Genomic DNA, 72,089 nt, shown 5'->3' with positions numbered 1-72,089 from the left:
AGGATTTTTATTAGAATTGCAATGACTCCATTGATTAATCTGAGAAAATTGACCTTTTGTTTTAAATATATATTCTTCCAATCCATGATTATGATATATATTTCTATTTATTAAGTTTTCTTTCTTTAACATTATTAGCGTTCAAGTGAAGTGTGCTAAAATTTCTCACTATTATTGGATTTTTAAAGTTCTCATTAAATATTAGAAATTACTAAGAAATCCTGTATCTATGCTATTAGATGTGTGAAAATTTTTCTTATTTAGTCTTTCTGGTGGATTGTTATGAAATAACCCTACTTACCTCTAATAATGCTTTTGCTTTAAAATCTAAATTTGACAGATACTTAGTGGCACCAGATTACATTTAGTGGTTACTTGTATCATTTTCTATTCTTTTACTTGTAAACTTTCTGAGTTATATCTTTGTAAGGAGGATATAATTTTGTTTTTGTCTATGTTTTTAATCCTGCTTGACTGTTTAAATCTATTCCTTGCAATTTTAGCTCATTTATAAGTAAAATAGTTGTTGACATAGTTGAGCTTATATCTACCTATTGCCTATTTGGTTTTTATCTTTTCTTCATATGTTTTATATCCATTTTTATTTCTTTTCTTGCCTTTAAAAATTAGCCAGATATTTTTTTCTTCAAAAATTTTTGTCTCTGTTTGGTTACCCTAGATATTATAACATTTTCTTTAATTTATTAAAATCTAATATAAATATACTTATATCTCTTCATAGCCAGTGCTAAAACCTTCAAATACTTTAACTCCATTTATCTTTTCCCTCTTCTTGTAGTATTATGTCATTACTGTGGGAAAATTGTCTGAGTGTTTTTCTTTTTCTGCCTGAACATATTTATTTTCTCTTAATTTTTGAGGGATATTTTCATTAGGTATAGAATTGTACACTGGCAGTTATTTTCTTTCAACACTTTCAACGTATTTTTTCTATTGTTTTCTTACATCCATCATTTCTATCAGGAAGTTTACTGTCAGTTTTATCATTACTCTTTTGAAGGAAATGTGTTTTTACTTGTTATTTTAAATATTCTTGTCATTGATTTTTAACAGTTTTACTATAGTGTCTCTAAGTGTGTTGTTATGTGTATTTATTCTGTTTAGAATTCACAGGCATTTTATGGCTTAATGTTTTTATTTAACTTTGAGTAAAACTCAGTCATTAGCTTTTCAAATATTGCTTCTGTCCCATTTTGTCTTCTTACTAGTATCCTAATTATACATTAGACCTTTTCACTAGTTATCATATATCTGAAGAACTATCTTCTGTATTTCCAGTCTGTTTTCCCCTCTGTGCTTTGGTCTTAATATTTTTGGCTGACATACCTTTAAGTTCAATAGTCATTTCTTCCATGTCCAATATGTTGTTAAACCCATCTATTGTTTCATTTTAAGATACTTTAGTTTTCAGTTCTAGAATTTCTATGCTGAAATGCTTGTTCTGTATCCTCTTGATCATGTTTATTGTAGTTTTTCTAAATTCTATGTCTTATCTCAATTCCATATCACCTGTGGGTTTCTTTTTATCATCTTTTTTTCTTTTGGCTCTGATTATTTTTTAACTGAATGATAGGCATTTTGCATAAAAGTGATATGTATCTATGTATTGACATCTGTCTCTCTACCTACCTACCACACCAACCATTCACTCTATTGTTAGTGGATAGCTAGAGTAAGGACAGGTCACCACAACCCAATCAATGTCCGAGCTGGCAAGAAATTGGGTTAAAATCTTTGTAAGATTTAGTCTACCTCTACTTTAGCCCCTTTCCTAAGGTATAGCTCTCCAGTGTTTCTGAGAGCCTAAGGGTCTTACCAGTGCCCTTTCTTCTTTCTATGAATAATACTTTTTGTTTTTTTAGTATCATGAGAGTGTCAGGTGATTTATTCCTGGTTTCTTATAATCTCAGCTTTTCAGCTGATTTATTCCTGATTTCTTATAATCTTTTTTATGCAGTTTAAAATATCAAGGACAAAACTGGTTCAGAGTGTTAGTTTCACTCTTCTGCTTTCTCCTGCTCTTTGAAATCTGGACCCCTCAAGTTCTTTTTTTTTTTTTTTTTCTTTTTTTTAAACATCTTTATTGGAGCATAATTGCTTTACAATGGTATGTTAGTTTCAGCTTCACAACAAAATGAATCAGTTATATATATACATATGTTCCCATATCTCTTCCTGCTTGCGTCACCCTCCCTCCCACCCTCCCTATCCCACCCCTCCAGGCGGTCACAAAGCACCGAGCTGATCTCCCTGTGCTATGCGGCTGCTTCCCACTAGCTATCTACCTTACGTTTGGTAGTGTATACATGTCCATGCCTCTTTATTGCTTTGTCACCGTTTACCCTTCCCCCTCCCCATAGCCTCAAGTCCATTCTCTAGTAAGTCTGTGTCTTTATTCCTGTTTCACCCCTAGGTTTTTCATGACATTTTTTTTTTCTTAAATTCCATATATATGTGTTAGCATACGGTATTTGTCTCTCTCTTTCTGACTTACTTCACTCTGTATGACAGACTCTAGGTCTATCCACCTCATTACAAATAGCTCAATTTCGTCTCTTTTTATGGCTGAGTAATATTCCATTGTATATATGTGCCACATCTTCTTTATCCATTCATCCGATGATGGACACTTAGGTTGTTTCCATCTCTGGGCTATTGTAAATAGAGCTGCAATGAACATTTTGGTACATGACTCTTTTTGAATTATGGTTTTCTCAGGGTATATGCCCAGTAGTGGGATTGCTGGGTCATATGGTAGTTCTATTTGTAGCTTTTTAAGGAACCTCCATACTGTTCTCCACAGTGGCTGTATCAATTTACATTCCCACCAACAGTGTAAGAGGGTTCCCTTTTCTCCACACCCTCTCCAGCATTTATTGTTTCTAGATTTTTTGATGATGGCCATTCTGACTGGTGTGAGATGATATCTCATTGTAGTTTTGATTTGCATTTCTCTAATGATTAGTGATGTTGAGCATTCTTTCATGTGTTTGTTGGCAGTCTGTATATCTTCTTTGGAGAAATGTCTATTTAGGTCTTCTGCCCATTTTTGGATTGGGTTGTTTGTTCTTTTGTTATTAAGCTGCATGAGCTGCTTATAAATTTTGGAGATTAATCCTTTTGTCAGTTGCTTCATTTGCAAATATTTTCTCCCATTCTGAGGGTTGTCTTTTGGTCTTCTTTATGGTTTCCTTTGCTGCGCAAAAGCTTTTAAGTTTCATTAGGTCCCATTTGTTTACTTTTGTTTTTATTTCCATTTCTCTAGGAGGTGGGTCAAAAAGGATCTTGCTGTGATTTATGTCATAGAGTGTTCTGCCTATGTTTTCCTCTAAGAGTTTGATAGTTTCTGGCCTTACATTTAGGTCTTTAATCCATTTTGAGCTTATTTTTGTGTATGGTGTTAGGGAGTGAACTAATCTCATACTTTTACATGTAGCTGTCCAGTTTTCCCAGCACCACTTATTGAATAGGCTGTCCTTTCTCCACTGTACATTTCTGCCTCCTTTGTCAAAGATAAGGTGACCATATGTGCGTGGGTTTATCTCTGGGCTTTCTATCCTGTTCCATTGATCTATATTTCTGTTTTTGTGCCAGTACCATACTGTCTTGATTACTGTAGCTTTGTAGTATAGTCTGAAGTCAGGAAGCCTGATTCCTCCAGCTCCATTTTTCGTTCTCAAGATTGCTTTGGCTATTCGGGGTCTTTTGTGTTTCCATACAAATTGTGAGATTTTTTGTTCTAGTTCTGTGAAAAATGCCAGTGGTAGTTTCATAGGGATTGCATTGAATCTGTAGATTGCTTTGGGTAGTAGAGTCATTTTCACAATGTTGATTCTTCCAATCCAAGAACATGGTATATCTCTCCATCTATTTGTATCATTTTTAATTTCTTTCATCAGTGTCTTATAATTTTCTGCATACAGGTCTTTTGTCTCCTTAGGTAGGTTTATTCCTAGGTATTTTATTCTTTTTGTTGCAATGGTAAATGGGAGTGTTTTCTTGATTTCACTTTCAGATTTTTCATCCTTAGTGTATAGGAATGCCAGAGATTTCTGTGCATTAATTTTGTATCCTGCTACTTTACCAAATTCATTGATTAGCTCTAGTAGTTTTCTGGTAGCATCTTTAGGATTCTGTATGTATAGTATCATGTCATCTGCAAACAGTGACAGCTTTACTTCTTCTTTTCCGATTTGGATTCCTTTTATTTCCTTTTCTTCTCTGATTGCTGTGGCTAAAACTTCCAAAACTATGTTGAATAAGAGTGGTGAGAGTGGGCAACCTTGTCTTGTTCCTGATCTTAGTGGAAATGCTTTCAGTTTTTCACCATTGAGGACGATGTTGGCTGTGGGTTTGTTATATATGGCCTTTATTATGTTGAGGAAAGTTCCCTCTATGCCTACTTTCTGCAGGGTTTTTATCATAAATGGGTGTTGAATTTTGTCAAAAGCTTTCTCTGCATCTATTGAGATGATCATATGGTTTTTCTCCTTCAATTTGTTAATATGGTGTATCATGTTGATTGATTTGCGTATATTGAAGAATCCTTGCATTCCTGGAATAAACCCCACTTGATCATGGTGTATGATCCGTTTAATGTGCTGTTGGATTCTGTTTGCTAGTATTTTGTTGAGGATCTTTGCATCTATGTTCATCAGTGATATTGGCCTGTAGTTTTCTTTCTTTGTGACATCCTTGTCTGGTTTTGGTATCAGGGTGATGGTGGCCTCGTAGAATGAGTTTGGGAGTGTTCCTCCCTCTGCTATATTTTGGAAGAGTCTGAGAAGGATAGGTGATAGCTCTTCTCTAAATGTTTGATAGAATTCGCCTGTGAAGCCATCTGGTCCTGGGCTTTTGCTTGTTGGAATATTTTTAATCACAGTTTCAATTTCAGTGCTTGTGATTGGTCTGTTCATATTTTCTATTTCTTCCTGATTCAGTCTTGGCAGGTTGTGCCTTTCTAAGAATTTGTCTATTCTTCCAGGTTGTCCATTTTATTGGCATAGAGTTGCTTGTAGTAATCTCTCATGATCTTTTGTATTTCTGCAGTGTCAGTTGTTACTTCTCCTTTTTCATTTCTAATTCTATTGATTTGAGTCTTCTCCCTTTTTTTCTTGATGAGTCTGGCTAATGGTTTATCAATTTTGTTTATCCTTTCAAAGAACCAGCTTTTAGTTTTATTGATCTTTGCTATCATTTCCTTCATTTCTTTTTCATTTATTTCTGATCTGATTTTTATGATTTCTTTCCTCCTGCTAACTTTGGGGTTTTTTTGTTCTTCTTTCTCTAATTGCTTGAGGTGCAAGGTTAGGTTGTTTATTCGAGATGTTTCCTGTTTCTTAAGGTAAGATTGTATTGCTATAAACTTCCCTCTTAGAACTGCTTTTGCTGCATCCCATAGATTTTGAGTCGTCGTGTCTCCATTGTCATTTGTTTCTAGGTATTTTTTGATTTCCCCTTTGATTTCTTCAGTGATCACTTCGTTATTAAGTAGTGTATTGTTTAGCCTCCATGTGTTTGTATTTTTTACAGATGTTCTCCTGTGATTGATATCGAGTCTCATAGCGTTGTGGTCGGAAAAGATACTTGATACAATTTCAATTTTCTTAAATTTACCAAGGCTTGATTTGTGACCCAAGATATGATCTATCCTGGAGAATGTTCCATGAGCACTTGAGAAAAATGTGTATTCTGTTGTTTTTGGATGGAATGTCCTATAAATATCAATTAACTCCATCTCATTTAATGTATCATTTAAAGCTTGTGTTTCCTTATTTATTTTCATTTTGGATGATCTGTCCATTGGTGAAAGTGGGGTGTTAAAGTCCCCTACTATGAATGTGTTACTGTCGATTTCCCCTTTTATGGTTGTCAGTATTTGCCTTATGTATTGAGGTGCACCTATGTTGGGTGCATAAATATTTACAATTGTTATATCTTCCTCTTGGATCGATCCCTTGATCATTATGTAGTGTCCTTCTTTGTCTCTTCTAATAGTCTTTGTTTTAAAGTCTATTTTGTCTGATATGAGAATTGCTACTCCAGCTTTCTTTTGGTTTCCATTTGCATGAAATACCTTTTTCCATCCCCTTACTTTCAGTCTGTATGTGTCTCTAGGTCTGAAGTGGGTCTCTTGTAGACAGCAAATATATGGGTCTTGTTTTTGTATCCATTCAGCCAATCTGTGTCTTTTGGTGGGAGCATTTAGTCCATTTACATTTAAGGTAATTATCGATATGTGTGTTCCCATTCCCATTTTCTTAATTGTTTTGGGTTTGTTATTGTAGGTCTTTTCCTTCTCTTGTGTTTCTTGCCTAGAGAAGTTCCTTTAGCAGTTGTTGTAGAGCTGGTTTTGTGGTGCTGAACTCTCTCAGCTTTTGCTTGTCTGTAAAGGTTTTAATTTCTCCATCAAATCTGAATGAGATCCTTGCTGGGTAGAGTAATCTTGGTTGCAGGTTTTTCTCCTTCAACACTTTCAATATGTCCTGCCACTCCCTTCTGGCTTGCAGAGTTTCTGCTGAAAGATCAGCTGTTAACCTTATGGGGATTCCTTTGTGTGTTATTTGTTGTTTTTCCCTTGCTGCTTTTAATATGTTTTCTTTGTATTTAATTTTTGACAGTTTGATTAATATGTGTCTTGGCGTATTTCTCCTTGGATTTATCCTGTATGGGACTCTCTGTGCTTCCTGGACTTGATTAACTATTTCCTTTCCCATATTAGGGAAGTTTTCAACTATAATCTCTTCAAATATTTTCTCAGTCCCTTTCTTTTTCTCTTCTTCTTCTGGAACCCCTATAATTCGAATGTTGGTACATTTAATGTTGTCCCAGAGGTCTCTGAGACTGTCCTCAGTTCTTTTCATTCTTTTTTCTTTATTCTGCTCTGCAGTAGTTATTTCCACTATTTTATCTTCCAGGTCACTTATCCGTTCTTCTGCCTCAGTTATTCTGCTATTGATCCCATCTAGAGTACTTTTAATTTCATTTATTGTGTTGTTCATCGTTGCTTGTTTCATCTTTAGTTCTTCTAGGTCCTTGTTAACTGATTCTTGCATTTTGTCCATTCTATTGTCCATTCTATCTCCAAGATTTCGGATCAACCTTACTATCATTATTCTGAATTCTTTTTCAGGTAGACTGCGTATTTCCTCTTCATTTGTTAGGTCTGATGGGTTTTTATCTTGCTCCTTCATCTGCGGTGTGTTTTTCTGTCTTTTCATTTTGCTTATCTTACTGTGTTTGGGGTCTCCTTTTTTGCAGGCTGAAGGTTCATAGTTCCTGTTGTTTTTTGTGTCTGTCCCCAGTGGCTAAGGTTGGTTCAGTGGGTTGTGTAGGCTTCCTGGTGGAGGGTACTAGTGCCTGTGTTCTGGTGGATGAGGCTAGATCTTGTCTTTCTGGTGGGCAGGTCCACGTCTGGTGGTGTGTTTTGGGGTGTCTGTAGACTTATTATGATTTTGGGCAGCCTCTCTGCTAATGGGTGGGGTTGTGTTCCTGTCTTGCTAGTTGTTTGGCATAGGATGTCCAGCACTGTAGCTTGCTGGTCGTTGAGTGAAGCTGGGTGCTGGCGTTGAGATGGAGATCTCTCGGAGATTTTTGCTGTTTGATATTATGTGCAGCTGGGAGGTCTCTTGTGGATCAGTGTCCTGAAGTTGGCTCTCCCACCTCAGAGGCACAGCACTGACTCCTGGCTGCAGCACCAAGCGCCTTTCATCCACAGGGCTCCTTAATTTGGGATGATTCGTTGTCTATTCAGGTATTCCACAGATGCAGGGTATATCAAGTTGATTGTGGAGCTTTAATCCCCTGCTTCTGAGGCTGCTGGGAGAGATTTCCCTTTCTCTTCTTTGTTCTCACAGTTCCCAGGGGCTCAGCTTTGGATTTAGCCCCGCCTGTGCGTGTAGGTCGCCGGAGGGCGTCTGTTCTTTGCTCAGACAGGACGGGGTTAAAGGAGCCGCTGATTCGGAGGCTCTGGCTCACTCAGGCCCGGGGGTAGGGAGGGGCACGGAGTGTGGGGTGGGCCTGCGGCGGCAGAGGCCGGCGAGACGTTGCAGCCTGAGGCGCGCCTGTGCGTTCTCCCGGGGGAGTTGTCCCTGGATCCCGGGACCCTGGCAGTGGCGGGCTGCACAGGCTCCCCGGAAGGGCGTGTGGCTAGTGACCTGTGTTCGCACACAGGCCTCCCGGTGGCGGCAGCAGCGGCCCTAGCGTCTCATGTCTGTCTCTGGGCTCCGCACTTTTAGCCGCGGCTCGCGCCCGTCCCTGGAGCTCTCTCAAGCAGCGTTCTTAATCCCCTCTCCTCGTGCACCAGGAAACAAAGAGGGACGTAAAAGTCTCTTGCCTCTTCGGCAGTTCCAGACTTCTCCCCGGACTCTCTCCCGGCCAGCCGCGGTGCACTAATGCCCTGCAGGCTGTGTTCACGCCGCCAACCTCAGTCCTCTCCCGGCGCTCCGACAAAAGCCGGAGCCTCAGCTCCCAGTCCCGCCCGCCCCGGTGGGCGAGCAGACAAGCCTCTCGGCTGGCGAGTTCCGGTCGGCCCGATCCTCTGCGCTGGAATCTGTCCGCTTTGCCCTCCGCACTCCTGTTGCTGTGCTCTCCTCCGCGGCTCCCAAGCTCCCCCACTCCGCCTCCCGAAGTCTCCACCCGCGAAGGGGCTTCCTAGTGTGTGGACACTTTTCCTCCTTCACAGCTCTCTCCCGCTGGTGCAGGACCCGTCCCTGTCCTTTTGTCTCTGTTTAGTTTTTTCTTTTTCCCTACCCAGGTACGTGGGGGGTTTCTTGCCTTTTGGGAGGTCTGAGGTCTTCTGCCAGCGTTCAGTAGATGCTCTGTAGGAGTTGTTCCACGCGTAGATGTATTTCTGGTGTATCTGTGGGGAGGAACGTGATCTCCGCGTCTTACTCTTCCGCCATCTTTCCCCATGTCTGGACCCCTCAAGTTCTGTAGTGTCCTTAAACCAGGGGTATTAACCATTATTTTGACATGGACATATTTGTTAATTTGAATAGTCTATGGTACCTTCTCAGAATAATATTTTTAAATATATAAAATAAAATAAAATAGTTACAAAGGGAAATAATCTTATTGAAACAGTATATCAAATATACATGTGTATTTGAATTTAGAGTTAAAATATATGTACTTCTTTATTTTGCATTAAATAGTAATATTTAACAGGTTTAACAGCTACCAATTTCAGTGTAAGAAGTATTAGGGTTCTGCAGAGAAGAAGAACCAATAGGATGTGTATGTGTGTGTGTGTGTGTGTGTGTGTGTGTGTGTATATATATGAGATTTATTTTAAAAAATTGACTCATATGATTATAGAGGCTGGCAAGTCCAAAATTTGTAAGGTAGGCTAGCAGTCTGGAGATGTAGGGAAGAGCCAATGTTTCAGTTCAAGTCCAAAGGCCATCTGCTGGCAGAATTCCTTCTTGCTCAGTGAAGATCAGTCTTTGTTCTATGAAGAACTTCAACTAATTGGATGAGGGCCACTGACATTATGGAGAGTAACCTACTTGCCTCAAAGTTCACTGATTTAAATGTTAATCTCATCCAAAAAACAGCCTCACAGAAACATCCCGAATAACACCCAGAGTAATCCAAATATCTAGGCATCATGGTCCAGCCAAGTTGACATATAAAGCTAACCATCACATTGGATAAGCATAAATCATATCTTAAGATATGCACAAGTGTAATAAGTAAAAATATCTATAATTTTATTGTTCATAATATCACAGATACTATTAATACTAATGTGATTTTGGGTTATATTCATAATTGAAGAAAATGTTAAATTTTAGTTTGAGGTCAGTGAAGAAAATGGCATAATTATTACTCCCATTCAAGTTCACAAGCTCCATCAATTTTGTCCATAGTTCCCACATTGAGAAATTTTGTCTATTTTTTTAATTCCACTTTTTTTGTTCTAGTTGTTCTTGTTAAAACCATTGGTATGTTACAAGATATTTCATCATAGGCAAAATGGGAATCTTATTAAAGATCTTTATATTAGTTAACTAATTTAACCCTCACAATAAAATCCCATAGGGTAAATTCTGTTTTTCCTAGTTTACATATTAGGAAACTGAGGTATACAGAGAAAAACTGATCAGACTCACATAGCTAGGAATTGTCAGAGGTAAGATTCAGACTGAGTTTGGTGGAGTCCTAGAGTTTGTACGCTTACTCTAGATAAATCTTATAGCATTAGCATGTCTATAGGGAATCTAGTTTGAATTAGGCAGAGGTTTTAAACACAAATGAGCACACTATTTTTGTGGTCCCCCTCTATTCATCTCAAAAGGGCTGTGACTAAAAATAAATGAATAAGTAAAACAAAACAAAATTTATAAGCTGAGTGCCTGCTGATGTCAAGAATAACTTTATTTCCAGTTTCCACTTCCTGAAAAGGGGGTCTCAGACTTCTTTTATTAATTAAATAATAATAGAACCTCTTACAATTTTTTTTCATTGCTGATAACTTCCATTCTGTAAAGGACATTCTCCCATAATTTGCAACCCTGACTTTACTGTTGTCCCTTAGATATTTCTGACTTTACTATTAGTCCAAGATCTGGATTGATTACCTACTGACCCTCTGCTGTTTTATTTCAACAGTCTTGTGGTCATAGTGAAACTTGTACTTGACTTGGGCTAGAATAATAATTTGAACTAAGGATGTAACATAGAACTGTACCTCATATCCAAAATCCAACATGCCAATCCCTCATTCCCAATGTAGCCCTATTAAAGACTAGATCCATTTGATCCAGTATTAGAGTGATTTGCTATACAATAAAAAGCATACAATTTTGAAGTAGATCTATTTTTTCTTTGAATTTCTTTAAACAATATGAAATTAACCTTAGTACACAGCAATCCTTCTGGTTTTCTTTTCCCTTATACTTTATAGTTTCTCCAGCAGATATCTTCTCAATATACCCCTTTCCTTACTAACCCTTTTCCCTACAATTTTTAAAATATATTTATGAAGGTAGAGTAAGGGGAATTAAACTGAACAAGCAAAATCAGCTCCCTATTTAAGAGCAGGAGCTGTAGAAAGGCTGAGAATTTTCATATGTTAATTATTTTTAATCCAATTACATTTACTATTTTTTAATGTATTAATATAACAAACCATAGAAGTTGTAATGAGGCTCCTCTAAAGTAAGTCTCCTCTTTAAGGAATGTTAATACAAAACGTTTCTCTAAAATTTCAATTATATACATCCTTTAATAAAAAAATTTATTTCTAGAAAAGTTTTTTACAGAGTCCTACCCATGTGAAAAATAATTTATGTGAAAATATATTCATTGTTGTATTATATGAAATACCAAATTATTGGAAAAAAATCAATGGCCAGCAATAAGTGGAAGGTTAAATAAGTTATGGAATACACAATCAGTGGAGATGAATTATAAGGTTTTCTTAATGTATAATTTGGATGATCTCTCAAATATGTTAAATTAAAAAAAGAGAATCAAAATAAGTGTGTGTATAGGATACTACCATTTGTGTAAAAAATTGGAGAAATATATGTGTATGTGTGTATGTATGTGTATTTTTTTTGCTGCATCAGTGCTCTCTCAATATGTGTGATTCCTCATAATAGCATTAATATTCTGACTTGTGTCTGTTCATTATTTGTAGCCACTATTGAACTATTCCTAATCAATAGCAGATTCGTAGTACATAGTTGGTACATACCAAATATTTTGTGAGTAAATGTTCATGGCATACCAAATACTATGTGCATTATTAAGCACTAAATTTGGAAATTCTCATCCTACTACCTGGACTAAAATAAAATATCTACATATTTTTGTTTAGAGAACAAAAAAAAAAAAACAATTTAAACAAATTAATAACAGGCAAAAATTCCCAGTTGGAGAGTTGTGAAACATATTTATGTATGTAGTTATGTATGTACATATACTCTCCATGTTCCAAATGTATTTGAGATGGCTTACAGGACACATAAAAAACAAGATGATAATACACTATTTTAAAACATGATAAAAAAAGGAGACATATAAAAGAATAAGTGTATATAATAGTGCCAGAAGGTCCTAGTAGCTGTGAGATATGTCATGGAGGAAACAGGAGTTGATTTGAGCCTTTAATAAGAGATTTCAGTGTTCAGAGTGAAAAGCAGAAGGAAAAGTGGACACAAAAAGCTGTGGTACTATTTTAAAATAAGAGAATAGAGTTAAAGTATTTGACACATAGGCAGGGAAGTTCAAGGTTTTTTGGAGGTCTCTTTAGGGAAAAGAAAATAAAATTATCAAAACAAAGTTAGGACAGGCTCCTTTAGGGGCTTGCACAAGTAAGAGGCCCTGAAGTAAACTTTCTTAGTTTCTAGGTACACCTGCTTGTGCAAGTGGTAAAATGGCCCATACAAATGGGAATCAGGACATCTTGATGGAAATAAGGAAAGGTGAGACTGGAGAGAAGAGGTAAGATGCAAAAGACTAAAATCACAGAATGTTAAATTTAAGCTTGATTAGCAGTGATAAGTTACTGAATGTTTACAGCAATGTCATGAGATGTGAAAACTGGTACCTTTAAAAGATTCATTTAGTGAGACAATGAATTTAGAAGGGAATGGAGGCAAGAAGCCATTGCAAAGATATATGTGTAATTCATGAGGTGATAAACATCTTAACAGACTTCATGCATTGTGCCATATTAAGAATTATGTTCTTTATGAAGATTGCACTTTTTAACTGGTGCTAAAAATGACAAAATAGAGCATTGTTCTGAAGAAAGTTACATGCAGGGAGGAATTTATTCCTATTAAAATCATTTTATTTAATGAGACTTTGAGAACAATAATTAATGAATTAAAACTTTTACAGTTCATAGTCTAATAATTATTGAATAAATTAGACATAGCATTCTCCATCTGAGATTTTTTTAAACGAATGTTAAAATTATTAGGAATTTTTCTTTTGTTTTGATTTTGATTGACATGCATGTGCTGAAAGATGTGGGACCCACATCTCTTATCACATTTCCCTCTGTGCTCAAAACTGTTATAGATTTCACTGAGAACTTCATGCAGAGATAGAGTCCTTGAGTCTTAGAAATCTTTAAAGGGAAATTTAGGCATGCTTTCTTGGCTCTTCAATTGGCAAAAGGTGAAATTCAATTTTTTTGGTATCCCAGGAAAACAGTATGTTTTCTAACAGAATGTCAAGATATTTTTTCTTGAATTAGATAAGATCAAAATATAAAAAAAATAAATGATCTGGGAAAAGCAGCTTTCTGATGACACTTAAAAAGTCCTATAGAGCTGTTTTTCTATAGAAAAAATCAGCATACTCTATTAGACATGCTCTATTATGTCCAGACTTTTGGACAGAACTTGGTAAAAGATAAATGTTAAAATAAAAGGTAAAACTAGGGCGACACCTTTTAAAATACACATACCAAGGACTGTCAATAGATGTTAAAACTATGGGAGAAAAATGTTGGGGGGAACTGAGTATCCGTTGATGAAAAGACATCACCTTTCACATTATTTACTAGTTGCAGTGGGACAATACGGTATCATGTGTAACCTAGATTAAAATCTTGTTAGAAAGAAAAGAAAGGTTAAAAAATTGAGGGGAAGGGGGAGGCAACTGGAGGAATTTGAATACGAGGTAGTTACCAGGAATTAAGTGTAATAATGTCTATATATCAAATTGCAGTGTAGACCACTTGTTTGTCACTATGGTGTTAATGTGTTAACACTATGTGTTAACGTGTTGTGTTTTGTGTGTGTGTGTGTGTGTGTGTGTGTGTGTGTGTGTAGCAGCAGCAGTAGTAGTAGTAACACCAAAGAGGGGTAGAAAGAATGAGAGAATCTTTCTAAAAGACTACATTAGAATTATGTGCCCTGCAGGAAAGGTTAACAGGCAAAAGAGAGATAATGTTAAGCATGCAAAACAAATATTTACTATACCATCCCCCATTTTACAGCCTCTGTATTCCTTTTTTTTTTTAAATTGGTGGATTTCTATTTATTTATTTGTTTGTTGTTAATTTTTTTTTTTTTTTGGGCCACGCCGCATGGCATGCGGGGTCTTAGTTCCCCATCCAGGGATGGAACACATGCCCCCTGCAGTGGAAGCATGGAATCCTAATCACTGAACCACCAGGGAATTCCCCAGACTCTGTTTTCTAGAGCTTGTTCTTCCCCCTTTTGCGATACCATTTTTTCTACACCCTGTTTCTCTGGGGTCCCCCAACTTCTCTTGGGAGCTGCCAGAAGAAAATTCAAAAACTTCTGTTCCTCTTTATGCAGAAAAGTAAAGAGCTTTCAGATCATGCCAACTTTGTCTTTCACAACCAAAAAGGATTGTTAAGGTATTTCCTAAGAAAATAAATAGAAAAAATTACAGTAAAAAAAAAAAACTTCTATCTTGAGTTTTCACCTTTAGTAGCATAAAAAGCAAGCAGAAAGTTTGAAATTTGAGCCTTTCTTTAAAATGACATCCTCTACAAAATGCTGTCTTAGGGTAGGGGATAGGGAGCATAAAATCCTTCCTTTCTTTGTCTAATAAAAATCCTAGGCATTGAGGCTTCTCCATCCTTCCCCCATATCCTTAGAAATTGTATACTGCTTATTATCTGTGATTCATAAATACTACATGAATTTCCAGTTTCTGGAGTCTATTGCACACTACTTGGTGAATGGACTGCTTTCTTATCTGTCTCTTGGATTAACCCTTCTATTCTTCTGTTTATTGGTATTTCACTTGTCAAGCCCTACAAGTTCTTTTTCAATAAATACTAAGATTATAGAGGCCTGAAACATGACAAAGTTGTGGGTGTTATTGCTGGGTGACAAAGGTAAAGGCAATAAAAATCTAGGCTGGTTCTGGGTCACCAGGACACAGAACTATTGTTGATACTCTACAAGTCTCCACTGAGATGAAAATTCTGGACTCTTAGAACCACGTGACTACATGGCCATGGCATACCTAGGAACATTCTCCTTTTCACATTTTTGGAAGTACAATTTCTTTAAATGGTTCTACTGCAGGCTATTTTGTCATATATGAGAAAAGAATTTGTCCTTTATTAATCTGTCAATAAAAAACTTATTACACCATGACAATTTGTCTTCCATTTTACCTCACAACATTCCTGCCAGGTAAGCATCATTAACATCTATTGCATGGGTGAGGAAGCAAAGGATCAGGGAGATATGGGCTCACAAATCACACTGGTGAAAGAGCTATGCACAAGGTCTGGATTTTTTGCCCCTGGCCTTTGTTATTGCATAATGTTATAGCATGATGTTAAATTTTATTTGAAATGTTATCTTTATGCTTGCACATGTCTCGTTCTGTTACATTCTCCAGCCCCAATCTCAAGTGGGGTCATTTGACCCCATTTACTGCACTGAGTAGAAGCACGCAAGCAAGACCTTCTCTGTTTCCTGACCACCCCGACTTACTGCTCCTGAGAGCTCCTGAGCGTTTATGAGAATATGCTCTCTGACCCTCTAAGGAAAAGAATCAGGGTCAATATTTTCACTAAAATTTCTTTCAGTTCTTCTTTCGTTTACATGTAAGGTCTTTTCTAATGAAATGTAGATATAAGATAAATTTTCAAGGTAGAAAAAGAACCTTGAGCTGTAGAGAAAAATATACCATGATTATTGTAAATCATTTAATCTTCTACTACCTTATCCTACTTTAACCCATTGAAGGGTCCTAACATCCATGCCATGGCACCATTTGTGTCCATCTCATTCTGGACATCAGTGTTATTGAACTCATCACAGGAGGTGAAATCTAGAATTTCTGTAATTAGATTCAAAGAGTAAGGATACCTCCTCTTAGTGCTTCATTTGAACTTCCCACTATCTCTGGGCTTTAATGAATCAAAATCAACAAGTATTTTTGAGTTCTAGTGAAGTTTACAATACTGTGTACATGTATAAAAAAGAAGCATAAGACTGTGACTGCCCTTAAGAAATTTACAACCTCTGTTGGAAAATAAAATTAATTTAACTTTAAAAAGAAAAGAAAATCGGATAGGAAAATATGCAATAACTCAGTTGTAAGATGAGATAAGATGGTAGACTGTGACTAGAAATAGAAAGAAATATGGCAGTGACCAGAGTTTGGAGACTGAAAGCAATGATCAAAAAGGGAGAATAACTTATATGTAAAGCTTCTTACTAGGTAAATTAGAATTTTAGTGGTACCTGGGAAAGGAATTTGCATACAAAGAGTTGGAGTCAACTTCTCTGTTTGAGAGTTTATAGATTGAGAAAACTATTACTGCACATTCCTGATGATCAAAATGTCTGGATTTTCTTTGTGCCCTTCATAGAAAGACACTTTTAAGATAATTTTCATCAGTTCAGAGGTACCAGCCAGTCTATTTTTGATGATATTTATTCCTTTGAGAAGGAGCAAAGTAAGCAAAAACTTACAGATCTTCCTTTCCAACTCTTTCTTAATGACCTTCTAATTTGATGGCAGTGTTGACTGAAATTGTCAATGTCTTTGAAACAAGCAACCTTAACCATTTGTCTGACTACTGTTAGAGAGAATATTGATGGACATAATAATTCCTATCCATCTTGGAAAATAAGGGGGAAAGCTACATTCAAAATGTCTTTAGAGAAACTAAACATATAATCCTAGAAACTGGTATTTGAGCATTCAAAAGATGGAATATACTTCTATATATGTCCTTCAAAATTTTTATAAGTCCTCAGAAATATGGTGGTAGCATACTTCAAACAATTTAGACCATTTTAGTCAATGGACCAAACTTTCACTGATGAACTGAAGAGGTTTTATGCTTATAGTAATAATACAACACTTTGTACTTCTGATAATCCTTTCATCTGAGGAACTTAAGGCACATTAAAGGAAAAATTGGAAAGGGGAAATGGAAGTAATAATAGCACAGTTAAAGGAAGTGTAGACATATTCTGTATAGATCAAGGTCAAGAATTTCCAAAGTAGTGACAATAATGTAACTGCATAGTTCCTGATCTCATACACAAATGCAATGGCTTCTGCAGATTGCAACTGAAAATCAAGTGTAGAAATTGAAACTACAAATATATTCCCCCAAAGAATTTCTGACTTGCTAAAGCCCTTTAGGGCAGAGTGTTATATCTTTGAACTCTAGTACAATATCCTGTCTATTCACTAGTGAAGTTTTGGTTATTACTGTCCAAACAGTAACAAGAAAAAAATCTGCACCAAGTTAACATGATTTAACACCAAAGCCTCCATGGGAAAAATTACACAGAAATGCTGACAGAATTAAGCCACAAAGAATAGAGATGATTTCCCAAAGTGTTTTATGAGCTTCTATAAAATTGTAATAGTCATTATGACTAGAATTGTACATGGTCAAGCAGGAAAGACTGTCCACAGTTACCCCTTATGGAAATTCAAAATACATTTACTCAAAATTTATATCCCCCCATTCTCAAACACTTAGTGACATCTTTTGGAACACCCATGTTTCTTAAGAACATAGTTCAGGAAAAGTGGTGTGGTGGAAATAAAATTCCTCAGACATAGAAGATCTGGTTTTGATGTCAACAATTAGAGTTATGACTATAGATAAAATATTTAGGTTATTTAAACCTCAGTTTATTTGCCAATAAAGATTTAGTAGTAGATAGCATAATCTTTAGTTCTTTTTGACAATAAAATTTAGTGACACTGTTTGAAGAATTCATTTAGAGCTTAACATCTTAATGCAACAAGGTCCCAAGTGCCTTCTTTGTCACTGCAGCTCCCTTTTCTGCTCAGTCATCCAGGGTTAGAAAATGTACTCAGAGTTGCAAGATCAAGAAGAAAATTTACTCAAATGATCTTTTGGAGCAACCTAAACAGAAATCTGTAGTAGAAATTTCCAAAAGCTTTTTTGGGACATTTACTGATCCATTAAGAAAATATCCCTATATTTATGCTCTATCCAGATAACGTGTACACTACTAGAGTGGTTCTAAATGTAAGTGTGCCTCAAATCATCTGAGAACATTTAAAATGAAAATATAGGTTCCAGCAGGATCTATAGAATCAGATTCTCTGATAGTGAGACCTGGGGATCTATTTTATAAAGTTCCTCAGATAGGCTTACCTAGGCTTACTGGCACCAGCATTCAGACTGGTGATATGGGAACAAGAATGGCACACCTTGCAAGAATGGAGTTGTGATCTTTTTAGAAATAGTTATATTTCTACTTTGTTTATGGAGAAGTGTGCAAATTCTAAGCATTGTTTAGAGCAACTGTTGCCAATCCACAGCCAGCTACCTATGCCATAGGCTAGTTGTTGACATGGCTGATCAGTTATAGTTCCTTTTGAATTAAGAGCTGTGGGCTCTTTGTATTACCATCTTCTGTAGCTATAGTATACTCAACTGTTAGTATTGTAAAAAATGCCAGGCCCAATTTTGCAAAAGGAATACTAACATCCTTAAATATAAGAATTCAGACTGAAAAAGAATGATATATACATACAAAAAGGCAATAAAGAAAAATATTTAAGTCTCTCTGACATTGATGATTCATATGTCCTTGGATAACTTATATGAATCCCTCTGATCCTCAATATCTTTATTAGTAGAGTGAGAATGGATGGAACAGCCAGGAGAAGAGAGTAAGAAGGAGGAGGTGATTGCAGTTGCTACTTCTAAAGGAAGGGGCAATAAATATTTATTGAGTGTGTAATATAAGATGCCAGACTCATTTCTTGGTACTTCTACACATAACATTGCATAATCCTATAAAACCACTGATTAATGTTCATCAATACAGATGACTAGGGAGATAATCAAGAAGTCCAGAGATGGCAGATTGAACACATATATTTACATCAACTCCCCTGAGACCCTACTAATATGATAGTAAAGGGATTTAAAAAAAAAAGAGAGAGAAAAGTAAAATAGACAACCCTTAAGTTTAGAAGCTAGAAAGCAAATGAATGAGTGGTAACTGACTTGGCAGATTGCAGAAAATTGTATCATAAATCAGGAGTGACAAATTCTAACAAACAAATGTAATTATGTCACAAAACCTATAAAAGCCACACCAGTTAGCTACTACAATTACTTCTGGAAGAGTGCTAAAAATGGATGATTGGTTCAAAACTCATATATGAAATTTTTAGTCACATTTATTCATTCTACCATTGTGTGTACCTAGGTAATTGTCCCTCTCCACCCTGGTGGAAGACTGGAAATTTCTTCTCTGGAAAAGGTATAGTGGATTGGCAAAGAAGTGTAGTTGAGGGTAAGGATATTACACTGAAAAAACAGATGTTAAATGGAAGATTACATATAGAGAGTTGAAGTCCTTTTAGATTTTTATACCACTCGTCTCCCAGGATACTGGCAGTCAAACTCTTACCCTCTAGAGAGAAGATTGGAAAAACCTTCTCCATGGAATTTAACTAGCCCAAGAGAAAAAAATCTAAAGATGATGACGCTGGGATTCTCTATATTTAATTGCCCAGCCAGACAACCCTACAATGAACCCAACAATAAAGAATCCCTACCATGAGCAGAGAGCTTCCAATCAGCTCCACTTTTCATTATGATCAGGCAGCCAAGAATCACCAGGCAATGAAGGAAATCCACTTCTATTAGAGTCTAAGACAAAATCTTTCACAGAGAAGGAAAATCCTTTGCAGGAAATTGAGACTGCAAGATAAGAAAGATTAGAAAAAACATAAATAAAGAGATATGAGAAGATATTGTTTTTATGAAATAGGGACATGGGGCTATTAAAAGTTGAATAATTAGAAAATTAAAAATACTACTAGAATTAAAAAAAAATATGATAGTGGAAAAATTTTTTTAATGGTTTGGAAAATAAAGCTGAGAAAACCTCTCCTCAAAAAAACAGAAGGAAAATCAGATGGATTAAGGAAGGGAAGATTAAAAAAAAATTAAAGGGCCAGTTTAGAAAGAGAAAATAAAGAAAATAGAGGAGATAATCATCAAAGAAATAATTTTAAATTATTTCCCAGAACTGAAGGATATGTGTTCAGGTTGAAATATTCCTGAGTACCAAGCACAATGAGTAAAATAAGATATGCACTACAACAATTGTCATGAAACCTTAGAACACTGGAGAAAAAAAAGAGTATTCAACCATTTTCAAAAAATAAGATTTCATAATAATGATTAAAAAATAAGAATGGAATTGAGAATCTGAACAACATCAATGGCATTTTAAAGAGAATAGAGTTATTTTCAAAAATTTTAGGGAAATAAGTTTCAAACAATGATTCTATACCCAATATATATGAAGAGAATAAATTTGTTAAGACATGAAATGAGTAAAAATATTTACCTCTCAAGCACATTTTCTTAGAAATTTACTAAAGTATAAACTTCAGGAAAATGAATGGATAAAGAAGAAAGAGGAAAACAAGGGGTCCAGTGAACATTGGATTCAACTGAAAAGATAAGTAAAGAGAATCCCCCAAGAAGAGAGACCTTACACTGACAGCTATTCTGTACATTTAGATTAGAGTGAGTCAAAAGGTTACATGAGTGCTTACCGCAAAAAGATGTAATAGATAGAATACCAAATATGTTTTGTTCATAGAGATTAAGTGATTGGCAGAGAGTTTGTATTTAGACTAGTGATAATTACAAGAAAAAGTTAAGCAAGCTATAAATGAGACAATTATTAACTCCAGGAAAAACAGTAGGTTGTGCAGGAAACAAGATATTATGTATCTTACAATTCAGGGGTGAATTGCTTTGCATGGTTAAAATAATCATTGAATGTGAATCTATAAAAATTATGATATGTGTTCATTAAGAGGATGAAGGATGGAAAGTGTAAATATGGTGGGATCCAAGGTGAGGGAGGAGATTGCTAGGGAGTGAGATTCTCAGCTTCCATAGCTGGAAGTCAATAGCTAATGCCCAAGTCTGAAATTAAGCAATAAAGTGGATGTCTCATGGAGCAAGAAGCAAGGATGGTGGTGAGGGAGGAGAGGAAATTGATCTTTTTCAAAACAAGCCTTGTGGAAACATTTGACTCTTAAAACTATGTGATGTGTTAATTTGATGAGAATCATATTAAATAGAAGTCTGTTTTTGAATATTCAATCATTTCCAGCTTGATTTCATTATCATTTGGAGATCTGGTGGAATACTTTGATATTTGTTATTGATACATATCCACAGAAATGCTATAAATCAGTATAGCATTAATATTTACATTAGGATTTCTATGTAGGAAATGCAATGAAAGAGGCTGTGAATTTCTTATTTCTTATATTGCAAAATGATGATTTCACAGATAAAGTAATGGGTCTGTGTTTGGTATTGCCAAACCTGCAAACTCTATTCTTTTAGAGGTAGCTTTTCAAGAAAAACATAGCTTTCACGATGAGAGATCAATTTCCAAGGATAGTTGACAAACCATCTGTAGGTCAGTTTTCTTTAAAAGAAGATTCTATGTGTACATCTAAGCACGAAAAGAAAGATGTTGAAGACATGGAATAGTTCTTATTAGTAAGGGGGAAAACACATATCCTGTTTTACGTGTTGACAATTCTAAAGATCTCATTGAGCTCCAGGAAATTGTCCAATAAGACTACAACTTTACAACTTGTTTAAAAAATTTTTTAGCCAGCTCATTGGTTTTTCACACCTTTTCTTCCCACATGTCAGTTATGCAGCAACGGTTCTTCTAGTACCTTGTAAAAATACAATACTGAAGCTTTGTTTCAGGATTTCCTGCTATTAAAATTCTTATCATACCACAGTCTGTTTTTTATAACATTCTAGTACTACAGTCTCTCTTCACTTCCATAGAACATTAGAGCCATTTAAGGGCTATTAGGAGGGCATCACCATTAATCTTGATCTCCAAGGCTAGCCTATCTCTGGAGCGTTGTTCATTCTATTCTTCTTCCCCCAAACTTCTACCTTTTCCATTTTGATTCTCCAACATTTTTCTATCTTTAAAGGTCAAGCTCAATACTCTTTTCATCCATAAATGATAATTCACTATTCCAGTTATAAATATCTTACTTCTTATATTACTTTGTAAATTATTTAAAAATTGTTTTGAGACTTTTCATGTCATAACGTTAGATGTTAATTACTTAGTGTAGTATTTTGCTTTCATTTCTATTTATGTTTATCTTCTAAACCAAAAGGTAAACACTTTGAGAGTAAGGGAAATCCCGAACATATTTTTATATGACCCTGTGGTACCTGCACAGAATCAACAATGAATAAATTTTTATTTATTTAGCTTCATCATTTATTAATCAATGTGCCAGACACGATCTTGGGACATAGCTGTGAATAAAAGAGACATCGTAATTATGCTGATGGACATTGCAATCTACTAAGGAAAATAGACACGTATAAAATAATAAAATAAGTACAATAACATGTAATCCAAATGAGAGGTACATGATGCTTTAAGAGAATTAGTGTCAGGGGATCAGAAAAAGCCTTCCTGAGGCTTGTGCCTATCTGTTAACTGGCATAAACTATATCTGAGTGTATTGGTGTGGGAATTTTCCAAAGGTCATAGCTTGTGAAAAAATATGAGGCATTCAAAAAACAAGACAAGACTAGTGTGTCTAGGGTACAGTAGAGAAGAAAGTGAGATAAAAGGATAGAAGGAGATAAGTTAAAGATGAATCTGGAAAGATAGGGGAAGGCATGGCTAAATATAAAGGAAACCCAGTGAAGTGTTTTGAATATTGGGAATATATGATTAGTCTTCCCTTTTGAAAAGGTCTCTGGTTGCAGATGGCTAATAGATTGGAGTGTCCAGAAATAAACTCAGGGGAAGAAAAATTTAACAGATCATTACAGTCAAGCTGGCCAGAGGTAATGTTATCTTAAACTTGGGACACCAGAGTAGGGAGTGAAAGAGAAAGAAGTGGAGGAAATTAAGAGAACTATATGAGAGAGAATCAACAGGGTGATTCTAGATTTAAGGGTATGATGGAGTGGGAAGTGTCAACAGAGATTCTTAGAATTCTCATTTACACAACTGATAATGCACTGTTAACATTCATTGAGATTGGGAACACTGGAAAATGATCAGGATTTAGAGGAGACAGAGGAAAAGATGGGCTTTGCAACATACAAATTAAATGTCTTATTCGGGTATATGGTGTGGAACACAGAGGAAAGATCCACGTGGAAACATAAATCTGCATGTCATCTCCATATTGATGGTAGTTGAAGCTAATTGAGAAAATGCAATTTAGCATGAAGCTGGGAGAACCTGTAACATTTGGGAGTTAGAAAAGGAGGAAGGAGAGGAGGATTCCCCATAGAAGCCTCAGAAAGCAGAGAGTAGAGAGTTAGGGAGAAAATATGGTGTCACAGAAGGTGAGGGGGAAAAGAGTATTTTCAAAAGAAATAAGATATCAATTGTATCAATGCTGTGGAGAGATCAAGTTTGATGAAAATTTTAAATTAGTCATTACATTTAGTGACACAGGAGAGCCATTGGTAACTTAGCAAAAGCCAAGGTAAGGCCAAACAAGAGTGATGAAATAGAGAAAGCAAATACCGACAACTTTTTTTGGAAATTGGTCTCATTATATAATAATATATGTAATTATATATAACATATATATATATATATAAAATTGGCCTCAAATCATATAAGAATATATCTAGAGAGTAATGTGGAATCATTGAAGGAAATTTATGTAATATAATACATAATAAATAATATGCAGAATAAATAATATAGAGATTATATATAATAAAGCCTTAAATATGTAATATGTGAATTTCATCATAAAACAAAAGACATTTATCTCAACTGAATTTGTAATGGGAATTACTAAAGCATTGTTTGGAAAACATAGATGAGTCCAGAAATTTTTTGCTTTGTTGAATGGACAAGATTTTCAAGGGATGAAGTCTTGGTACATTGTAAATGGAGATTCAGACAAAAGATACATGTACTCTCTGGGTTTCACTGGTGGCGCAGTGGTTGAGAGTCTGCCTGCCGATGCAGGGGACATGGGTTCGTGCCCCGATCCAGGAAGATCCCACATGCCACGGAGCGGCTAGACCCGTGAGCCATGGCCTCTGGGCCTGCGCGTCTAGAGCCTGTGCTCCACAATGGGAGAGGCCACAACAGTGAGAGGCCTGCGTACCACACACACAAAAAAAAGATACATGTACTCTCAAATCCATCATAGCCATAATAATTTTATATCCATATAAAGATTAACCTAGTGCTCTTAAATTGGTGTTTAGTCAGTTATTCTGCAAAAAAAAAAAAAAAAATAATAATAAAAAAATATATATATATAGTTACCAAGTACCTTTTATTTTGGTACACTAGGGATATTAGGTGAACAGGTCAGACACAGTTTTATGTCATTATTATTTAAAAGTAATAATTGGTGTGATGGTTAATTTTATGTGTCAAGTTGACTGGGCAACAGGGTACCCAGACACTAGGTTAAACATTATTCTAGGTGTGTCTGTGAGGATTTCTTTGGATGGCATCAACATTTAAATTGATAGACTGAGTAAACCAGATTGTTCTCTCTAATATGGGTGTGCCTCATCCAATTAGTTGAAGGATGAATTGAACAAAAAGGCTGATCCTTCCATGAGTAAGAGAGATCTCCTTTTACCCGACTGCTTTGAATTGGGATATCAGTTTTTTTCTTGCCTTTGGACTTGAACTGGGTCTCAAGTCTATCAGCCTTCAGACTGGAATTTACATCATGGACTTTCTTAGTTCTCAGGTCTTTAGACATGCTAGAACCATTGGCTCTGCTAGGTCTCTGGCATGCCAACTGTAGGTCTTGGATTTCACAGCCTCAATAATTGTATGAACCAATTCCTTATAATGAATCTCTTTTTCTCTATATATGCATTATATTAATTTTGCTTCTCTGGAGAACCCAGGCTAATATAGTGGGTTTGAAATTGTTACAAAAGAGAAGTTATGAATTCCTCAGAAATGTATAACACATAATGGGAAACCATACCCAGTCTGCAGGTTAAGAAAAGTTTCCAGTTGAAGCAACATTTAAGCTGAGGACTTAATGATGGCTTAGAGAGGCAAAGAGGAAATGAAGGAAAAACACATGTGTCAAGACCCTGAGAGATGAGAGTAGAGAGAGGTTCAAACATTTTAAATGCAAGATCCACTGATTTATCTGCATATCTTGTCATGGCTCTCAACATAAATATACACAATTAGTTATTAGAAGTAATTAGGACTGTAATAACTTTATGTGTATGTATTTAATTTGTTTGGCCTATAGTTAGCACTCAGAAGACACCTACTATTAATGAGATTTGCTATCTTTTTAGGTTTTCTTTCTAACATAGAGATGAAACTTAAGTATGGAAAGAGGACCTTAAATCCTCGTAAAAATGTGAGTACATAGTGCATTAATCTGCTCAGACTGCCACAACAAAATATCATAGACTATGTGGCTTAAGGAAGAATTTATTTCTCACAGCTCTGGAGGCTAGGAAGTTCAAAATCAAGGCAATGAAAGATAGGTTTCATTCTAAACCCTCTTCTTCTCTTGGCCTGTAGGCAGCTGCCATCTTGCTGTGTGCTCACATGAATTCTTTCTTGTGTACATGCAGAGGGGGAAAGAGAGTGAGAGCAAGTGAGGAAGCAAAAGAAAGAGAGAGAGAGAAAGGGAAAGAAAGGTCTTGGAGAACACTGGCCTAGACAATCATTCACAGACTAGAGAGTTTTTGGAAGTTCAGGAGTCCAGTAGAGAAGTTCCAGCACACTATTAGAGCCAAAAAAAAAAAAAAAAAAAAAAAAAGAGAGAGAGTTTAGACTCATTGGAGAGGGTAAGAGAAACAGTTTGACTTAACCTGCATCATCTCTCCCCTTGGAAGTAACATAGCTCAGTGCCAAGAGAACCCTCCTCAACTTGTGATTTCTACTGTCAGTGAAAGTGAGAACATGTAAGTGAATAACCAGTTTCACCAGCTGTACAGTATGCTGCCAAAGTGGCCCATTTCTCTTTTGCCTTATCCAGAGTACTGAGTTGTGAGTTGCACAACAGGGGGAGGTAAGTAGCTAGGACAGTAGCATTCAGGGCTCTGATTGAATAAAAAGGATGCAGATCCTAGTACATCACAGACACCTTGGGGAGGTCTGCACAGGAGCTGCTGGCACACCTTTCTTGTGGATCCGCCAGTTGGTGGAAGGGGACCCCTAGTGCTCCATGGTGCCATCTACACACAGCCCCACCCTATGGCAAGGTCCCTGCATGTGCTCCCAAAAACAGTGTAAGTGAGCTTTGACAGAAGGCTAGTGAACATGTACAGAAAACTGGCCTGAATCTGCAGGCCAGGAAGAGACCACAAACTAGAATTTTAGCACTGCCCTTGGGAAAGCAAAAAGGAGGCTGTCAGCACCAGGTCTGTTGTGTTACAGGATCAAGGGAAGGTAAACAAGCTTAAGAATTTTGCCACAAAAGAGAGCGAGAAGTGTGGAAAATGCATATCCATAGAAGGTCTGAAAAATATCTCAAAGTCCCTAGCAGGACTGACAGAAATTATTTCTTTACTGAAGTCAGTCAGTAAAGACTGGAGGAGGTGACTGGTACCTCAAATGTGAACACAGAAACTCAAGACTTCAAGGTACATAAAAATAAATAACAAGGAAATATGACACCACCGAAAGATCACAATAATCTTCCAGTAACACACTTCAAAGACATGGAGGTCTGCAATTTACCTGATAAAGTATTAAAAATAGCTGTTTTAAGGAAGCTCGATGAGTTACAAGAAAGCACAGAAGACAATTCAGCAAAATCAGGAAAACAATACATAAGCAAAATGTGAAATTTAATAAAGAGATAGAAATCATAAAGAGAACTAAAGAAAAATTCTAAAGCTAAAGATTATAATAAATGAATCAAAAAAATGCAGTAAAGAGCATCATCATTAGATTAGTTCAAGCAACAGAAGAAAAATATGTGAAGTAGAAGACAGGATTATTGAAATTACCTAGTCAGAGAAGAACAAAGAATAAAGAATGAAAAAGAGTAAAGAAAGCCTACATGAACTATAGGATACCACCAAGAGAAGCGATCTGCTAATTATTTGAGTCCCAGAAGGAGAAGAGAGGGAGTAGAAAGCATATATAAAGAAATAATGACTGAGAACTTTCCAAATCTGTGGAGAGATTTGACTATCCAAGTTCATGAAGCTCAAAGGATCCCAAACAAACTCAACTTAAAAAAATTTTCCCCAAGACACATTACAATAAAACTATCAACAAGAGAGAAAATCTTAAAAACAGCAAGAGAGAAAAGCTTATTACTTACACAGGAACTGTCAAAAAGCTATCAGTTGATATCTCAGCAGAAGCTGACTGGCCAGGGGAAACTGAAATCATATATTAAAGTGCTTAAAACAAAGAAACAAACAAACAAAAACAAAGAAACAAAACTGCCAACCAAGAATATTTTATCTTGAAAAGTTATCCTTCAGAAATGAAAGGAAGTAAAAAATATTCCCAATAAAATAAAATTTGAGGTAGTTCATCCCCACCAGACCTGCCTTACGAGAAAGACTGAAAGGAGTTTTTCAAGCTGATATGAAAGGGTGCTAATGAGTAACATAAAAACATACACAGATATAAAATGCCCTGGTAAAGGTAAGTATTTAGTCAAACTAAGAATGTTCTAATACTGCAATATGGTATTATGTTAACCACTTAACTCTAATAAAAAGGTTAAATGACAAAAATATTAAAAATAACTATAGCCATAATAATTTACTAGTGAATACGCAGTAAAAAAAGAAGTAAATTGTGACATCAAAAACATAAAAGGGAGGAGGAGTAAAAGAGTAGAGTTTTGTATGCTATCAAAGTTAAGATGTTATTAGCATAAAATAGATTGTTGTATCTATAAGATATTTTATGTAACCCTCATGGTAACCACAAAACAAAAACCTATAGTAGATACACAAAAGAATGGAATCAAAGCATGCAGAAGACATCAAGAAAGGAAGAAAGGAACAAGGGAATTACAAAACAACCATAAAGCAATTAATTTGATGGCATTAGTAAGTCTTTACTAATAATTATTCTAAATGTAAATGGATTAAATTCTCCAATCAAAAGGCATAGAATGACTAGGTGTATGAAAAAACAAGATCAAACTATATGCTGCCTACAAGAAACTGACTTCAGCTTTAAGGACACAGATAGGCTCAAAGTAAAGTGATTGAAAAAGATATTCCATGGAAACCAAAAGAGAGAAGGCAAAAGAAACTTTAAGTCAAAACAGACAATGAAAGTATGCATATTATATAAGTATATATATTATATAATGATAAAGGGGTCAATTCATCAAGAGGATATAACAATTATTAATATACATGCACCCAAACTGGAACACCTAAATATATTAAGCGAATACTAACATATCTGAAGAAAGAAATAGACAGCAATACAATGGTAGTTGGGAACTTCAATACCCCACTTTCACCAACTGATAGGTCATTCGGACAGAAAATTGATAAACATTGGACTTGAACTATACTTTAGACCAAATGAATCTAACAGACATATACATAACATTCCATCAAACAGCAGCAGAACACTATTCTTCTTAAGCACTCATGTACCATTCTGCAGAATACACCATTTTTTAGTTCATGAAGCAATTTTTAGCAATTTTAGAAGATTGGAATCATACCAAGACTCAGTGGTGTGAAACTACAATAGAAATCAATCAATATAGCAGTAAAACTGGAAAATTCACAAATATGTGGAAATTAAACAATGAGTAAAAAAGAAATCAAAAAGGAAATTTAAAATATTTTGAAACAAAAAAAGCAGAAACACAACAAACCAAAATTATGGGATGCAGCAAAAGCAGTTCTAACAGGGAAGCTTATCATGATAAACACCTACATTAACAAACAAGAAAAATCTCAAATAAACCATCAATTTTACTCCTCAAAGAATTAGCAAAAGAACAAACTAAGCCCAAAGTTAGCAGAAGGAAAGAAATAACAATGATTAATCAGAAAAAAAAAAATCAGAAACATAAAAGATCAATGAAATAAAAGGCTATTTTTTAAAATAAGATAAACAAAGTTGATAAATCTTCAGCTATAGTAAGAAAAGAGAGAGAGGACTCAAATAAAATTAGAAATAGAAGAGGAGACATAACAATTGATACCATAGAAATGCAAAGGATCATAAGAGACTACTATGAACAATTATATCCAACAAATTGGATAACCTAGAAAAAAGGATAATTTTTAGAAGCATACAATCTACCAAGACTGAATCGTGAAGAAATAGGATATCTGAACAGACCAGTAATGAGTAAGGAGATTGAATCAATAATTTAAAACTTCCCAACACCAAAAAGCCCAGGACCAGATGGCTTCATTGGTGAATTCTACCAAACACTTAAAGAATAATTAGCATCAATCCTTCTCAAACTCGTCCAAAAACTGAAGAGGAAGGAACACTCCCAGACTCATTTTATGTGGCCAGGATTACCCTGATACCAAAGCCAGATAAGTATACTACAAGAAAAGAAAACTGCAGGCCAACATCCCTGATGAACAGAGATGCAAAAATCCTCAACAAAATACTAGTAAAGTCAATTCAACAGCACTTTAAAAGGTTCATACATCATGACCAATCAAGTGAAATTTATCCCTGGGATGTAAGGATGGTTCAATGCAAATTAATAAATATAACACCCTACATTAATAAAACAAAAGATAAAAATCATATAATTATTTCAATAGATGCAGAAAGAGCATTTGAGAAAATACAACATTCTTTTATGCCACTTTGGACTCCTCATGCTTCTGAATCAATAACCAAAGAAGGGAGTTACTATGATGGCTGTAGTGATTCAACTTCACTATCAAGGGGAAATTGGACTACTATTACACAATAGAGGTAAGGAAGAATATATCTGGAATACAGAAGATCCCTGAATGTGTTTTAGAATATTACCTTGCTCTGTGATTAAGGTCAATGGAAAACTACTACAACCCAACCCAGGCAGGACTGCTAATGGTCCAGACCCTTCAGGAATAAATTTTGGGTCACCATGCCTAGTAAAGAATCATAACTAGATGAGGTGCTTGCTGAAAACAGAGGGAATGTATCAATAGAATGGGTAGTGGAAGAAGGTACTTGTAAAAACCAACTCTGATGATGCAACCAGATACAGAATGAGAATTGTAATTGTCGTGGGTATTTTCTGCTTATTTAGTTATAAGAATGTTCGTGTGTGTAATTAGAAAAATCTTTGTTTTCTTTCCTCTCTTATTCCTTTAACATGGATGCAGTGACTTTATATTATAGCATTTAAGTATTATTAAATTTACATAATAGTATTTAAGTTATGAGATATCAAAGAGAAGAGTAAACATCACTCAAGTTCTTACCTCCTGGGGAAGGGGTTAGTGCACTTTTGGTTATATACAGAATAGTTGTATCAAGTTAGGTGGAATTCTGTCCTTTTTGTTGGCTTTATCTGGAGATTATGGTTTAAGGAGATGTGTATGGATGCCAAGTTGACAAAAGAGGTGGACTTTTGATGGTTAATTTTAGGATGACATTAACATATAAATCATAGACTGAGTAAATCAGTTTGCTCTTCCTAATGTTGGTGGTCCTGATCTAATCAAAGGCCTGAATAGAACAAAAAGGCTCATCCTCCCATGAGTAAGAGGGAATTAATTCCTCTTGCCTGACTGCCTTGAGCTGGGACATCAGTCATTTCCTTCTTTTGGACTCAGACTGAAACATGGGCCATTCTGGGTCTCCAGCATGCTGACTCTCAGACTTGAACTTACTCCATGGGCTCTCCTCAGCTTCTTAGTCTTGGATTCAGACTGGAAGTACATCATCAGCTTTTCTGGATCTCCAGCATGCCAACTGTAAGTTTTGGGACTTCTCTGCCTCACGGACGTGTAAGCCAATTCCTTATATAAATCTCTTTATACACACACACACACACACACACACACACACCATTGGTTTTGTTATGTAGAGAATCCTGACTAGTACACATAGATATCATTTCTTAAGGCTATGAAGCCTCTAGAGTGTTAATTAAAATTGTGTTCATCTATCACAATATTTATTTTAAGTAGAAATAAAATAGACTTATTGGAGGAACAAAATTATTTATGTGATTTTTTTCAAGCATTTTTTTCTACCAAGCATATAATGTTTCCAATCTAAAATTACCACATTCTTAGTCATCACCTTGCCCTTACCAAGAATTTAAGTTCTCTGAGAGAAGGAGTCATAATGCATAGATCTCAGCAGGTGGTAAATAGCTACTTTTTGGCTAATTAATTAATTGTGCCATTGGAAAGTTTATATCTAGAGAAAATCTGACTCAGGAAACAAATTTATGAAGGATATTTCTTGAGCTGAATTTAAGGAGTATTAATATAAGTAAATGTACTTGGTGGCATAAAAATGTCTGTTTGACATTGTAAAACTTAGTTTTCAATGAACCAAGAATTCTTGTCCCAGAGATTTTGTCTGACCAGAAAAGTAAAATTTCTTCAAATTCATCCAAGAAGTAAAAGTCTAATTTTCAAATACCAGATAGAAATCCTTCAGTAGCTGTTCTGGTTTTTCCATGGATGGCATGATCCGGTTCCTCCAGAGAGGTGGTCAGGCTGTGAAACCTGACTTCCTTCCACTTGCTAGCTTTATCTGCACTGCCTAAGCTTAAGCACTAACACCTGCAGAGACAGGCTGGAAAACCTAAATAATGCACCAGCATGTCTGTGGGGAGCCACACACTCTATGAAGGCCGAGAGAGCTCTCATTTCTCAGACCCACACATCAACTTCTATAATCAAAGGTGAATGCTTAAAGATTTGCACAGCAGTGGAATAAAATGCAGCTCCTACTTTTTGATGCTTTCAGTATACAAAGGGAAAAGTTTCAAAAGCAGGAAACTACGAGGTCCGTATCTGCAGCATTCAGAACTTGTTAGACTATGTCATTAAATATTTCCCAATTTCTGATTGTATTGTCTCTCTCTAGGGAAGTACATACAACAATTTTACGTTTTTGAGTGGTGAATTCTGAATCTGGTGAATGTAGAAAGTAGTGACTATGTGTCTTTTGTGTCTATGATAATGATGTCTTGGAAAAAAGAAAGTAGTCTTAATGTGCATGGCTGGTTGTGTATCCAGTGAGTAGCTGTGTAAGTCCTCACAGAGGTCCCTGATTGCTTTTCACATAATTAATAAAGTGAATCCCTTAGAAGACAGACATGGGGTGGTGGAAGTCTGAACACTGTGCTTTCCCTGCGGGGAAACTGCAGGGAGCCTTTTTCCTTCCTGTGGCTTGACCACTGTTTTATATTTATTGAGAACTTTTTAAAAAGAATCTACATCAGTAAGCATATACTTTTAAGAATTGACAGTAGAGAATTTAAAATTTTAATCACTGTAGTATACTTTTAGTAAGCAAACCATGCCATTACAATACTAACAGTTATAAATCCATGCACTCTTGCTAGTTCCTTTCATTTGGTTTTCAGTGGGTTTTCCTATTGATATGAATGAATCTACATCCCTACAGTATGTTTATAGACTTTGCCTATAAAAATTCAAGATGTTCTTGGAAGTGGTTTAGTAATAGAAGTGAATACAAAAGTTATAAATAATTTGTACTTAATTGAAGCAATTATCAAGCAAAATCTACAAGTAAGCTAATTTTCCTAGGGAGCATTTTTTTTTTTTTTTCAGTCTTGTGGTTAGTTAGTTCATCTGCCTTAATTATCTCTATTTCTGTGTCCTAAATGCAAGCCAACACTGTCTTTCCTCGGGTCAACTTTGCATGCATGTGGTGGCCTCTTATACTCTCAGTGCCTTTGGGGATACCCAACAACTAAACAGTTTCAGAGACGATCAATCCTTAGTACATGGTGGAAATTACAAAACCCTGGAGGAGCCGTCATTGACATGTACAGCAAATGCTGGAAACTAAGAGTGATCCATAGACCATCATATGTTACCATGCTGGACTTTTAGCTTTCATTTCATTTGTTTCCCTCGATCGAGCACACTGTGCCTGGTATAAAGTAAATACTTAATAAATGTTTTCATAGGCTGCATTAAATGTTTTAGAAAATAGTTGTTGTAGACAACACAGCACAAAGATTGGAAGCTATACATCAAAGGAATGGAAATTCATATGTAAAATTTTATACTGTACTCAGAAACTAGTGAAGTAAATCTCACCAGGGAAATTTCTCAGTGCAAGGGATAATTAAAACAAATGTGGAATTCCTAAATAATAAAGTAATTGAAGGGATATTTATGATTTTGTCTTAACACATTTTTTTGTTTGTTTGTTTTGTTTGTTTGTTTGTTTGCGGTACGCGGGCCTCTCACTGCCGTGGCCTCTCGCTGCAGAGCACAGGCTCCGGACGCGCAGGCCCAGCGGCCACAGCTCACGGACCCAGCCGCTCCGCGGCATGTGGGATCCTCCCAGACCGGGGCACGAACCCGCTTCCCCTGCATCGGCAGGCGGACTCTCAACAACTGCACCACCAGGGAAGCCCTGTTTTAACACATTTTTTAGAACCAGTTTTATTTACACTTAACTCCTAGTACAATGTTATTTTTACCTTTGGTTTCAAAATCTATTACATTATACTAAGGTTAATGATGGGATCTATGATGTAGTCATTGTACATTTATAGGAAACAAGAAGCCAATCACAGGAAACCTTGATTAAGTGGCACATGCAACAGCACTCTCTCTCTCTCTCTCTCTCTCTCTCTCTGGTTATTTGGATGATGAGAAGAGTGAATTAGTAATGATCTAATAATGAGATAATTTCATGTTGATAGGTTTTATAGTATACAATAATAAATTTAAGGTTTGACCCATTTACTCTTTTGTTCTGGCAGTTTGGAGTAAAAACATTAATAGGAATGTTAAGAATTTGCAAATAAAAGAATTAAGCTTGGTTCAAGCATTAGAGTCAAATGATTTCTGAAGATAAATGAAAAGAATTGACTTTTATATACCTGGATTGGAAAAGTCTGAACACTACCGTAATTTCTTTAAAAGTCGAGGAAATTATAATATGGAGATCAAGGATGAGTTTGTAGCTGTTTTAGAATAAAAGCAAAGTGGTTTAAATAAATAGTAAGGTAGAATTTTATACTAAGTAGATAGAGCAAACCTCTCTCCATACCCACCAAAATTGGCCAGTGAGTTAATTACATATATTTTTAAAATCAAACATCAAATAATCTGTTGACTAAATTTAAAGTTTCATTTAATTATTTATTTTACCTTGACTTGATTGTTTGGCTAAATTGACTAAATAAAACTATTATTCTTTGAATATTCAAATCAATCCAAGACTTAAATTATCAATTAACTTTCCCTGAGTGACCATTAATTATAACTATTAATGTGATGTTTGAGAAAAAGAATTAAGGTACTCAATAGGAAGTGCTTTGTTTTAAAAAGATTAATTGATAGCCATATATCCAAAACGATTTAAAAGTTATTCCAGTAAGCAGAGAAAATAATTTATAGTTTTCTACCAAGCATATAATGTTTCCAATCTAAACGTTCTAGGTATTTTTTCTTTATATCAGGATCTCAGAATATACATTTAACTCTCAAATATCTGCTACCTCCACTGTCAATTACCTTCTTATAAGGTAGGCCACTTAAATTTTCTATGAGCTTTTGCAATTCAAATATAAAAGTTCATATTGTTAGTGGCCTTAGCAATGAAATCTAGTAACTCACTGATGCATCTAGAATGAAAACTAGAACCCAGGGACTAATGTGGTTTAATCCATAGTACTTCCCATTTGATTGGGCCATTTATTGGCTACAATTACTAATGAAAATAACTTGCCTTGGTTAAAATTGGGCAATGAAGTTCATTTTACTTTAATAAAGATTGGTGGCTTTAACAAATACTTGTAAAATAAGATATTTAAGTCTTTTAGTGGGTGTCAAAGGCAATAATATCAAGGAATGTCACTTATTGAATGCTTACTATGTGATATTTGGCATTTTATGTATGTAATGAGATTGGTTTTTCTTCTCCCAACCACTGCTTTTCCCACTATTCCTTCCAACCTCTCCCCTACTCACCTCATCGTATTTCCTATCCTATCATGGACCCAAACAATGTGATACTAAATTCACAGAGTAGAGACTTCTATCCTGAGCTAAGAAAAAGACAAGCATTCTTTTGCCTTGTTAAGGAATATTTTTTGATCTATCAAGTGTTTATTACTTGTCAAACTCTGTTTATTCATTATGGAATTCATAATAAATTATTACCATTTAATAGACAGAGAAATTGAGTCTGTAAAAGAAAAAAAACTCACATTTTTCCTCTTTCTCTGTAGGGAAAACCCAATTCTTTTCAACTGTTCAACTGTGTTTCTTTCCTATGAGTCTCCTCTACTTCTCACATAGAACACTTTACTTCTGGAATTTCTATCATTAAATATGTGGAGATTTTCCCCCACAACAAGCAATTATCTGTGACACCAGCTGGGTGTCCTATAATTTAACTCAATTCTAATACCATCTAACTGGAGATAGTTTTAGATCTATAGGTTAAAACTCAGGCCCAGAAGACTGCACCCCTACATCTTAGCTGCTTTAGATCCCAGTTGAAAGCCCAGGTTACCCACAACTTCTGTCCAATTGGGCTACAAATTGGAGCTTCCAACTACTGGCTCTTCAGGATTGATTAATTTGCTAGAGTGGCTCACAGAGCCCAGGAAAAACTTACATTTAGTAGTTTGTTAATGGATATGATAAAGGATACAGATGAACATCAGGTGGAAAAGATGCATAGACTGAGTTAGGTGGAAAGGGTGCTTCCATGCCCTCTCTGGATATGCCACTCTCCCAGTACCTCCTTGAGTTTACCAACCCAGAAACACTATGAACCTCCTACTATTGGGATTTCACATAGGCACGATCAATTATTAACTCCATTTCCAGTCCCATCTCCCCTCTCTGGAGAAGTGAGAGGGAGGGCAGGGCTGAGAATTTCAAGTATCTAATCATGTCTTGGTCTTTTGGTCTTTCTGGTGACCAGCTGCCATCCAGGAGTCAACCAGAAGCTCATCCAGAGTCATCTCATTTGAACAAAAGTACTCCTAGTGCTCTTATGACTTAGGAATTTACAAGGGTTTTAGGAGCCTTGTGTCGGGGACTGGGTCAAAGACAAAGACAAATATTACAAGAGTTGCTCCTAGTATTCCTACCACTTAGGAAATTACAAGGGTTTTAGGAGTTCTGTGTCAGGAACTGGGGCAAAGGTATTTATATAAAATCATCTCACAGAGACACAAAGAGGTTAATAACTAGCCCAAATTCATAAAGATCAAATTTACACACTTCTCTTATATAATGAGAGAAATAATGATGGTGGTTGCCTAAAAGATTCCAGTTGAATCATAATACAAAAACTCTTTGTGTTGTTGCCTTTGAGATGTTGAGACTTCAGAGATAGGGGCAGGGATAAAGAAGACAAAAGAGGTTATTTTATATAGGTACTGCCTCATTTAACATTAAAACTACCAATAAAGTTTCACTAACATTATTTTACAAATAGATAAATATTCCGAGATTCACAGAAATTAAATTATTTCTCCAGAGTCAAATACCACAGAAATGGAATTCCAGAGATTTGAACCCAGGTTTATGTAAAGCTCATGCACTTAGCTATGATCTGATAGCAGTGTCTTACAAAAATATAGTCAAAAACTTGGAAATGGACAGGAGGTATTCCAGGACGTCCTTTCAGTGGAGTGCTTGATATTGTCCAGATGATGTTCTGGGTTTTTTCTGGTTCTATAGAGGTGTGCACCTATTGTTTTTCTCTTGACTAGATAGACTACATTATACTTTGTAGGGGTAGATGTTTAATTACAGAAAAAGGCCAGAAAAGCAAATGATTCTTGTCCATAGAAATACAAATAGTGTGTGATATAGAGACAATTGATTTCTGCCCTATAGGAAAGATATGTCCAAATATTACATTTCATTGCCCTATAGTAGAAGTCATCAAACTATGGCCTGCAAGTCAATTCCAGCCTGTGGCCTGTTTTTAAAATGGCCTGTGAGATAAGATTTATTTTTTAATTTTAATGAGTTGTTAAAACACAAACACACACACAAAAGAAGAATAAGAATGTGATCAAAACCATATGTAGCTATTTAGCACTTTACAGAAAAAGTTTACTGACCTCTACATTTCCTAGAAAATTCATTTCAGCATTTCTGATTATTAATATAATATATACTTATAAAGTGTATATACATATAAAATGTGTGTCTTCTTCAAATTCTCCTTTGAACCAATTATAACACCTTACTGATTTCCTTACTGACTAGTTTAATAAAATCTTTGACATGTATTCATTTTATATTTTTATGAGAGTTACGATTTTTCCCTTTTGAAAATTAAAATTTAGGAGCTCTATGTACTAGTTCTAATTTCTGTAATTGATTCCAGTCAGTAGAAATTGTATAGAAATTCTTACTCAAAATATAAGAACTGCTTAACTTAATTAAAATATAGCCAAAAAAATCTAAGAAAGATTTAATTTACTTCTTAGCATTTTCATGAGATAATTTCTTTTAATGAAAAATAATTATATCAAGCAACTCTCCTGTTAATATACTTCCATTGATGAATTTAAAAAATGTAATTTTAAATTCAAAAATCTTGATTTCTGTCAATTTAGTATTTATTAATTCAAAACAAAATATGTAATTAATTTAATTTACAAATTAGGAATAAAAATAAACATAGGAAATTATTAGCCTTAATTTTTTAAAGTGTTTCCCTATATAAGTATCAAAAAATATATGATTAGATAATAGATGCATACTTTAAAGTTAGTCTGTTTGTTATTCATCTGTTTAGTCTTTAAAAAGAAAGTAACTGCTTAGTCTTTAAAAGAGAGAAACTGCTGGATTTGTGTTTAATATTACTCTCCACTGGCTATTCTTTTTGCACAAAAGTGAGAGAAAGAAGAGTAACTACACATTTTCAGTTACTATATGTAATATCATGATTTACTGCACATCCAAGTAAAATCTGTGTTATCCATTGTCTAAATCAATGCTGGCCATTTATAAAATAGTAAAATCTTCAATGGTCATTTTGACAGAAACCCAGGACTTTTGCATTGTATTAACCTGATGGCCTTTGAAATTTAAACAAGAAGTGAAATAGAGTGTTAGATTTTCAATTGCCCTCCACAACACTTATTCACAAAACCTTGATAAATTACTAGTAAAATAACTTAGTTATAAACCTATAGTCTGAATTTTCAAGTTTTTTTCTAATTCAACTGTTGAAATTGGTATAGTATAAAATATATACAAAGCCCTATATCATATGCTAGTGTTATTCTCTGCCTTATAAATTGTCATCTTTCATATAACATATTTGTTTTACAACTCAATTGTTTTATGTAAGCAGAAATTTCATTTTAGCTCAGATTATATTTTGCCATATATTTTTAATATTGTTTGCATTATGTTGAAGTCAAGGTGAAATGAAATAGCTTTTCTGCAAACTAGCCAAAGTTGAAATGAAATAGCTTTCCTGCAAAATCATGGAAGACATAAAAAGTAGACAGGTTGTAAGGATTTGTTCAGATTCCCAATATTGTATCCATAAGGGAACCAAGTGAATTAACATTGATCTAGGAAAAATAAAAACAAACCACAAACTTAATATCAAAACACTACTTATGTGAGAAGCTAGCAAAATATCAAATGTCATTTTTGTCCATGTTTGGAAGTACATTCTTGAAAAACACAAAATCCTACTGTAAGGCACATATTCATTTATAATTTGGGACACGAGTACTGACATACAGTACTAAGAGGGTTCCTAATTTCTGTAAGAAAAATGTTTCTTATCCAAGGGACAAAATTAAGAGAATTTTGCATGAGAAATGAGGAGGGAGTCATAGGGAGGAAAATTGAGTGGTTGAGGGAGACATGAACTTCTAAGTAAATTGTGAATCTCAATATTGGGCATCGCCTCCATTTAGAGTGTCCTTTAACGTATATGATTAGATCAAATATTATGACCAAAAAATTAAAATCAAAGAGAGAAGCCCCAAAATCTCACTGATAGGGCTGCTTTGCCACTGAATATAAAATAAAGTAAATGAAAGTGGTTTCCTAAAATGATTTGAAATGTAGCATTTATGAAATGTCTTTTGTTCCAAATGAGTGGCTAAAACTAAAATAGTGCAGGGTAGAATAACAAAAACGATCAAGGAAAAGAAAGGATTGATATGGTACCCCAAATTAAAAATATATAACATATTAATTGAAATTACATTACATTACATAGTTCCTGCTTTAAAGGATTTCATCACTTTACTAAATTGCCATTGCATAAGATATAATGAAAGAAAGTACAAAACATTTTTAAATTATAAAGAAGAAAATTTTTGTTTCTAGGACTGTGGATAGCATTCATTTGAAATATTTAGAATGATTTACAACTGTTTAATTATTCTCCTAATATCCCGTGGAGTACTGGGATTGTAGGTTGAAACTGAGAAAGGGAAATTTAAGGCACTTCCTGACATAGGAAAATATTAGGTTACAAGAATAGTCTTGCAGGGAAAGTGAGTGATAGAAGCTTAATCACCAGGGACATACAAAAGTCAACAGTACTAAAATATTAGAAGGTTTATTTTAGGAAGCAATTTTCCCCTGCTGGGGTGTGTACATGGACTGGATTGCTTACTTGATCTTTCTTCATTGCTATTGTCCATTTTCATGCCTACATTTGAGTACATAAAGCAACATCCTTAACATTTGAGATTGTATTATTCATCTGATGCTGCCCGACGCTGACATTTGCCCATTCCCCCAAACATACAAAAACAATTTTAATGCTGCTCTCTCTTGATAGCTGGCCAGTTACCATCATTTACCTGATGCTCACAACCCCTTAAAACTACAAAATAATTATTATCTGTGACCGAACACAGAAAACCTCTATATGAAACACAATTTTCTTTAGTGAATGACTGTTAATTGGGAACTTTTCAGATATTGTCTGAGTTCATTAAGGCAATTACGCCTTAAATTCTGGAAAGACACGACTGGCTTGGTCATGGTTAGTGTTAGTGATTTCCTGTGGTGTGATGTCTATGATAGTAGCATAAGCCCAGCATGAAGTTACATTTGCCTAGGGGCAGTTGTAACTTAAGTGCTTGCTTTTTTGACATTTGTTCATATTCTTCAGGAAGAAAATGCATTTTTGTTGGTTTGTTTGACCAGTCTTTACTTAAAAAAGAAAAAGGCAATAGAACCTACATGGCTTAGAAATATGTTACAAATGTGCTTGCCAGGCGAGAAAGACTCCTGCTGTCTTTGCACAAAGCAGCCTAATATTTTGTACAACATGCTCCAAATGCCGAGATGATTTAGATTCTCTTTTTCCTTAAGGAGTGGTATTATCCAAATTAATGTTTTTCTTCCTTAAGTCAAGAAGTCATGACAAAAATACTGCTTTAAGATTTAAAAAAAAATTGATAAAGTTCTGCTTATTGCTACAGGATAAGAACTGTTTCAATGTTCATCTCATTAAGAGCCATTAAACAGAGAAGGTATTTCTTGCTTTTAGTGGTATTATTTGAGTTACATTTTTTTTTGCAATTTATTCAACAAGAAGAAGTCATAGCTCCTGTTCTCTCTTCTTTGTATAAAAATTTTGGCTTTTAGAATGAAAACCTGACGATTTATACTGACATCTCTGTCGAAGTTATCATTTGTATACTAACAGCAGTACATACAGGATGCAGGAATCTCCTCAGTAAGACCAAATGAGAAAACTGCTGTTGTCTCTGCCTTTGACAATCTGTATATATGGAACAGATGGGGGCTTTAGGAACTACTCACTCTACTTTTGTTCAGTTACAGTTGGTTTGAATGTTGTCTAAATCCTGAGAGGTCTGCTTTTCTCATATATCACAAAATACTGTCAATTCATATAAATATACATCTTTTTAGGACAGTAATATTGTTACACTGATGTCTAGAATAAACATTCCATTAGCTCAAAGTTTAGTAATATTGTTATACTGATGTCTAGAATAAACATTCCATTAGCTCAAAGTCTAGAGCAGAAAAACAAGGCTGTTTTTTTCTTTTCTTTTCTTTTTTTGTCCCTCTGAATGCGATTTCGTACAATTTGTTTAGACATTTCTGAGTTTCAAATACCAAGCATAGTAAGGGAGACATTTGGTGATATCAGATGTCATTCTTTATTTACATGTATTGTCTAATCTCAAGTTGGATAAGAATACATCAGTTTTTGTGGATCTTTTCATTGGCAAAATTAAATGTATTAAACAGAACAGTGAGGCTTTAAATAAGCCCTGTGACATACTTACAATCTCTGTACTTAAAAGATTATGCATTGTAAATCTTTTGATAGGGGCCAAAATTAAATAACCATGAATTATTCAGTGACAAACTGAAGGATTCAAGTGTAGATTGGTTCAGGGTACTATTTGTTAAAGTTAAGCAAATAAGAAGGGTTTGGCAGTGTGCCTCCTCTCTCTGTTTGGGGGTTGTGACTTTTCAAACACTCTGAACCAGGCCCTTCCCCTCTGCAGACATGAGTTGTGAAGTAGCTCAGTGAGAAAAAAGACATACTCTTGGAAACTTTGGGCCTTTGGACTGGACTCAGGGAAATAACAAAGCAGCATTGTTTATATCCAAAAAAGAGACTTATTTATAACAGATTTAAAGCACTTAATCCATTTTGCAAAGCATAATTAAAATAAACACAAAATTAGTAAACGGAATAATAAATAAACAAAAAACAGATTCAGTACTAGCAGACTAGTAACCTACCTTGGGGTAAACTTGATGTTATAAGGTATTTATGAAGTAAGGCACAGTCATGGAGTCAGATGGACTTGGGTTGAATCTATTTGGCAAATTGTTTGTTTTGTGGGCCTGGGCAATTTGTTTAACTTCTCTCAATCTGAGAGCACTCAGTTGCTATTATTGTTCATTAAAAAAAAAATGATACTGCTAATTGTTATCCAAATTGATGCTTCCACTTTCCTCACAGACCTGATCCGAGCAGTCCCCTATCCATTTTGGTCACTCTGAGTGCCATTGTCCTCTTTCCAAGAACTACTTATAGCAGTGTGCCTCCCCTTCTCCCTCTTTCCCATAATCTCTTGTTGACTTTCTCCTTTCTTCTTTGACTTTCACTGATAAAGTCCTCTGTCCACAGTATTTCCTGGAACAGATTTCTGAAATAAATATCTACATTTAAGTTGTTCCTGTAATACACCTGAGCTTGAGGTTTTTCTATCCCATTCATGCACTTACTGATAAATTCAGCTAATATTTTATTGAAGGCTTACTCTGTGCAAAATTGTATATAAAGTGCTATAAAAGCTATAAATAGACATAAACCATGGTTTCTATTTTGAAGAGTATATAATAAAGTAAGGGTAAAAAAGTATGTGAAAAATGTAACTACAACGTAAGATTCAATAAAATTTACATAAGTATGTAATATAACAGTAATAATAATAATGATAGCTAATGTCTAGTGCTGGTTTACTACCTGTCTATGCTTTTCTAAATGCTTCACATGTATTAACTCATTTAATACTTCCTGTAAACTGATGAAATTGGTACCATTATAATCTTCATTTTACAGATGAAGAAACTGAGATACAGAAAGGTTATACAATTCTCTCAAGTTTGGAACAACTATTCAGTGGCAGAGCAATGGCCCTGCCATTGTCCAAACACTGGATCCCTGTGCAGGGCAGCCACCCAAGGAAACCACTTCAGTGTGGAACTCACCTGGGATCTGTATCTGGAGGCTTTTAATTTAGCTTCAACAAGAGAAAAGAACTCTTACTTACAACTGGGTTGTTCAGGTAACATTTCCTGGAGAAGGTAACTTCTGAAAAATAACTGAAAGAGCAGATGGATTTTTTTTTAAGTAGTATTCAATTTTCCTGATAATAAAAGTAATATAAGCATACTGCAGAAATTTTAGAATATACTTTAAAGCACATGGAAGAAGACACAAATCACTCATAATATCTGCACTCAAAGTTAATAACCGTTAACATTCTGGTGTATATCTTCTGGGTGGGAATATGGACAATTTCTCTTCTTTTTCATTCTATGATATATTTCTCAAATATTTACCATGCAAAGAATTGTGTTTATTATAAGACAAAGACAACATAGCACAATACTTTAAAAGTATATTTTTACCTGTTAATTTCACTTTTAGAAAGATTTCCATAGGGAGAAATCAGGAATGAATACTATATCTATATCTGTATCTATCTATCTATCTATATATAATCTATCTGTCTCTTTCAAATATATATTCCTTTTGTTTACTAAAATGGAATTATAATATCATTTTATAAATCTGATGTTATAATAAATATCTTCTCATGTTATTACATGTTTTCTATGACCCAATATTAATATATTTATTATAATATTTTTAGCCAATAGCATGTTTTTGGGCATTTAAACAGTATGGCAGAGGAGCTGTCTACAAGGGCTGCACTCCCGTCCCATGATGTTGAGTTTTTGCTGGAAAGTGGCTGCATTTCCCAGCATTCCTCTGCATCTTAGTGGAGCCATGTGACTCTTTCGTGTTAAAGTAGAATTGGGCAGAAATGATATACACTACACATTTACAGAGCTAATCTTTAATGGACTCCTTCCCCTTCCCTTCTCTCCACTCTGTCGTTCTGCATTCTCTGTCTACAGAGAACAAAGGACTCTAAGGCATAAAATATGACAGTGACACATGATGGAAAGAGCAGAGTCTGTTTCACCACATGGAAGGGTGCCTACCACATATCCTTAGTGAACCTGAGCAAGAAATAACTTTTATTATAATTCACTAAGATTTGGGAGTTCATGTGTTAAGCAGCAAGTTGTACCTTAACTACTATAGAAAGTTTCCAAATTTTTGCTCTCTTAAATAAAATTTTTGAAAATACTTAATTGATTTTTTTCTCCGTTCAAACTACAAAAGCAATACATCATTTTTGAAAAATGCCTGGTAACAGATATGTGCTAAGAAACAGCCAATGACTTTTAGTTCACCCTCTTCCTCCCAAATTATTCTCCCTATACTCTCCAAGTGTCCTGTGATCAATATTTGATGTACATCTTTCCTCACTCTTTTTTATGCCCATATAGAATGCATACAAGCACAAATAGTTACATTTATTTATAGTTTTTTTCCTAAATTTAAAACACAAGGGCAAGTTAAAAATAGGCTGCAGGTAAAAAAATAGGCTGTAGAGTATTAAGAATGGATTCAATTTTGCAAAACAGAAAAAAAAAGTTCCAGTATTTTAAATGAACATCATTGTTAAGAAATAATTTTATATATCTTTGAAGGGTATTGTATTAGGATAAAAGATCAGAAGTTGAATCAATGTGTAGAAGGATAGTCACAATTTCAAGTGTGTTGATCCACGTGGCAAAGTTGCCCTACAAAAAGACCAGACTGATTTTGAATTTCTTCAGAAATGTCAGAGCTGCATTTGTTGTTTGTAGTGTACTGTATTTAATATTACCTGGGAATGGTTAGTTTCCTTGTATCAGTTCTTTCATTCAGCTAATTTCTTTCTCATTTCAGTGTATTGGCTTATAATTATCTTCTTTTTTTTTCCAGAGAGTCTTTGTTTTTACTATTTTATTAAAAAGATAGTTTGAGTTTCAGTTATGTATCAACAATTTTTAATTATACAAGCCTGCCCTCTTAGTTTTTTTATATGGAATATTTTTTTTCACTGTCCCTAAAGCTTTTTGGTTTTATTTATTTGTTGGCCAACTGATTGGCTTTGTTTCCCTCATTATTCATCCTTGATTCTTGCCTGATATTTGCACATAAACAGTATAAGTCGATTGTTTTTGAGACTCCTGTGAACTCCCTGGGTGATGTCTAAGGCTCCTCTCAGAATTCAAGCTCTATAGTGGGTACGTAACTTCACATGATCAGATTATGATGCCTGAGTAGTGTGAGGAGTGCATGTGGACACATGCAGAGTGTGTCTCTAGTGTCAAGAGTTTCTTCTCTGCTTTCGAAGAAATCAAGGGCATAAAGAAAGTCTTCCAAGTATTATAACACAAAGCATGTTTGGCCGCAAGTCCAGGTTGTCAAGGGGACTAAGAGACACGCTGAATTTGAAGCCAGAGGTAGAGAACCTTGAAGATGACAGAAATAATAACTAACATTTGTATTCTGCTTTACAGTTTTCAAAGTGATGTGATATGCACTATTTATTTATGCTTATAACAACTCTGAGAAATAGATATTATCTTTAGTTTTCAAATGAGCCTCAGAAAGTTTATGTTCTGTGCTCAGGTCATTCAACTAGTAGGTAGAAAAGCCAGGATTTAATCCTGAGCCTTTCTGATTCCAAAGCCCATGTTCATTCCCCTACATTCTGCCACATCAAAGAGAATGATAATCAAAGATTCACTTTGAAAGATGCATGTGCATGATGGACAATAGAGAGAAGACACCAAAGAAGGTTCTCCAAAATTTACAAGCAGCTCATGCAGCTCAATATCAAAAAAACAAACAACCCAATCCAAAAATGAGCAGAAGACCTAAATAGACATTTCTCCAAAGAAGATATACAGATTGCCAACAAACACATGAAAGAATGCTCAACATCATTAATCATGAGAGAAATGCAAATCAAACTACAATGCGATATCATCTTCCCTCCTTCTTCTAATCAAGCTATTGCAAATATCTACCATAATATAGCAATATGTTTAAAAGTATGGGCTCTGGAACCATAATGCTTAGGTTTATATCCGCACCCATCACCTGCAAGCTAACTTTGGGCAAGTGACTTAACTTTTTTGTGTCTCAGTTTCCTCATATTTCAAGCATTTACCTCATACAATGATTTTTAAATTTTATAAGTAAATGTATGTAAAGTGCTTAGGATGAAATCTAGCATGCAGAAAACTCTCAATAAGTTGTAGTTATTATTGTTTTACAGCCAACTATAAGGCAGCCTTTTATGAGACAATTTGCATACCTCATTTCTAACCTCATGAAGTAGTTATTTTTTCTGCTTTTGAATGAGTGAAAATATCTGAGAAGAGGATTCTAACATCCTCCTTCTGAATACTGCTTTTTTTGACTTATCTTAATTTTAAAAAATTAGATATCTTATAGTCTCAATTATGAAAAGACACTGGAGGGAGGGTTGAATTTTTTTGGCCCCCTACCTGCTCATCATGCCTAGCTCTTTGTTCTGTGTCTAGAATATAAAAAGTGCTCAGTGACTGTTTATTGGTGGTAGTGATGATGAGAATGATGTTGGTAACATAGTAGATCAAGAAGAAGAGTGACAAAAATTTCTGTTTGTGGCAAAAGAAAATACCTTATAGGCTTCTAGTTGGGAAAAACTTCCACCACCTTATTTCTCCAAAGAACACTCTGCCATGGATTTTCTAGACTCTACCTTGAAATAGTCTACACAAAGTCATTCTTCCTTACTTTCCTTATTGCCGCTCTATGCTCTATTCTATGCTCTACGGAACCCACAATTCTTTGGACGAGAGAAGTTACTCTGAGAAGCTGAGTCAGAATTTTGACCATGCTATGAAAGTACAATGGGACTAGCATTTGTTTTTACTCTCTATTGCTGACCCAGTATGTTTGGTAAAGAGACTACATCAGAAAGAAAAGAACATTTATCTCATTTCATTGGTTATGTTACCTTTTTCACTACTTCTGAAAGTAAGACTGGGTCTGAAACAAATGGTTAAGGAAGACAATGCTTGTTTCGGAAGGTGACTAAACTTCCAAGTAGAGTAAAATTTTGATATATAACTCATGATTTTCTAGACCTTCTAAGGCCTTATGGGTCAAGGCAGGGTTATAAGGAGTGTTTTAGATCTTTCTAGAGCAGCAAGCTTCTTAATGACTCCTGTGTCTAGTGTGCTTCAGTATTTAGCATGAGGGCTTGATCACAAGGAGTACTCAATAAATATATATGTATAGAGAGACTAATGACAGCAACACAGTCACTGATCAATGTGATTCAGTGAGATTTGCCCATTTTCTAGTTTTAAGAACGTGTATGTCAATGGAGGAGTTTAAATTTTTAGAGCTATGTCTGTCCTTTTTATTATCTACTGAAATCTGTAGGTCTCTGTGCTTGAACTATCACAAACACAATTTTCACATTTCTTAGTGGGTGTCAAAACCACTGCAATCATAATATTTCTTTGTTACAATATGCTAGAGAAGCGGATGAATGGGTGGAATTTTAGGTTCTGAAAGAATGAGAATGCCTTCAGCAATGTCTTCATCTTGTCTGTGACTTTTGAGTAGCATTAATAAAAAGTATTTTTTTTCTTTTTTCTTTCTGTAGTGAAAGACTTTCTTATAACAGATATTCTGCAATCGAAAATAAAGTTGTATAACAATAGCAAAATACAAGCTTTTTATTTATTTTCTTCTCATGCTTTCTTACTCTTCAGCTCCAAAGGAGGTACTAATAACACCAAACCACCAAGAGGTAAATGACACAAAATGATCTCCTGAGGTTTGCTTCACCTCTAAGTTGATATTTTTCTCAGTTTTATTGAGACATAATTGACATTCATCACTGTATAATTTTAAGATGTACATAATGATAGTTTGATTTACATATATGTGAAATGATTACCACAGTGGGTTCAAATAACACCATCTTATCATATAGATACAACTAAAAGAAAGAAAAATGAAAAAATAATCACCTTCCAATGAGAACTCTTAGAATTTACTTTCTTAACCACTCTCCTGTATATCATACCGCAGTGTTAGCTATAGGCATCATGTATATTATATCCCTAGTACTTATTGATCTTATAACTGGAAATTTGTATCTTTTGACCATCTTCCTCCAAATAATATTCATTGTGTATGTGTGTGTGTTTATGCCACAACTTCTTTGTCCATTAATCCATCCATGTTCATGGATGGACATTTAGATTGTCTTCCTGCTTGACTATTGTAAATAATGCTGCTATGAACATGGAGGTGTGGATATCTTTTTAATTTAGTGTTTTTGTTTCCTTTGGATATACTCCCAGAAGTAAAATTGCTAGATCATATGTTAGTTCTACTTTTAATTTTTTGAAGATCCTCCAGGCAGTTTTCCACAGTGGCTGTACCAATTTACAATACCACCAAGAGTGTACAAGTATTCCTTTTTTTCCACATTCATGTCAGCATTTGCTATCTCTTGTCTTTTTTTTTTTTTTTTTTTTGCGGTACGCGGGCCTCTCACTGTTGTGGCCTCTCCCGTTGCGGAGCACAGGCTCCGGACGCGCAGGCTCAGCGGCCATGGCTCATGGGCCCAGCCGCTCCGCGGCATGTGGGATCTTCCCGGACCGGGGCACGAACCCGTGTCCCCTGCATCGGCAGGCGGACTCTCAACCACTGCGCCACCAGGGAAGCCCTCTTGTCTTTTTTTGCATTACATTTAATCATTATATCTCCTTAGGCTCCTCTAGACTGGGAATGTTTCTCAGACTTTCCTTTTTTTTTTGATGACTTTGAGAGTTTGGGGAGTATTAGTCAGTTATCATATAGAATGTCTTTCCATTTAGATTTGTGAGATGTTAATCTCATGGTTAGGCAGGGCTTGTAAGATTTTTAGTGAAAGACCACAGAAGTAAGTGCAATTTTCATCATGTCATATCAAAGATACATACTGTCAACATGACTTATCACTGTTGATGTTGACTTTAATGTCCTGACTGAAGTAGCGTTTGTCAGGTTTCATCACTATAAAGTTACTCTTTTGTTTTCTCTCTCTTTCCTTTGAAAGAAAGACACTATTTTCAGGCCACTCTTAAAGGATAGGGTGTTGTGCTCCTTAAGGGGATATTATCTGCATAAATCATTTGGAAATATTATGCACAGGAGACTTTTCCTTCCTTCCTTCCTTCCTTCCTTCCTTCCTTCCTTCCTTCCTTCCTTTCAATTCTTTGGGTTATAATCCAACACTACATTGTTTATTTTGTTGCTCAAATTATTCTAGCTTTGCCAATGAGAACACTTTCAGTTGATTTCTATGTCCCGCTGACATAGCCCCATCACTGTGTGTGTGTGATTGTGTGCATGTGTTTGAATACTTCCTTATATTCTTGTACTTCAGGGTGCCAGGCTCATCTTGCATGTTCCCTGCTCTAACTTTAGAGTCAGCCACTTCTAAGGAGCCCTAGATCCTTTTATTGGAGAAACCAAGATCTGGTCCTTGGGTGTGCTCGTTGGGATCTCATTGCACTGGGCCCTCTCAGCTAACAGAGCAAGCTAATACATATCTATATCACTCACATTTTAATAAAGTTACCCTGGCTGTTGTGTTGCCAGTTGACCTCAGAAGCAGGGAAACCAGTGAGGAGTATTTTTAAACTCATAATCCAGGAGAGAGATGATAATGACTTAAAGCAGGAGCTATTACAAAATACAGCTATTGGTCCCTTCATTACTGATAAATCAAGTGTTTGTCTAAACAGATTCTCTTATACTTTTGTAAGCTATCTGGTGACCAAAATTTGAACACTTACTTAAAGCAAACTTAGTGCTGGGCACAACCATGTGTAAGGATGCAACCGTGTGTAAGACTTGATAATTTTACATTTATACTCATGTAATGTCTGTTTATTGTCATTACTTGTATTGTTGAAAACAGTCATGTCAGTGATGTAGGTAGGAGTATGAAAAGTTAGACTTCAGGAGATAACAGTAGCCACAAAAAGAGAGGGGATACATATGAGAAGCAAATAGAATGGGAATTAACAAAACTGGTATTAACTAGGTATTGGTAAGTAAAGAAAGAAGTTGATCAAAGATGAGTTCAAACTATTTTTTTTTAACATCTTGATTGGAGTATACTTGTTTTACAATGCTGTGTTAGTTTCTGCTGTATAACAAAGTGAATCAGCTACACTTATACATATATTCCCATATCCCCTCCCTCTTGCGTCTCCATCCTACCCTCCCTATCCCACCCCTCTAGGTGGACACAAAGCACCAAGCTGATCTCTCTGTGCTATGTGACAGCTTCCCACTACTTACCTATTTTACATTTGGTGGAGCATATATGTCAATGCCACTCTCACTTTGTCCCAGTTTACCCTTCTCCCTCCCCATGTCCTCAAGTCCATTCTCTATGTCTGCATCTTTATTCCTGTCCTGACCCTAGGTTCTTCATAACCATTTTTAATTTTTTTTTAGATTCCATATATATGTGTTAGCATACGGTAATTGTTTTTCTCTTTATGACATACATCACTCTGTATGACAGACTCTAGGTCCATCCATCTCACTACAAATAATTCAAGTTTATTTCTTTATATGGCTGAATAATATTCCATTGTATATATGTGCCACATCTTCTTTAGCCATTCATCTGTCGATGGACACTTAGGTTGCTTCCATGTCCTAGCTATTGTCAGTAGTGCTGCAATGAATATTGGGGTACTTGACTCTTTTTGAATTATGGTTTTCTCAGTAGTGGGATTGCTGGGTCTTATGGTAGTTCTATTTTTAGTTTTTTTAAGGAACCTCCTTACTATACTTCATAGTAGCTTTATCAATTTACATTCCTACCAAAAGTGCAAGAGGGTTCCCTTTTCTCCACACCCTATCCAGCATTTATTGTTTGTAGATTTTTTGTTGATGGCCATTCTGACCTGTGTGAGGTGATACCTCATTGTAGTTTTGATTTGCATTTCTCTAATTAGCATTACTCTAATGATTAGTGATATTGACCATCCTTTCATGTGTTTGTTGGCAATCTGTATATCTTCTTTAGAGAAATATCTATTTAGGTCTTCTGCCTAAATTCTGCTTAATTTCTGCCTAAGTTTTGGATTGGGTTGTTTGTTTTTTTGATATTGAGCTACATAAGCTGCTTGTATGTTTTGGAGATTAATCCTTTGTCAGTTGCTTCATTTGCAAATATTTTCTCCCATTCTGAGGGTTGTCTTTGCGTCTTGTTTATGGTTTCCTTTGCTGTGGAAAAGATTTTAAGTTTGATGAGGTCCCATTTGTTTATTTTTATTTGCATTGTGCTAGGAGGTGGGTCAAAAAGGATACTGCTGTGATGTATGTCATAGAGTGTTCTGCCTATGTTTTCCACAAAGAGTTTTACAGTGTCTGGCCTTACATTTAGGTCTTTAATTTATTTTGAGTTTATTTTTGTGTATGGTGTGAGGAGGTATTCTAATTTCATTCTTTTACATGTAGCTGTCCAGTTTTCCCAGCACCACTTATTGAAGAGGCTGCCTTTCTCCATTGTGTATTCTTGCCTCCTTTGTCAAAGATAAGGTCACCTTCTGTGTGTGGGTTTATCTCTGGGATTTCTGTCCTGTTCCACTGATCTATATTTCTGTTTTTGTGCCAGTACCATACTGTCTTGATTACTGTAGCTTTGTAGTATAGTCTGAAGTCCGGGAGCCTGATTACTTCAGCTCCATTTTTCTTTCTCAAGATTGATTTGGCTATTCGGGGTCTTTTGTGTTTCCACAGAAACTGTGAAATTTTTTGTTCTAGTTCTGTGAAAAATGTCATTGGTAGTTTTATAAGGATTGCATTGAATCTGTAGATTGCCTTGGGTATTATAGTCATTTTCACAATAGTGATTCTTCCAATCCAAAAACATGGTATATCTCTCCAACCTTTTGTATCATGTTTAATTTCTTTCATCAGTGTCTTATAGTTTTCTGCAAACAGGTCTTCTGTCTCCTTAGGTAGCTTTATTCCTAGGTATTTTATTATTTTAGTTGAAACGGTAGTGCTTCATTAATTTCTCTTTCAGATTTTACATCATTAGTGTATAGGAATGCCAGAGATTTCTGTGCATTAATTTTGTATCCTGCTACTTTACCAAGTTCATTGATTTGTTCTAGTAATTTTCTGGTAGCATCTTTAGGATTCTCTATGTATAGTATCATGTCATCTGCAAACAGTGACAGTTTTACTTCTTCTTTTCCGATTTGGATTCCTTTTATTTATTTTTCTTCTCTCAATACTGTGGCTAAAACTTCCAAAACTATGTTGAATAATAGTAGTGAGAGTGGGCAACCTTGTATTGTTCCTGATCTTGGTGGAAATGGTTTCAGTTTTTCACCACTGAGAACCATGTTGGCTGTTAGTTTGTCATATATGGCCTTTATTATGTTGAGGTAAGTTCCCTCTATGCCAACTTTCTGGATGGTTTTTATCATCAATGGGTGTTGAATTTTGTCTAAAGCTTTTTCTGCATCTATTGAGATGATCATACGGTTTTATCTTTCAATTTGTTAATATAGTGTATCACATTGATTGATTTGCATATATTGAAGAATCCTTGCATTCCTGGGAAATATCCCACTTGATCACAGTGTATGATCCTTTTAATGTGCTGTTGGATTCTATTTGCTGGTATTTCATTAAGAATTTTTGCACCTATGTTCATCAGTGATATTGGTCCATAGTTTTTTTTTTTTTTTTGGTTACATCATTGTCTGGTTTTGGTATCAGGGTGAAAGAGGCCTCATAGAATGAGTCTGGGACTGTTCCTCCCTCTGCTATATTTTGGAAGAGTTTGAGAAGTATAGGTGTTAGCTTTTCTCTAAATGTTTAATAGAATTCTCCTGTGAAGCCATCTGGTCCTGGGCTTTTGCTTGTTGGAAGATTTTTAATCACAGTTTCAATTTCAGTGCTTGTGATTGGTTGGTCTATATTTTCTTTTTTTTTCTGGTTCAGTCTCGGGAGGTTGAGACAAATTCTCAAGAATTTGTCCATTTCTTCCAGGTTGTCCATTTTATTGGCATATAGTTGCTTGTAGTAGTCTCGCAAGATCCTTTGTATTTCTGCAGTGTCAGTTGATACTTCTTCATGTTCATTTCTAATTCTGTTGATTTGAGTCTTCTCCCTTTTTTTCTTGATGAATGTGGCTGATGGTTTATCAAGTTTGTTTATCTTCTCAAAGAACCAGCTTTTAGTTTTATTGATCTTTGTTATTGTTTCCTTCATTTCTTTTTCATTTATTTCTGATCTGATCTTTATGATTTCTTCCCTTCTGCTAACTTTGGGGATTTTTGTTCTTCTTTCTCTAATTGCTTTAGGTGTAAGGTTAGGTTGTTTATGTGAGATGTTTCTTGTTTCTTGAGGTATTATTTTATTGCAATAAACTTCCCTCTTAGAACTGCTTTTGCTGTATCCCATAGGTTTTAGGTCATCGTGTTTTCATTGTTATTTGTTTCTAGGTATTTTTTGATTTCCTCTTTGATTTCTTCTGTCATATCTTGGCTATTTAGTAGTGTATTGTTTAGCTTCCATGTGTTTGTATTTTTGTTTTTTCTTGTAGTTGATATCTAGTCTCATAGCATTGTGGTCAGAAAAGATACTTGATACGATTTCAATTTTCTTAAATTTACCAAGGCTTGATTTGTAACCCATGATATGATATATACTGGAGAATGTTCCATGAGCAGTTGAGAGAAAGTGTATTCTGGTGTTTTTGGATGGAATGTCCTATAAATATCAAGTAAGTCTGTTTTGTCTAATGTGTCCTTTAAAGCTTGTGTTTCCTTATTTATTTTCTTTTTGGATGATCTGTCTCTTGGTGAAAGTAGGGTGATAAGTTCTTCTACTATGAATGTGTTACTGTCAATTTCCCCTTTTATGGCTGTTAGCATTTGCCTTATGTATTGAGGTGCTCCTATGTTGGGTGCATAAATATTTACAATTGTTATATCTTCTTCTTGGATTGATCCCTTGATTATTATGTAGTGTCCTTTGTCTCTTGTAACAGTCTTTATTTTAAAGTCTATTTTGTCTGATATGAGGATGAATACTCCAGCTTTCTTTTGATTTCCATTTGCATGGTATATCTTTCTCCATCCCCTCACTTTCAGTCTGTATGTGTCCCTAGGTCTGAAGTGGGTCTCTTGTAGACAGCACGTATATTGGTCTTGTTTTTGTAGCCACTCAGCCAGTCTATGTCTTTTGGTTAGAGCATTTAATCCATTTACATTTAAGGTAATTATCAATATGTATGTTCCTATTACCATTTTCTTAATTGTTTTGGGTTTGTTATTATAGGTCTTTTCCTTCTCTTTTGTTTCCTGCCTAGAGTAGTTCCTTCAACATTTGTTGTAAAGCTGGTTTGATGGTGCTGAATTCTCGTAGCTTTTGCATGTCTGTAAAGCTTTTAATTTCTCCATTGAATCTGAATGAGATCCTTGCTGGGTAGAGTAATCTTCATTGTAAGTTATTCCCTTTCATTGCTTTAAATATTTCCTGCCACTGCCTTCTGGCTTGTAGAGTTTCTGCTGAAAGTTCAGCTGTTGACCTTATGGGGACCCTTGTATATTATCTGTTGATTTTCCCTTGCTGCTTTTAATAATTTTTCTTTGTATTTAATTTTTGATAGTTTGATTTATATGTATCTTGGCATGTTTCTCCTTGGAGTTATCCTGTTTCAGACTCTCTGAGGTTCCTGGACTTGATTGAATATTTCCTTTCCCATATTAGGGAAGTTTTCAACTATAATCTCTTCAAATATTTTCGCAGACACTTTCTTTTTCTTTTATTCTTTTGGAAACCCTTAAATTTGAATGTTGATGCATTTAATATTGTCCCAGAGGTCTCCGAGACTGTCCACAATTCTTTTCATTCTTTTTTCTTTATTCTCCTCTGCGGTAGTTATTTACACTATTTTATCTTCCAGGTCACTTATCCGTTCTTCTGCCTCTGTTATTCTGCTACTGATTCCTTGTAGAGGATTTACATTTCATTTATTGTGTTTTTCATCATTGTTTGTTTGCTCTTTAGTTCTTCTAGGTCCTTGTTAAACGTTTCTTGTATTTTCTCCATTTTATTTCCAAGATTTTGTATCAACTTTACTATCATTACTCTGAATTCTTTTTCAGGTAGCCTGCCTATTTCCTCTTCATTTGTTTGGTCTGGTGGGTTTTTACTTTACTCCTCCATCATCTAAGTTTTTCTCAGTCTTCTCATTTTGCTTAACTTACTGTGTTTGTGGTCTCATTTTCGCAGGCTATAGGTTCATAGTTCCTGTTGTTTTTGGTGTCTTCCCCCAGTGTGTAAATTTGGTACAATGGGTTGTTTAGGCTTCCTGGTGGAGGGTGTTGGTGCCTGTATTCTGGTAGATGAGGCTAGATCTTTTCTTTCTGGTGGGCAGGACCACCTCTGGTGGTGCGTTTTGGCGTGTCTGTGAACTTATTATGATTTTAGGCTGCCTACCTGCTAATGGGTAGGGTTGTGTTTCTGTCTTGCTAGTTGTGTGGCATGTGGTGTCCAGCACTGTAGTTTGCTGGTCGTTGAGTGGAGTTGGGTCTTAGCATTGAGATGGAGATCTCTGGGAGAGCTTTCACCATTTGATATTATGTGGGGCCAGGAGGTTTCTGGTGGTCCAATGTTGTGAACTTGGCTCTCCCACCTCAGATGCTCAGCCTGACACCCGGCTGGTGCACCAAGACCCTGTCAGCCGCATGGCCAGGTAAGTGGGGAGTTTCTTGCCTTTTGGGAAGTCTGAGGTATTCTGCCAGTGTTCAGTAATAGTTGTTCCACAAGTAGATGAATTTTTGATGTATTTGTGGGGAGGAACATAATCTCCACATCTTAGTCCTCCACCATCTTGAAGGTCCTCCAGTGGTGGTCAGTTCTTATCATGCAGTCCTACTCTGACATGTTGACCTCCAAATGGAAAAATCCTTTCCTTGTGTGAATAAAGGTGGCCTTCAAGTTCAGGTCAGGGAACTTGTGAAGGAAAGACAGAAAAACACATTGTGCAAACCACAGGAATACATTCAGTGGGTTTCAAAAGATTTAAATGCAGATTAGAGTAAAGTTTCCACCATTAAACTGGGTTTTCCCCCTCTGTGATTATTCCTTCTAGTCAGTGTAATCTAAAGGTTTTTTGTCATGCTGGTGGACTCAAATCATCTAATGATGGGAAAATCAAAGCTTTATCTTCTGGAACATTATGTAAAACTTCTCTGGAGACGGGTAACATCTTTGCTTCCTCCTAAGTGAAATGCAGCATTTTAAAATCAGAAGTCCACATGCAGATCAAGAAACCCTGTCATATATGGCACTTTTTAATCAAAACCTCCAAAAGCAAGGTCTCCTTAAGACAAACCAAGGATTCAAACAAAATGCCATGTTGCTACCAGAGACCTGGAGATAAACAAGAAGTTTTTTCAGTACAATTAAATAACAACTCACAAACCTCAGAGCAACTGTTTTTCAAGAAACATTTGGAAGCTCTAGGAGAGTGCTTATCTCATTCTGGGAAGCTCACTGGACCCATTGGCTCTTGCTCCCAATAAATGATGCTGGGAGTTTGTCTGGCCTAAGGTGGCCATTCATGGTTTCACATCAGCATGATCTCAGGCAAAAACCTCCTTGTTTTTCCATTTTGTCTTTAAGTTACTCGTTGAAACAACTGGCCCGTGGTCCCCAGGATGGTTGTGGCTTCAGCTGGTGGCACCCCTCCAGAGCCGGCAGCACAGTGAGACTGCCCTACCCTGGAGCTCCAGGACAGCTCAGTGACAGCAGAGGGGGAAGACTGCAAGCCATAGGCTTCAAACTGTATAGACCATTCATAATATAGTGACATTCACAAAAACAATGAATTTCAGAATAGTAATTTATTTGAGGGGAGGTTAATGAGTGCCTTTATAAATAGGTGGCATTTGTGGTAACATGAAAGTTTTTAAGTGTATTCAAGTGGAAATACTAAGTTGTGTTTTTTAAAAGAATGAAACCTCATTTGGAAACTAATCAAGAATTCAGTATTTTAAAGATATATGGTTTAAAATATCTGAACCATAAGTATTTAAAAATATGATACCACTCTTGTATAGTAAACTTTTTTCATCCAGTTAATATGTGCAAGTATGTTAAGAGCATACAGACTTCATATTTTCAAGGCTCACTTTGACAAGTCATAATCATTGCTGAATATTACTGATACTAGCACTTGTTAAGAGTGATCAAACATTTAATAGTTTGCTCTTTATCTTCTTAGAACTGAAGGAAAACAGAGAGATTGTAAATGCCTGGCCTGTTCTGGTCAAGTTTTATAATTCATTTATTATGAAAAATAGATTGAGACAATGGAGTTGTCATATGTTAACATGTTAGTCTCCAAGATCCAGTTAATGTTTAATAACGTTTACATCCTGACGTGAAAGGGCATGGATTAACCTGATAATATCTAATGGCTGCTAAGGTTTGGTACTTTTGTAATGGTTTCAAAGGAAGTAGATCAAAGAGGAATCCTTTAATAGAGTACTTCACACATTAATATCTTTGGAGAAACCAGTTCAACTGACTACATTTTGTAGAAAAATCCTTGAATTCATCTAAGAAACTGAGGTAACCCCTTCTGTTGTTCAAATACAACAAGGATCTAAATGAGATCAAGAATGTGTGTATTTTGCCAATTTTACATGGGAGTGTATTAATATTCTCAATTCTTGAGGGCTCTAAGACTTGTTTATGTAAAATGATGTTAGATAAAAATTTTAAAATAATAGACTTATGGAGACTTTTGCAATTAAAAAGGTATTTTTTGGCATATATTAACTCATTTTATCCTCACAATAGTCTTATATTATTGGAAAAGTGAATATTATTTCTGATAATAAAGATTATTTGTAATTTAGGAAAACAAGTAATTTCTCTCAAATCCAAAAGCTAATAAATGAAGGGCCAGGACTAGAACCCAATCAAGTTTTCTGACATTCAGGCCAATATATTCACCACTAAACTATATTATTAGAATTCAAAACAAATGAGAGCATGTCATAGTTAATGACCTTGATCTTTAATTTTTTCATCAGTAAAATGAGGATAATATTAACTCTCCTATCCACTTCATAAGTGCTAATTAAATTATGTGATAAATCCCAAACTATTTGAATTACTATTTCAAAAGCAGTTTATGGATTATTTATTTATGGAGGATCCTTTTAATCTCCAGAGGTCAGTTTTCCTCCAAATGAATCATGTACAATTTTGAAATTTGAGCAGGGGGTAACTGTTTCCATGCTCATGTTCTACATACAATAAATACTCTTTCATTTATTACTGAACAGAACTCAGTTCTGATTACCTGATGCACTTAAAGTCAATCTACTGACACCAGGTTTTGATGAAGGAAAGTACAACATTTATTGCAGGATGCAAGCAAGGCCAATGGGCAGCTAATACCCAAAAGACCTGAAGTCCCCAATAGCTTTTACGAAAGAGTCAGAAGGCATTCCTTTGGCTCGAGGAAAATGGGTGATAAGTTGTGGGGGGGAGGGGGGGTGGAATTTCCTGTGTTGCAAAGTATGTTCTGTGGAGAAAACCTTCTCTACTTCCCATTCCAGGCTACCTTGCCAGTCTTGACAAGAAGAGGTAACAAGAATATCTTTTAATTCTTAAGATCTGTGATAACTATTTTCCCCTGGAGCTCTAGATATGTTTACTTTAATAATACAAATTCCATCATTTAGAATACATCTAAAACTTTCTAAGACTTCTGCAAACTCTTGAAAAATCATTGCTCTGGCTCCTGGGACTATACAAATTTCATCCTGTGTCAACCTTAATACAGAACTTTATTGCTTTTAAAATAAAGCCAATTAGTCAAGAATTTAAGAAATTTTACTAGAATTAGCAAATTGAATAAAAGATTTGGGGGTTACTGAGATAAATCATACAATGCTGCAAGTCTTCCCTCAATCTCTTCTTTTTCTTCTCTTCCTCCTTTCATTATCCAGTTTTTTTGTTTCTTGTTCATCCATTTGTGGTCTTACTCATCTTCTGTTATTTGAATGCACTTGAGGTCTCATCTCCACCCTGCTGGCTCAATGGAAACAGTATTTCTTTCAAACAATCACAGGGTTCTCACTGAGAAATTCAAATGGAATTTTTTTTCTTCTGATTATAACTTAGTCATATAACTAAAATCTAATTAGGACATTGAGAGCATAAAGCAGAACAAATGCTTTGTACCTTATGGAAAAGAGCAAAATGGAACACAAATATGGATGTAGGATTTTTCCCCTTGTTCAAAGAGGTGTTATTAGAAGCATAGAACTGAACTATTGGAAGCAGCAGCAGCAATAGGAGACAGCTACAGAGGGCTAATCCAGATTGGTTTATCCTGATGTGACAACCAGGAAATCAGGGCTTATGAGTCCAGCAGGAAGGGAAAAGAACAACAGCTTCCTTTCCTGGCTGTTGGGCCCCAATGCAGATACCAACAACAGAAGGAGACTCACTGCATGTGCTGTAGCACAGAGCCAGAACTTTTATGTGATCTGGTGATTGAGTTAAAGTTCCAGGAGTGGGGAAGAAGAAGGCTACTATGTATCAAATTGGAGGATTACATCCAGCAATAAACATGGCATAGTCCCTGGGTAATTCCTGAATTAGTCAGAGGTAATTTGAATGTGAGCTGGGGTTTGCACAATGCTGTCCATGAGAGCTAAGCCTGAAAAATGCCATTGTGCCACTGCTTTTGTGACTTTACCCCACTGCTCAGTTTGATGTAGTGTGAACAAACATGGGTTACACTTGCATTGCACCTAGGTAACAATTAGCCAAAGACCTCCTGCTCATTTCAATAAAACCTGTGCTTTCTTTCAGGGATCACAAGTGAATATGAACGCTGAAACTATGTTTTTCCTAGACGAGTTCAAACTCTACTTGACAGTGATTTTTTTTTTTTTTTTTTAAGTCTCACAGTCTGGGTATCTTTGTTTAACGGTCACAACAGGAAGGGATATTTAAGATAATAGGGAAGGTCAAAAGAGTGTGAAATATTTGGGAAAGTTTGGTTGTATTTCCATTCCCACTATCTCCCTCTGTTACTACCTATATATTTCTTGAGGATTAACGTTTTAAAATTGGCACCGGGAACTTTGTAATTATAGTGAAACTAGTGGCTGGGGACTAATTATTCAGTTTATATGCACTACTTGCCACTGCCCCCCTCTCCTGTCACACCTCAATAATTCTCTTTGCAATTTTTTAGTATTTATTTTAGCTTTCATTATTATATGTATGACATTTGCTAAATATAATAAGTCTCATAGCTAATACTTTTGGATATTTATCAGGTTCTAGGTGATTTACATACCTTCTACCTTTTAATCATTCGAGGAACTCTTGAAGTAGTTATATTACTACCCTACTTTGTAGTTCAGACCTAAGAAAGGTTAAGTAAATTTTCCAATCTCCTATAGGCAGTAAATGCCAGTGCTAAGATTTTAAACACAGGTTTATCTGGCACTAAAGACTTTACTATTAATTATTATGCTATATAGCTTCTTCAACTTCAGTAATAGGAATTCAATTGTGGAGAAATGGTCAAAGAAATTATTTTTCATATTAACAGCTGTGGTGGTTTTCTAATTTATCCACTTGAATAAGCTGGAACCTCAGATCCCCAAATCCCTTTCCTACGAGGTTGGCCAAAAGAGACATGTAATATTTGAAAAGTAGAAGAAAAGAAGTAGCCACAGTTCTTCGAAGGTCAGTGTGGTTAAATTCTGTGAGAGACAGATGCAGAGGGGCTGGCAGGTTTAGCTTGCCCTCGTTTTCTCCAGTCTGTATCTAGCTGTTCTCCGGACTGCTTGGCATTTTCTAGGAGCAACAAGGATTGGAGTGGGGAGAATGGCTGTGGTATTGTGAGTAAGGGGCAGTGAGTAGAGGGTAGGCCAGGGACATAAAAGGAGACCATTTTATAGGACCTTGTAAGGATTTTGGTTTTTGCTGAAAATGAAATGAGAAACCATGGGTCATGGAGGGGCTTGGCTGAGCTTTGCAGAGCATCAGTGTGATCCTGCTCACCTTTTAAAGAGCTCACCCTGGCTCTTGTGATAAACAAAGCTGGGATCACAAGTAAGGCTGGAGGAACCACTTAATATTGTGAATGGTCCGCATATAGGTGGTATATAAAGTCAATGGACAGGATGTGCTCACTGAGAGAATGAGTATCAGTAAAGATGTGAGGAGGTGGGAAGACAGAGGCCTAGGGCACTTAAATTGTTAAGCAGTAAAGAGGACAAGGAGGAAGAACCAGCAAATTTGATGAGGGAACATTCTATGAAGTAGGAGAACAAAGAAATATAACTTTCTGGATGCCAAGTAAAAAGTATTATATGAAAGAAGGAGTGCTCAGCTTTGTTAAATGTTGCCAATAACTCAAGTAAGAAGAGTAACAAGAATTGACTGAAAATTAATCAGTTGCTTTTATTAAAAAAAATGAACCTAAATGATAAAAACTACAAGAATGAGACAAGATATAACAAACAATATCACTACATTTTCTTAGAACGCCCCTATTCCCCCTCTCTACTGAAACCTCTATTCATCTGGAGATACCAATTCACAGAGGGTATACCTAAAAAGCCTTTCCAACTCCTGTTGGTACTGTAGATGAATTCCACCACTCTGTGTTCTCTCAGCATTTTCTTCGTATCTCCACTGTGATATTTGCTAAAGGGAGTTACAATAAACTTTGAAAATATTTTTTTCTCCTTTTACAGAATGTGATCTTCTAAGAAGCATGGACTATATCTTATCTTTAGATTCTCAGAGCCTGTCACATAAAAGGGTGACTAGATAAATAAATATATTTATATGTGAAGGGAATGTTCAATGGAAAAAACATTTCTTGAGCAACAAATATATGCCAGATGTCTTACAAGGAGGTTGATATTTTCACAGCAAGTTATTCTATATGATTAGACTTATCCATCTAATCAATTAGTTTAACTCACATTTTACAAATTAAGAAGATCTGGTTCATAGTGTTAAACACTCACACTCACAAACACACACAGTGATACATATACTCATGGTAGAACTGGAATCTGAACCAGGATCTTACCTCAAGATTCATGACATTTCCCTTAAATTACAGAGAATAAATAAGTAAATGAACCAAGAAATAAATATGCAGTACTTTCCCTTCTTGAATAAATGGCTACCTTTCCTAAGGGTGCTATATACCAGCTCAGTCCCTCGATAGACATGGAGATATCACCTTGGTCATATTCATCATCTGCAGCAACGTTAACCTCCTCCTCAAAATTCTAACCTTCATATTTGTTTATGCTAAATGCTTTACAATGGATATTTCAAAAAAGTAAAAGGAATCATACCTCAACTTTCTTTCCTTTGTCAAGTCAGCCTGCAATTTAAATATCTTTGACTATTCTACTTTGCTTCCCAACAGTATTTATACTCATATAGAAATAGCTTGGATTTCTTATATTTGCACTTCCTTCCATCTTGGATGCTGTGATGAACCACATAGTTCGCCCTCAGGAATAAAGACTTATTCCCTCAGCTACTGAGAAGGCTGCAGATGAAAGCCCTCAGGTGACAGCCTCTTACAAGGGCTGTCTAGGCTGCAGAGATCTGCCTTGTCCAAGGTCATACCCCCTTCCCAGAGTTTTATCCAGTGATTGACTGACTGATGGGGAGGTGTAAAGGCCCCACCCTCCTGCTTGAACACCAGACAACCCTGAATGGCCATCACATCTTTGGAACTTCCAAAAGGACAGATCCATATGTCGAGACTGCATTGTAGTTTTCTTTCTCCTTCTATTCAGTCCTGCTCCCTTCCCTTCCCTTCTGCAAGGCAGTCCCTAATAGGCCTCCTATTTGTTAATCTCTATCTTGAAGACTCATTCCCAGGAAACTCAACCTGCAACGCTGTGAGTTTAAATGCTTTCACTACATTTCAGTGTCTTCAGTCTCAGACAGTTTTTGTGAAATAGTGAAATCAGAGTACATGTGCTGAAACTCCATGTCTACTATCTATTAGCTATGAGACACTGAGTGGGTCACTTAACATCTCTAAGCCTCAGCGTCACCCAGAAAATGGCATTAGTAATCATGAATTTAACGAGAAAATGAAGGTAAAGCACTTAGCATGGTAATTGGCACAAAGGGAGCTCTCAATGTATGAAAAATACTTGTGTTATTATTAAGGAAGACATCACACAGCCTCTGAAATATTGAACCAAAGTCATTGGAGATGGTCTAATCTGACTTAATTTCACAGATGAAAAAGGAGTAAGTAATTTGCTCGGGATGCATAGTTAGTTGGGGCAGAGGTGAAACTAAACTGCAGGTCTCTTGACTCTGTTGCACCATGCTGACTTTATCTTTTAACCAAACATCATAGAAGTGTAAAAATGGTACTACATAGCAATAGTTGTATTTCATACATTTATGCTTAAGAACAATCAGGTTTCAGAGGAAGTGACTATAATTATCCTTAGGTTATAATTATGAGACTAAAATTCAAGCAAAATTCTTAATTCAAAGAAACTTTTGGAAACATTTCTATTTTTAGTTGTCTCTGCTTCTGATCCCAATTACATAGGAATGAAAGGCCAGGAGACTTTGGCTAAAATATTTTCTGTATTTCTGAAGCATCTTCAAATTGTGATTTAGATGCACTAAGAACTTATGGTTCTACTGACCATCTTGTTGTCACAAGATAATGGAAGTCTCTCTGCTTCCCAGAGGTAAAACTTTATTTTATTTATTTATTTTGCGTTACGTGGGCCTCTCACTGTTGTGGCCTCTCCTGTTGCGGAGCACAGGCTCCGGACGCGCAGGCTCAGCGGCCATGATTCACGGGCCTAGCCGCTCCGTGTCATGTGGGATCTTCCTGGACCGGGGCACGAATCTGCGACCCCTGCATCGGCAGGCAGATTCTCAACCACTGCGCCACCAGGGAAGCCCAAAACTTATTTTTTTTCCTTTAAAAAATTAAGGCCAAGAAAAATCAGTTTCAAGGAGAAACTTACCAAGTTATATTATCTGGATTTTAAACTGCATAATTGGTGACCATATTACTCAATCCAAGGATTATTTGAGTCACAGTTATGGCATAATAAAGTTTAAATTGTTTCCTTGATTTCTTTCATCAAAACTTAACCAATCAACAGATATTTATTAAGCACCTAGTATAAACTCAGCAATATCTATCCATCCTTATTTCCCAGAGGACTAAAACAAACCTGATCTGTTAAAATGTGAACTCTCACTTTCATATATTTATACAAGACATTTAAAGTGTAAGTTCAAGAGGCAATCACCAGAGCATTTGCTTCGTACAAACTTGAAGAATCTACATTTCATTAAAACCCTCATCCTTCCATTAACACTCAGTTAAATAGCATATCTTGATATCTAACAATAATTAAAGGTATAATTGATAAGACACTGAGAGTGACCAAGCATTTCATCTTCTCCTTAATATTTAACACTCATGTTATGTATTGTAGAGCATATATTTTTCCAAATATGTTCAAGTTTTATAATTCAATAAGCAGTAAACATGATTCACATCAAAATAGTGTCACAGGTGAGTGACATTTTGATGCTCTCATTTCTGAACACAGAACAAGAAATATTGACCCTATTACAAAGAATAAATATCAATAAAACAGCAGGTCTCTGATATACAGATCTTATTACCAGAAGGATCTGCCTATTTACACATCGGTACCGCTGTCTTCATAATATTTTATCCTGTTACATAATTATCAAATAAAACAGTAATTCCAGAATAAGTAATAGCAATCACACAGAGTACTGCATAGTCAAATATTTTCATCTTGGTTAGAAGACATTAGTACAGAATATCTAACAAAGAATTACTCTGAATTTCTGAACTGTGAACTAATACCAAACTGAAACACCAGTCAGCAGCCAGTGAGAGGTCATTTGTTTCATGATTCTTACATGTTTTTCACTTTAGTAAAACAAACAAACAAACAAAAAAATTGAACTGTCATTTTTAAGACATGGTGATTTTTCATCTTATCTTTTAGTTTGGGGAAGTTTCCTTTTGTAAAATCAGAAGTTCTTAAAAGAATGAATTCCTCACTCCAACAAGAGGTTCTTTTGCTTTACAGGCAAGTATCTCAGTCTTCTTTTTCTTCCAGTGCTGTGATGGGTACACTAAGAACGGTTTCTTGCCGAGCTGTGCAGCTCCTGCAGATGAGGACAGCAGGAGAACAGGCAGATAGCCAAGACAGCGAGCGAGAGGAACTGAGATCACAGCCAAGGCTGCAGAAGGCGGTCTGCTACATAAAAAGCAGAAAAAGGAAAGATCTTGCTGTGAGCCCTAAGGTTCTCCTTAAAGCCTGCCGGTTTGGGCGCTTGCCTGACCTCAGTTGACCTGGGCTTCTAAAGAACAGGAAAGAGTTTTATTGAAATGCGGTTTTGAGTCACAACTTTGCATCATAATAGGCTTGTAAAGTCTCATTGGTAGACAGAGTATGCAGGTGTGTGGAGATCTCCGGATTGATTGACAGGCCTCTTCCTAGCTGCCATTCAGAAAGAAGATGTTCTTCATTCCCTCATTGGAAGAGATTTTGGCCAGTTTCTCACCAAGCCATTTCCTTTTTTAAACTCTTTTTTTTGTCCTTTAGGATTAGTGCCACTGTTCCTCAGGCTGAGCAAGGTGGAGCATTTCAGTGTCACTCACCAGTCAAACTGTGACAAAAGGCAGCCCCCTCCTGTCAGGATCTTGAGGAGAAGAGGAGGGGGCTCTCAGCAGGAGCTCTCTTTGTAGCACTTAATGCTTTTGGTCCTGAAAGGAAAGAGTGGGAAGGAGCAGGAAATTAGACTTAAGTCACCTCCAAATCAGTGCAGAGTTCAATCCTAGTTGGTGTTTGTTTATAAAATAGCTCTCTAAGTAATTCACACTCTGTTTCCCATTTAACCTCTTGGACACATGGCATTCAGCCTACCGGGGAGATTTTCTGGAGTTGTTCATAAAAGTGCTGAGTCTGACGACGACAGAAAGGAATTTGGGGTCAGAATTACTATTTTAAACTTAGGCCTTCGGGATTTATAAAAGATGTTTCTGATATGCTAAAACAGCTGGAAGAGACTTTGAGATCTGTAGTGGAAGCAAGGGCTTCCTTAATTTGTATTACAGGTGAGGAAAACCAGGCCACGGGAGGCTGGCTGAGTTTGTCCTGCACCTTCAGAACTTGCGATAATATCTTGCAGTCCCTAAGGCTTAGAACTACTGAAGGGGAGAGCAAACCCCTTCATGCTCCCAGACCACTCCCAAGTTGAAGTTGCACTTGATAGGGGTATCCCCTGTCTCTCCCAGTCTCAGTTGTGGGTATTTCAATCTTCACCAGATAAAAAGAGACATTCAAGGCCATTAGCCCATTTTTTTTCTCTTTGAGGGTGGAGCTGGGATTGTCCACTGAGCTATTCTGATGACCCAGAAATTACATGAATTCATTTCTTTCTTTTCATATAAAAGTATTTCTATTCCAGTTTTTCTATGACTCTTTTACAAGAGAAGAGCGGAAGAAAAAAAAAAAGTCTAACGTCTTTGCTAGCAGACTCTTCTACGTGCAGTCTTTTATAATCTATCTTGATTCTCAGCCAATATCTTACCTTTTTTGTACTTTATGTCTTTTAATCACCTAGGGAATCTGACTCAGTGTCTGTCCCTCTGGATCACAGGCTACTCCTCCTTCATCTGTGTCTCCCAGGAGGAGAGGGATGGGCTAGAAACCTTTTTTCCTCTGTTGGCTCCTGCCCTGACAATATAACTTCCTTTTCTTCCAGACCTCTTTTGGGATGTTGTTATGCATTCCTGAATTTGATTCTTTAAAAATTTATTTTATGTAACAACAGGAAAATCTCTTAAGCTATCTCATTATCAAAACATATAAAAACTTACCTCATATATATCTGTAAACAAATGCACAGAAATATTTGTTCAAATGTATATAACTACATAAATATATATCATATAATATCATCGAAGAATCTTTTTTTTCTTTTTTTTTTTTTTACATCTTTATCGGGGTATAATTGCTTTACAATGGTGTGTTAGTTTCTGCTTTATAACCGAAGAATCTTTTTTGTAGGTTTATTTTTTAAAAATTTTAGTGCAATAAATATGAGCCAAAAAAGAAAAAATGTAATTGAATTCAATAGATCTCTTTAATAGTTTTTCTCTGTGGAGGAGCAGGCAATTATATGATACAATATTTTCTACTTGGGTCATATCAATTGAAAGCCCTCTTTATATAACTATGCTTTGTTGGTCTTGGTATAATCGAGGTCAAATAACAATAGTAACAAAGAAAAGGGAAATAACAATTTACAAATGCATGGTGAAAGGAATTCAAATATGAAAAACGTCGATGGAAGGACTAGGACCAAACCTGGTCCCATTTTAGTCCTTGATTATGGTTTTGACTACAGGCCTCAGAATTGTGGGCAGATTTCTTTTGGGACAGAGACTTTTTCTGCTCACGTTCCAATTTTTTTCCTTTAAAACCTATTTTTCTACTTCCACCTTAGACTCAAATACATTCAGTTTTGCCAGATGCCTGAAGGTTTATATAAAACAATGAATCTGACAAACCATAGTGTGCTTTAAGTTGGCATTTGCAACTTCTCTGACCGTGCCAGGTATAGGGTTATGGTTGAAATATTATGCTCCTTTTTAGTTTTCTACAAAAATACATAAGTGATAAGAAATAAACAGTTTGAGACAGCCATCACAGTAAAAATATCACTTCCTTCTTACATTAGCTGCTTATTCCTTTGATTTACACATTTATCCCTGAATCTCAGTATATGAAATTATAGAAACAGAAATTAAGATCACAACCCTAACTTTTACTTGTTTCAAAGTATCAGCATCTATCCTAATCTGAAACTGTTTGTGTTAATACTTTTTTGTCCTTCTATCAGTATATCTTAAGCATTTATGGCACCAATAGTGAAAAAAAGATGTATTCTGAAAAATACCAAAGGAACTAAGGGTGAAGGAAAAGAAGCAGTACTCTCACATTGCATTATGTAAGAGAATGAGGACCACGTTGATAAAATTGACGTTATGACACACAAATCTTTATATTAGAGGCACAGACAATATTTCTGAAGCTATATAAATTCTCATTTTTACATATGATAAACAGCTATATCATATGATTTAACATATAACATATGGTATGTAACAGTCATGACAAAACAGGGAATTGCAGAGGTTTTCACGTTCTAAGATTGTACCCATCAAACTTCATCAGGCTCCCATGTCATAGTTGTGTCTTCAGCAGCTTTTAACTCACTCTTTCACTTATGCTGTAATTAATTATTAATTGCAAGTTATGTATTAGGACTATAATATATGCTAGGGATTTGATTCCAAGATCTTGCCCTTAAGGAGCTTACAGAGTAATAGAGGAGATATGTGTTAATCAAATAGTCGCATGTCAAATGACAATTTGACGAAAGGCTCTGGTGGAAAGGAGCATGGTTGTTGTGTGCCTGATCTAGACTGAAAAAAAAAAAATGACACGATAGGATGACAAAGGATTTCTTGAAGAAATCAGAGTTGAGGTGTAATCTAAAGAATGGGAAAGGTTAACTAGGTAATGAGATAGTGACTATCTGTCCAGAAAGAGGAAATAATATGGGCAGTGGTCCTTTGGTAAGAGGAAACATGACACATGCATGGAACTTAAGAAAGCTCGTGATGCCGGGACACTTAGACAGAGAGGGAGTTGATGCAGGTGAAGCTTGAGAGTTAAGCAAGGATCTTGCATAACAAAATCACTCATGGTATAGGGTGTGGACAGAGAAGGGCAAGATTACAGTGGAACTAGGGTAGTGATAGTAGAGACTGAGAAGAGGGATCAGATGAAGGATATGTAGGAGCCAAAACTGGCTAAAGTTGGTGGATGGGAGAGAGAGAAGAGCATTAAAAACTCTCAGGTTCCAGGTATGAGTGATTCAGATGCTCAGACGATGGTAAAATGTAGATTACATTGAGAAAGCCAATTCTGAAGGTTACGGTGATGAGTTCAGTTCTGGAAATATTGTGTTAAAGATGGTTAACAGGCTTTATGATAATGAATCTAAACATCTGGAGAAACTGTGATGCAAATAGATATTTGAAAATTTTAACATATAAATCGTATTTGAAAACTTGAAGAATGGATGAGACTTTCTAGTGAAAGTATGTGCAATAAAAATAGTGATGGGCAGGCCAGAATCCTGAGGAATACCAATATGTAGGGAGGAGGTAGAGAAACAGAAGCCTGTGAGGACACATGAAAACACAGTCTTATTTGTAAGAGCGTAACTAGTAAAGGAGAGTGGTGGTGAAAGTCATGGCAGTGAGGAAATAGTGTCAAATGTAGCAGAAGGATCTTTTAAGATCAGGGGATAGAGAATTTAGCAATCAGCAGACCATGTAGTGTTCAGAATGAAAGAAGTAGAGTAATAAAGGCAGAAGTTAGATTACACTTGGCGGGGAAGTGAATGGGAGATGAGAAGGCAGAATGGAGACACATAAGATGAGAGAGTGTGTCAGGTGCGGGATTTAAGGGAGAGTGTGGCTGTTAATGATGGGAGTTTTGTATGTATGTTTTGGGAAGGATCTAGTGGAAATAAAAAAAGTTGAAGTTACAGTAGAAGGGAGATAACTGAAGAAGCAAGGATCTAGAAAACAACAGAGGGGTTTGGGTCAAGGGTTCAAGGAATAGTTTGACCATGAGTAGAACTAAAGGTATTTATCCTTTGGGAGCAGAGGAAAAATATTAGATACACATGGATCATTGATAGTTTGCTTTCTCCCTTTCCCTGGCAGTTCTTCCCACTAGGGAGGATTTTCTGCTTAGAAGGGACATGTAGATTTAATAATATTCTATAATACAACAGATTACAGGGGGGAATGTGTGGCAATGTGGTGTCATTGAAAGAGCATAAGCTTGGAGTATATAGTTCACAAACGAGATCCCTTATTTCCTTTCGTTATGACCATGAACGCACACACACACACGCATGCACATGTACACACAGGCATACACATACCCATACACATTTTTTACTTCACAAAGTCTTTGCATCCTGTGTTATTATTCTGTAGGATTATGATACCGTCCTGAGAATTTTGTTGTTTGGGTTAATCAAAATAGTACACATGTTCAATATATCGGCCGACATCAAATCAGGAAAGCAGAAACCACTTGGGATATTTCAAACATAAAGAAATTGAAACAGGAAATTGGTTACACAGTTGCTGGTATAGGTGAGAGGCTGATAAAGGAACAGTGAGGCAACTTAGAATTTAGACTTAGGAGGCAGCCACAACCGCCTTTATTCCTGAAAGAACAAAAGGACCAAGTGGCACTGCTGGAGCTTGGGGTCAGGGATAAGTTGGTAAAAGGTGAAACCGAGTAGGGCCTGCTCAGTAGTATGTGGAACTCTGAGAGACAGGCTGCCTCATGAAACCTGTAATAGCAGCAGAGGCTCAGATGCTGCCAGAACTGCCAAGAAAATGACACTAGGCTTTTAGCAATGCCTCCCATTGACCAAACCTATATGGAAACCAAAGGAAAAGGAAGCCTTGGAAATGTTCCATGTGAAACAAAACACAGCAGCAGAAAGGTAGAGAAAGGATCTGAGAGCAAAATAGATAAATGGCAAATCACAGGCTTGCTAATTTTCTAACAGCATATCTGACACACACAGAGTAAACGCTTAATAAATGTGATGTTCCTTGGTTATATCAATCTATTTTAATGAACAGAGATGGCAGTAGTTAGCTGAAAGGCATGTAAAATGCAAAGTCAAAAAGTTATTTTACAGTAGCTGTTCATAACAATTGAGTTGACTTTAACTCCTGCTTATACAACATAGCTGAGATAGCTTCTGGTTATTGAAATGTTTGCAAGATTCATTCCATCACAAAGTGGTAAACATACTTGAAGGGAAACTTTCTGAGGACCTGAGGAAATTTTAGTCATCTCTTCAGTTTTACAAAAACCACTGGCACTGCCTAACGACTCACATTTTATTGCTAAGAAGTAGATGCCTTCTATTCCACTCTTCAGCTCTGGTACCTCATGGCTATTAATATAATCTCATCACTACCAGTGCAACAGGATGTACCACTCAGAGGATCTTGTCTTTGAAGTGAAATGAAACCCTAAAACTTTCATTTGCCTAATGAAAACCTCAGCCAGAAAGTTTCTCCATTTCTGATCACACATGGAGTCTTCTAAGCTCACTTTGGCTTGGAACACCAGATGCTGATCCTGCACGTGGCATCCTCATCCAAATTTGGAGCAGGTGTCAATTATCAGAACAGGAAACAGATATTCAATCCAAAGGAAATTCCCCCCTTGGTTATATAAGGAGGGCAGTTCAGTGCTAAATTATAAAAGGATCCTTATTAGCTTACTGCCTTAAGTACCAATCTGTGTAGGTTTTTGTCTTCTCCTTGGCCTATGACTTCCTGGGAACCTGGGCATAAACATTTGGATCTCACATAAGAAGGCTTTATATAAATATGAATGTGATTTTCCCCAACTCTAAAGGTGGCTTTCATTAAAAAGCAACATTAGACCCACTCTAATAGCCAGCGTAGTATGAAGAAAAATATTCCAAGTAGATCTGAGAAAATGGGTACCGACACAGATGTTTCTGTGTGGGAGCCTCTGCCCTTCCTCCCTTTTCCAAATACACAGCACTGAATGGAGGCTGTCAGGGTCAGGAGAGGAGGAAGTTCTCTGATGCCAGTGCAAAGCAATAATCTTCAAGTGGATGCCAGGCCAACAGGGATATGGTGTTATTTACAAGGAAGTCAGGAGGCCAGGACTGAGAGTCAAGGAAAGTTAAAAACAAAACCAGTATGAGGGGAAGGGTCACAGAGGGAAGCAAAGGTGAGAGTCAGAAGGAAAACATCTGTAGGCACTGCAAGAGCTAACAGGGAGGGGAAGAGGGACGAGCCCATTTTTTTCTTTGCTTTCTGTTACACATGGCATGGTTTTGATATTCCCCCATTTTCCTTATAATATTCACAACTCAAGCCTGCGAATGTGTGGATACGAGTTAGTGTCTCTAAATTGAGGGTCACTAACCAAATGTTAACACTCACCTACTCCTCAAGTACTATTTCCTTGCTTCTTT

This window comes from Orcinus orca, chromosome 1, assembly GCF_937001465.1.
Source record: "Orcinus orca chromosome 1, mOrcOrc1.1, whole genome shotgun sequence".
Taxonomy (NCBI): Eukaryota; Metazoa; Chordata; class Mammalia; order Artiodactyla; family Delphinidae; genus Orcinus; species Orcinus orca.
This window is presented reverse-complemented; position numbering follows the sequence as displayed.